The 72,089-nt window shown below is 38.9% G+C and overlaps 2 protein-coding genes and 1 long non-coding RNA gene across 9 annotated transcripts; all 3 read right to left on the bottom strand.

Annotated features, from left to right (window-relative positions):
* Window positions 1–13,646: 13,646 nt before the first annotated feature.
* LOC121676825 lies at window positions 13,647–19,305 on the bottom strand. The gene is made up of 3 exons (XR_006020624.1): window positions 19,184–19,305; window positions 18,668–18,725; window positions 13,647–13,724 (listed from the first exon to the last, which is right to left on the bottom strand). It is a non-coding gene; the product is annotated as an uncharacterized LOC121676825 (long non-coding RNA).
* A 13,272-nt stretch (window positions 19,306–32,577) lies between these two features.
* On the bottom strand, window positions 32,578–54,761 carry KLKB1 (kallikrein B1). Of its 7 annotated transcripts, none has more exons than XM_042053781.1 (17): window positions 49,743–49,837; window positions 49,150–49,243; window positions 48,994–49,039; window positions 48,471–48,529; window positions 45,674–45,836; window positions 44,903–45,006; window positions 43,199–43,358; window positions 42,518–42,627; window positions 39,419–39,578; window positions 38,466–38,575; window positions 38,225–38,384; window positions 37,980–38,098; window positions 37,461–37,635; window positions 36,907–37,082; window positions 36,505–36,600; window positions 35,087–35,226; window positions 32,578–33,861 (listed from the first exon to the last, which is right to left on the bottom strand). In XM_042053781.1, exons 1-17 carry the CDS (start codon window positions 49,782–49,784, stop codon window positions 33,706–33,708), a joined length of 2,070 nt encoding a protein of 689 aa, XP_041909715.1. In that variant the 5' UTR covers window positions 49,785–49,837; the 3' UTR covers window positions 32,578–33,705. The 7 variants fall into 7 exon arrangements, with proteins under 7 accessions (XP_041909715.1, XP_041909716.1, XP_041909717.1 ...); XM_042053782.1 differs by having other exon boundaries at window positions 37,980–38,095; window positions 49,743–49,836; XM_042053783.1 differs by having other exon boundaries at window positions 48,994–49,036; window positions 49,743–49,835.
* Window positions 54,762–54,962: 201 nt separating this feature from the next.
* Window positions 54,963–68,701, bottom strand: LOC121676824 (cytochrome P450 4V2). Its single transcript, XM_042053793.1, has 11 exons — window positions 68,397–68,701; window positions 65,992–66,104; window positions 65,342–65,427; window positions 63,642–63,832; window positions 63,168–63,237; window positions 62,053–62,179; window positions 60,081–60,272; window positions 58,211–58,313; window positions 57,738–57,872; window positions 57,394–57,573; window positions 54,963–55,826 (listed from the first exon to the last, which is right to left on the bottom strand). The coding sequence occupies exons 1-11, from the start codon at window positions 68,608–68,610 to the stop codon at window positions 55,651–55,653; spliced, it is 1,587 nt and encodes a 528-aa protein (XP_041909727.1). The 5' UTR covers window positions 68,611–68,701; the 3' UTR covers window positions 54,963–55,650.
* Between the last annotated feature and the right edge of the window lie 3,388 nt (window positions 68,702–72,089).

Here is a 72,089-nt window from a genome sequence, read left to right as displayed (position 1 = left end):
GACGGGAAACCATATGTGTTTAAGACCTGAGAGCCCCAAGGAACCAGTGTGCAATGAACAACAGTCACCTGGGGCAACACAACTGGGAGAGGCCGGGGGCAACTTTCAAACATCAGCTGGGAAGCAACAAGAAAGAACAAACTGTGTTAAGAAAACATGTAAAAATAACCCCAGGCAAACCATATAGTCAGGAGAAGGAAGCTCCATGGCCTTCATAGGCCCAGAGAAGGCCCTGGAATGCCCTTGTTTTACTGAAGGAAAATCTAAGTACAATTCAGATGCAACCGTTTTCTCTCCAAAGTTATCAGGCGAAACGAGGGTGAGCCATTCAGAGCTCTGGGATTATAGGATGCAGCACTGCAAGATATGCACATCAAGAGATAAGCATAAAAACAGCCAGACTGGCTGAAAGAAAGAATTCACTCCACATAAAGCTCTACCTGCCTTATTAGATAACTTTTTTGGAAAACATCTCCCTGTAATTAAATTGAAAGAGGTATGCAGGCAAGTCTTACATTCTCAACTATGCAACAGCATAAACAGCTTGTCCAAGGTCACATAGAAAGGATGAACTGAACCCACCTCTTTCAAGCCCTAATAACCATGTACCATTTAATGAACTTACTAATCATGATACAACTATTGATCTTTCAACTGCTGCTCAGAGGTGCTAGTTACCACATTTTGAAAATTTCCCACTTTGTTTCCTTCCTTTAGTTGAATACCACTCCAGCAGTAAAAACTCATCAAGGCATGTAGTAACAGGACAAGTGGGAATATCTTCAAACTGAGAGTAAGTTTAGATTAGATATCAGGAAGAAATTATTTACTGTGAGGGTGATGGAGCACTGAAACTGGTTGCCCAGGAAGGTTGTGGATGTCCCATGTCCAGAAGTGTTCAAGGCCAGGCTGGATGGGGCTCTCAGCAACCTGGTCCAGTAGAAGGTGTTCCTGACCATGGAAGTGGGGTTGGAATGAGATGAGCTTCAAGGTCCCTTCCAACCCAAGCCATTCTATGATGCTTTGACAGGTTGGATCGCCGTGATTTAATGAGGACTGTTTTCTCTTCATGTAACTCAAATAAATTTAGTTTTACCTAAGGGTTATATTGGAAATCACTGATGTATATGGAGGAATCATGCTCATTTCAAAAAGTGACAGAAGACACAGCTTGAAGGATATTGAGGACAGGAAACCACTCAAAATTTGCATTGCTCTAGCTTGTTATCTCTGTTCCTCTTTAAAGTACAGGAAGACATGAGAGTAACCTTGTAATGGATGCTGCCCCTGGTGTTATGCAGCTATATCATATCACTTGCTTGCTTTTCTAAAAATGAGACATTCAGTACCAGCATCCTGAGTGATGCTCTTTGGTGCGAGAGAAAGGTTTCTGAGTAGTTTAAACTTTAACACGTCTCTAAGAGACAGCTGACTTCACCTCATCTTGTGAAGTCTGTACAGGTAATGGGTCCTGTTCCATAGGATAAGTCATCATTAGCTTTTATAAGCCAGGATGGGCTATAAGGTCTTCCAAACAATTTGGGCTGACATTCCTTATTATCAAAACACCCTTTGCTCACATTTCTGGCAATAGCATGGCGATTCCTGAAACAAGAGATCTTTTAAGCAAAAGTCACTGAGCAATGTGAGCTTTTGAAGTGTTCTGCAAAGCTCAGAAACTAATTTCCTCCTCTTCTCAGGAGTGGATATCTTGAACTCATTGTAGCATTGGCATGTTCCTGACTCCTGGGTCTGCCCCCACTAAGGTGAAAATTCCCCCACCCAACAAAGCTGTAGTGAACTGTACACACCAAGAACACATGGCACACCAGCTAAGATCGGGGGAGAGAGATGAGCAAAGACTCTAAAGCTTGACTGTCAGCATTAATGTATAAATATAGGGCACACAGTGAGAAAGTGTGTATCACAAACTGTTTGTCTTTTATTTCTCTGGCTACTATAGCCACAGCCACAAGAACTCATAGCAACCACAAACCTAGTATAGGGAGAGAAGCTGACAACTTTCTGTGATTTCTCATTTATATGTATGAAACAAAGATTCATCAAAAATGCAAATAATTGAGAATACTAACACTGAATTAACATTTATATGAAAAGTTTTTTCAGATGGGTACACTTCATCACATGGGGATACTGGATGTGGTCAGGGCTTTAAAGTCAGGTACAATCTTTTTCTAGTAAAGTAGAAATTGGATGTAGCTACGCAGATACTTTTCACACCTATCCAGATAACAAGTTTCACATACTGTCTCTAGCACACATATAACCCCACTCCGCATCAAGAATTAAAATAGACTGAAGAGAATTAAATGAGAACATTGTGTCAAAAAGGGACTGCAGTAAAAGTAAGTAACTTCCTTTGGAATTCGCACCTACTTGAATGTGTAATTTTACACAGATGGAAATTTGTTGAAGTTTAATAAAGAACAGCTCCATAGAAGTGATGTCATGAGGAACAAAAGAAGCATAGTGTGATTTACATGTACAGAAATTAGATCACTAAAATACTGAGCAATAAAAATTTGCTTAAGAAATAGGATGGTATAGATATTTTACCGTTCCTTAGTCTTTTGCATCTATTTGCAGTCTTCTAATCTTTCTCATTTAATCAGCCTCACATCGACAGGAGATGCACCAATGAGAAAAAGTGCACTTCAGAGCAGAGGACTTGCTTGTCTTTGCCCTTGGTTCATGAAGTGACATCCCTGTATTCTTAAGTTCATAACTGATTCATTCTGATCAGCATTTAAGAATGCATTTAGCTTTAAGCATACACTTGAGTAATACTGAATTTGCAAAATTTAATTTGCCTGGTCCTAAACAGAGACGATTTCCCAGCTCTAGTCCCAAGTCTATAAAATAAGAAACAGCTCACAGAGGTCTGTCCATGACTAAGTCACGCACTGCTCACACCACAAAGCTCAAGTGCACAGTCTTGTAGAAACACAAGTTCATATTCTGTAGGAAGCTATTTATTTTTTCTTGCTACTTTATCACCCAAAACTGACTGAAGTTACCTAATGCTTTGTAAAGTCAGCCTTTTACGGACTATTCCCCTCTCACATAGTTCTCATTCAACATCCTGATCCTGCAGTTTGACTACTAGAAACAAGAAACCATAGATAAAACTACCCAAAACATAGCTTGCTATCATGTTTCAATTATTTTTCCACACTGTTCCTTTAGAAAGTATTCAGGAAAGTTTACCTTTTGATGATGCACTTCCATCCTAGAACGAAGAGGTGCAAGCAATGAATGACAAAAATAATTGCATTTCAAATTTGCGATTCCAACTAGGAAGTCAATATAGAGGGCATTAACATAGAGAAAAAAAAATCTATTCTCCCTGAAATAGTTCCAGAAAGTACAATATTCAGTTCTTGTTGATGCACAAAAAACATCTTTCCTTCAGACTGGACTCCCTCCACTTACTTATATATTTGTTTTAGATTCTTCAAAGCCATGCATGTTCACTTATGTTGCTATGCTACCAGTGTAATACATATGGTTACCAAGGCAACAGGTAATAGCACTGTGTGTGTGTGTAACATGTTAATAATGTCAACACTCTGAACACAGTATTAATATAAAAACTATCAGCTTACCTGGAAAAATTCTAGTTTTAGACTACTATTCAGTTTTTCAAGTTTCAAGTATTTTATGTTCAAGTGTTTTGACAATCCCTTGACAATGAATTATTTAATTCTACAGCTTTGCCATTGCAAATTGTTGGTGCCATTTTTGGGCTATGACTAGGTATGTTTCAGTAAGTGCTGCTTTCAGTACTAGAAAACCAAGACATCAATTCACAGTGAAAAGTATTCATGGAAGTGCTGAGCTAGGAGCAGTTTATGTATCAACCATTTATTTATGGCATCCCTTGAAGGATTCTTATTCCCTGTAATCCAGATTTTGGAGAGGAGAAAGCAAGGTTATTAGCTGCAGTATTATGTCTTTTAACCATTACAGCGTTCTGAACAAAGCTCTGCTAAAATAAATTTCAAAGAGGGATGTGAGGTACCCACCAAAGCTGCTTTATCACTCCCCTCCTCATCTGGACAGGGGAGAAAAAATATAACAAAAGGTTCATGGGTCAGTATAAGGGCAGGGAGGTTTCACCCACTGATTATGGTCATGGGCAAAATAGACTTTATTACCAATCAAATCAGAGTAGAATAATGATAAATGAGCCCAAATCTTAACAACCCTTCCCCCTACCTCTTCCTTCTTCCCAGGCCAATCATCACTCCCAAATTCTCTACCTCTCTCTGTCAGTGACACAGAGGGTAGGGAAATTACTGCAGTTCCCTTTTGACATAATCTTGTCACCCTGATCATCTAGTCCAACCTCATTAAACACATTTTTCCAGGCATATAAAAACATGTCATGTACAGCAACAGCCAGGTCTTTTACAGTTTTGGTTTGCATTCCTGGAAATAAACAGCTCAAAATAATAAGGAAGTCCTGAGCCTTGTACAAGTAGAAATATGGGAGTGACATAACACTGTGAACATGTGGATCTGTACATGCATTCTTATCTCCTGTGAAATAATGAGTATCTTTTCCATGGTTAAGAAAGAAAGGTCAGCTGTCAGCTTTGTACAGCTACAAAATGACTGAGTCTCCAGGGAGATTCAGCAAATATGGGACAATCAGGGCTGAGAGAACAGTGTGAAAACACCTTCATTCTCAAGTCAAACATACAAGGAGAGGCTTGTGAAGGCCCATCAATTTTGCAGGCTCTCACTACAAGATGTTTTAAGGTGATGACTATGGAATTACTGGCAGATCTTTCAGAACCGCAGAATAAAATGGGAATGGAGAAAGAATTTGATAACAGTATGGAAAAATCAAATCTATAAATGCTCCAAACCAGATGTTCATTCATTTGCAGAAGGGTCACACTTCCCACTCCCTTAATGAAAGCTTAATGACAACAAGACTCTTTAGTTGTATTTTTGAAAAGAGGCAAAGTATCTGACTCGATCACAAGTATCTCCAAGAAGTGACTTTTATTTGTCACTGCAGATTTGGGTTATTTACACAGTTCATTACATACTGACAGTAAGGAGTACAGTAGCAGGACAGAAATGTAGCAGAAATGGCTGTTTGGAAAAACAGCAATTCCAGGGAGAACTATAAATACCCCTGAATGATGAACTATGTATTCAATTCTTAACTATACTGAAAGATGTGTGAAAAGTCATCTCACTTGTATCTATAAATTTCAGGATTGCCTACAAAAAAATTTGCCCAGGCTCCAGAATATTCATTTTGACAAAGGTATTAAATAAATCACCATCTACAATTTGGTTCTTGATCCATCTGCTCCAGGAACATGGTTTGACACAGCTGCAAATTCTGCTCATGGATGATCTAAGCCCTCTTATTTTTGAGACTGGTTTCCACATACCTGAGAAATATACAGACGTCTAAAGGATGGCAAACGCAGCAGATCGACAGAAAAAGGCTGTTGTCAGCTGTATCTGACAGAAATTACTCCAGATTTTGAAGATCTGACTCTGTCTGGCAGAAACATAAGTGAATAATGTTTCACTCGTTAGCACTACATTCATTAGGTAATTTAAATGCCACAGGTGGGCTCAGTGCTTTCCAATGCATACGTGAAAAATCAGTAAGTCTCCACAGAAACAAGCAAGCATCAGACTACACAATTTTACCCTCTAGATCAATTTTTGGATGTTATATATAAATAGAAGGAAAGGAAGCTCTTTACAATGGTGAAGTAAAGTGATTATTATAATCAAAATATCCAGTGGATGTGATATTAAAAAGAAGAATATCTTAGAGAGTTTGTTTATAATTTAAATAAATTCCGTGTTGCTTTAAATAAACCAGGTGGCAATCTTCAAGCTGTGCTGCAGACACTATAGAACTCACAGCAAAAACAAGGATGTGCTTCAGATACAATTTCTCAGCTTTGGATCCCATTTCAGCTCAGAAAGCAGAGAATGATTTCAGAATGAATTAGCAGTGCCTGCACACATTCTTTAGTTAAAATAGGAAATTACCAAGAGGACAGAGTTTGAATGGCTTTATGCAGGTTGACAGTCACCACTGAATTTCTGGAGCAAATTGCTACAATTTCCATTTTGTTTTCTTGATGTGCTATTCCATGGCCTTCTGACTTTGACAAGCTTTCTCTGCTAAAATGATACAGGTGTTTAACCACAGGTAGTGAGCCCCAAATTGCTCTACCTTACGAAAAAGATCATTAGCTTTTGATCAGTGAGTGAATGCACATATGACTGTAATTAAGTTAAAAATTCAGCTAACTTATGGGATGAACCAGTTGTAAATATCTTAAGCCTTCCACAATTTAATTAATTTTAAAGTAACTGAATGAAAAATGTAGAACCAATAAGTCCATTTTTGCATTAAGAGAAGAGCACCAAGTTTCAAACTCCCCTTGCAATTTCAGAAACTCCTCTTGAAACAATAGGTATGCTTCCGTTCTTCTAAGGTAATATTTGTCTATTGTCTACACCAAAGCATAAAATCTGCAAATATTTTTATTTCAATTTACCTAGAAGCTGTCCTGTTGTTTTTGGTTTGTTTGGTTTTGGTTTTTTTTTTCCAAAAGCAATGATGTTCTTCACAAACAGAGAACCTAAGCAGGAACAATTAAATACCAGTTAAGTAGCTCAGTCACAAAGTCACACTGATACCTCTAACTTTGTGCTAGTATATTAAACAGCATCAAGACATTTGGCCATAATTATCCACATTATTTAATTGTTGGCATATTCTTTGGTATCATTTTGGCCCATGACAATGCTTGGGCATGGTTCAAGGAAAAGCAGATCTGGTGGTTCTTACCAACACCCAATTTGGACTTGGCTATCCTGCTTTGAAGAAGACACTAAAAATAGTTCTAATTACCTGAAGACCCAAGGAACAGTCTCTCCACAAAATTAGTTACAAAAACATACATGCCTAGATATAAAAATCCAGTGTTGCCTACAACAAAATCCCAGGAGACTGAGATTGTCTCTCAAGAGACAATCAAGGCAAGGAAAACAAGTGCAAAACTCACAACATCCTATAGCAGCCTCCAATTCACTCAAAAAAATGAAACCAAAAACCAAATCCCTATTACCGAGTGACTGGAAAATCAACTTGGGGTGCTCTTTACATCCTGGAACAGCAGCCAGGAAATCCTGCAGCCCTGGGAGGTAAAAAGACCAATGAGTACGAAGGGACACCTGGCCTTGGGTAGGATCTCTGAACCCCCTCAAACCTCCTCTTAGGAAATAAGCAAATCCTTACAGATTATTCAAGTAAAGGAGGTTTCCTTTAAGGCCATTGTACCACACCAGAAAGAATCCCAAAAGGCAATTTGGAAAAGAAATGTGAATCAGACCCAGAATTCTAGTTTTTAGGGCATTTGGCTGGGAGAAGGCAATCCCAAACTTGAGTCTTTGCTGCCTGGACACCTGATCAGTTACATTCAAGCTCTTCACTGATGCAAAACATTGAAGCAGTCCCTGTCCCAGGCAATTTTCTGTCACCCAGCCCCCGAATGACACTTGGGATGTCCCCTGACTTCCTCAGTCTGGATGAGTCAGGCACACAGGCTCCTTGCTTCCTTCTGGTTCTTTGATCTCAAACATTCAAAATACCACTTTAGGAAAGTGAGACAGTAGACATCAGTTCTGTCAAGCAAAAGAGGAATTAGGCATGAGGTTTCTGTCTCCAAGAGCACCAACACACCAGCCCACCTTGGTGCTGGTTCCTAAGAGCACAAGTCTGACCCTCACGAGAGTACTCCAGGGCGCACACACAGCCTTTCCTTCCCTGCCCTGACAGCCCAGAAGGGTAGGGAAGAGAGGCCCAGGAGAGGCGTAACTGAGCAAAGTGCTGCAGCTGTTTATCTGCCTCATGGGGCTGCCTGTCACCAGGAGACGGCTCCCAAGTGGCTCCATGAGCAAAATCCAGACTCGTTTCAAAGTCATCCCTTTCCTGCCTTCCTTCCCTCTTCTGCTCTTCAGGGACCTGCAAGCTGTTCACATGATCAATCCATTGCATGGCTTTTGTTTTCCTCTGGGAACAGCGTAAGTGTCTTGCCTTGCCGCCCCTTCAGTACATCTCTGTTTTTCATCCCTCATTTGTGCAGCCTCCCAAAGTTGTAGGAAATCAAAGTATCCCCATGAGGGAATGGGGTGGGCCGGGATGGCAGTTGCCCTGGAGCACAGACATGTTGGGTTGGACTACCTAGTGTAGTGAAAGAGGGGCAAAACCCTTTGGTGCAGTGAGGACCCATGTTGTGCCTTCAAATCCTGAAAACTCGGCTGCCTGGGTGTCCCTCCTCCATTTCATGGTCTTGTATAGGAAATGCATCAGCAATAAGTAGCATCTGACCTTGCTGGCAGTGCAAACAAGGGAGGGAGCAGCTGAAACAGCTCCACATTTTCACCTCCAGAATGGTCTGCTGAGGTAGTGACAAAAGCTCCCTAGAGGAGAAAAAAACCACATCAGTGCAGAACCATATTTTCAAGGTCATTGATGAAGTTTCAGAATGTTATATTATGAAAATGAAGTGAAAAAGACAGATGTAGCAGTATGTACAATTGACTCTGTGTCAACAAGGACAAAACTTTTTGTTGAAATCTATGACAAGGGGGTTAATAAGCTCTACAAAATGATAAGTACTTTTCAGTTGAATTCACCATTTGAAAGTTTCAGGGTGAAACAGCATCCCGGAAGATGTTCCTGAAAAATTCCCCAAAGCAAGGAGAAAGAAATACTCTCTGATTAGTAATTTGTTGCATGGCTTGAACTGCAGCAACCACCATGTGTCCTTAAGAGTTACTCAAGAAGCAGCCAAGCACTGTGTGCCAGTCATTGCAGTTCTACATGGCACCTGGGCTCAACCTTATTTTGGATCCAGAGATCCAGAGAAAAAATTGCGGTAAGTCACTTCCACTGTGCTATAGATAAGCTTAGATTAGTTTGTCTCCGGGTAACCAGCACAAATAGCATAATACAAGCATGACAGTGATGAACTAGACAAATTATGCATGTTTACATCATGATGCACAAACTGTTGGTTTGTTTATATTTTTTGTAGAGCGTTTTTAAATATCCTAACTATGATGCTTAAGAGTAAAGTATTTTTTTCTCAGTGACTTTTTATTGTTGTTCAAAATCCAAGAATAATCAGAGATAAAACAAGCATTCAGAGATGTTAGAGAACTGCTCCCACCTTCTGAGCCTGTACTATGCCATTTGCTTTTCAAAGTACTCTGATCAGATTTCTGAATTCCGTTCATATGAAACAGTAACCAGCAAATCAAATACTGTAACTATTTGCTTTGCTGAAAGCGGTTTAAGGTTGCATTGGAGGTTGTAAGAAACAGTGAAGAAGAGAAAGAACATAATTTATATTTTAAAATAAACCAAGAATGGTCACAGAGCAATAAATGGCACAAAAAGCAGTAAGTCAAAAAGGGGACTGAAAGAAATGCCAACAGAACCACACTTACACTAAATGTCCCCTTTGCACAATGATGAAAAGCAAAGGCTGAACTTGACAAGGCTGAAAATGAGTTTGACAGCCTTAGACAATAAACGCAAGATGACCTTGGCTGCACTGATTTGAGTAAGCAGTTGTAGACAGATGGCTAAAAGAAAAATATCTGAGTACTTTCAAGTACAAAATATTCCTGGGACTGTAAAGACAATCTTGCTTTTTACAAATGAGGTCTGAAGAGTCAAACTAGATGTCACAATGTAAAAAATGCCAAACATTATCTTCAGAAACAATCCAAAATATCACAGTGTAAACACAAAAATATCTGGCACTGGGTAGAAGATACCCAATTATAATAACTGCAATTCAGATAAAACAAAAAATAGTAGAGCTCTTGTTCTTTGCCCATCCTTGGTAGAATAGTAAAGAGGATATATTTGGATGACAGTGGAAATTTTATCATATCTCTTTCTGCAGTTAAATTAATGCAGAAAAATCACTTAATAGTATTGAAAGTCATTATATATTAAATTTTAGGAAAAACATTAATTCCAAATAAAGTGGATTAATTGCTAGCAATTTAGAGTGAAGGGGAAGGGTGTGACTCTTGGAGGTCTGTTCTAGGTATCCTCAGCTACAAGATACATGAACTGCTTTGTCAAATCTTCCCATTTTCTTAGGCCTTGCCTTTCAGTGATTTCACTCGACAGTTTTCTTCAGCAGCACTATAAGCCGTGTTCTCTTTTGAATCTGCAGGTGCACTCAAGTGTTTCTTCTGTGCATGTTTCCTTGCTACGCCAGTAACACACTCCTCACCAAGTCTGTTTGGATTTTAAAGACCTTCAGTGACAGAGCCTTTAATGTGCCCCAGGTTTTCTGCAGGTAGTTAGATCAGCTTCAAGATAGATGGGGGTACAAACATTATTATCACACTGCCCAGAGGTGTGCAGACTTCAAGTAAATTTGAAATCATGACTTCTGTTTCTCTCCTGTCTACCAGGAACTGCAAAGGGCTTTTTGTGCTGGAGAAATATTTCACTTACGACTTTCACTTATTAATTAGAAATCTGCAAAAGTGAGACGATAATTTTTAATATTTTGGTTTGCGGAACTTCCCTCCACAGCAGTGAGACCTCACAATTAATCATTCATTATACTCTGCTCATTCAGAGTCTGTGGATGATGTGCCATTATAGTTAAGTTTTTTTTCCTCAAGAGTGACTTGCATTGCTAAAAATATGCAGGAGGGAAACAAAACAAATTGATATTTCATCCTGCATGTTGTGCTTGTTCTTTTGGAAAAAAAATAAGGACCCCAGAAGTAACATAGTATGCAAGTATTTTAATGAAAGCTCAACAGCATCTCAGAAATAGTTTTGCTTTTTCTTTCTTAAAAACACCTGAGAATTTGTTTCAGGTCCCCCAAAAACATATCAAAGTACTTTTCAGCACAAGACCATAAGGGACTTTTTAGGTCAAGCTTCCTTAAATTTACTTGCAAGCCAACTTTGCATCATTCATATATATCAAGTATATCATCAGTCCACTGTTTTATTTCTACAGTCCAGAAATAAAACTACTTTCAATGTGTTTTCCATTAAAAAAGCTATTTGTCGTGGTCTAAATAAACCTTCAAATGTATTTTGCATTATAATTCTAGAACTAAACATTAATCATAGTTGAAATTATTATGGCCAACTATAGTTTTCTAATTGTATGTGCTGTGAGAATTCATAACCTTCATATGACTAAAAGAAAATAATGTCTTTAAATGACAAACTGCTGAAGGGTTCTTGCCAACATTCTTCACAGAGCTACCAGACAGTATGTTTTAATTTCTGTTACAGAAAGATGCCATTAAGAACATTAAAGCACCTGCATAAGGTTTACTAGAATGTAGCAATGGTAACATGATAAATGACCTTACTTTTCACAGCTTTTCAGACTGTGGAAAATTAACTGGGGTACAAATGCATGCCTGCACCAGCAAACTGTGAGGGTGAAGACTAGTGGTAGTCAGAACATGAACAGAGATGGACAAACACCAACCACAGAGCCTATTCCAAAAAATAAGTAAGTTAAAAGACAAAATTCTGTAGTTTGCTGCAGGTTTGACATCTAATTCTGGTGAGAAGATATATGATGGTACAATGTAGGCATCCTAACTGAAATATCCCAAACCCAGGTTTCTGCCTTATTTCTCTTTTCAAGGGAATGAGGAGAAGAAGAAGCAATGGAGAATGGGATGGGAAGGGAAGAAAACAGCTACAATTTCAGCTCCACGTCTGGAGCACCAAAGCATAAAAGATATTCTGTATTGACCTGAACATAATATTTGAGAAGAACAGTAGCAGCAATAGAAGTCAAAATGAATGCTGCACATCTGTAATTCATATTGAATAGTACTGCTGTTAATTATGGATACATATCTTGTATGTATGTTGAAAGCTAAAAATAAAATCATATTTTTCTGTTCTGGTAAACTCTCAGGCTTCTTAGAGCACAGGCTGTGGGAATTTGGAAGGGGTCTGTTTCTTGATTCTTAACAAAAAATACATAGCCCTGCTTCTTAGGTCCAAAAACTCTGTCCAAAACCCTGTTTTCTATACATTTTACATTTATATATTGATGAAAATATGTGTATTATAAGTTTAAAAATCTTGTAATTATTTTGGTATTTCTTTTTATTTGTTTCATTCAGGACCAGAACTTGCAAATAAATATACTTGTGCTTTGAATTCACAGGTTAGAATCTCGGTTCTGCTCATTTTGAATTTCTGTTGCTAATCCATTTGAAATTGCTTCTGCCCTAGAGAGGAGCCCTCTCTACAGATCAAAAGCCTGAGGAAATTTGCAAGTTATTTCAGATGTAACAACCTCCTACCTAGCTGCCGTTCTCACTCTTCCTCATTTCTGTTAGCAAACCAAGTTCTAAATACATCCAACAGTATCAATATCTCAAAACATATTGCTGTTTTGTGAAGGCATCTAAACATAAAAGCTGAATGCTGTGATCAGTGGTGAAGGGTGAATGATACTACAGTGAAACTCCCAACCTGTCTGTGACTTACATTTCTAGTTGTTGGGCCAATTTCTCTATGACGAGAGGTATGAGCAATTACTTTCTGTTACACATTTTCATCTAAGAGAAAAAAAATTCCATGCAGCCCATAAAATAGATTTTCAAAGCATAAAAGTTTAAGGTCTGCTGTTAGACTTCGATACAGTGAATGGTTTTGGCTGGCATGAAAATTAAAAAAAGAATGACCTGTTAAAACCAATTATTGTTATCTAATACAAAACATCACTCTTCAGGGCATGAGCCAACCAAGTCACTGTAAATAGGAATAAATGTTCACTATTAGATTTCTGTTTCCTTCAGCTGAAATCTAGATCCTACTCTTTTCTCAAAAGAGTGTATCAAATGGAGATATCACATGTAAATACCAGTCTCCTAGGCAAATGTGGGATAGGGTAGTCAAAATTCATATGTTTACTTTAGATTAAATTCTTTCTAGCATAATTGAGGCAATGAAACCAGAAGTGGAATTAACTTGTGTATTTATATGTTTTAAATTGTCACTTCTTTGCTGAATCAATGTTGCACTTTTTACTAGAATGAGACTAAGGTCACCTGACATATCTCCTTTATACAATTCATACTTTTTTTACAATCCATATCTAAATAGAAAACCACAGCTATGTTAATTTTCACCTGTTACATCAATGAAACAAGTGAAAAGTTATGTTTGGCTGACCACATTAATTCCATTCTCTGTGATATTGCCTGGAAGTGTTAATGCACTTCATCTCCTTGTAGGTCCTACTGGGCCACTTGTACCTAAATGGATCCTCTTTTAATCTGCTAGAGATGAGAAACTGAATACTCTGTGTAGATAATTATATATAGATCTCCTGGATAAAATAGCACAAAGGTTACATAAACACATACATTAAAAAAAATGAATACATGTATTTTTTTACATATATCCAGATGTAGGCATGCTTCTGAATATATTGTAGGAATACAAAGGTACTTAGAAAGCAGTAAGAATTTGTTTATTGAAAGTCAATTCATTTTTTTAATAATTATTAAAAATCACAGTAAGTAAGTACATGGTGCATACTTTACCTTTATCAGGACTGGTCAGAATTTTGAGTTCCAACTGTAGTGATACCCACAGTGTACACTATCTCTTGCTACAGCATCTGAAAGGCAAAACACTGTAAAAATATGTAAAATAACACAGAAAATAGAACTCTAATGAAAAAATTGACCACCTAAAAACATCTTTCAGATGGATACACAACGAACTAAACCACCTCGTCAGCCAGATTTGGGAAACATGTGGTAATTAAGATCTGTGATAATCATGTGGGAGAAAACTGACTGCTTCACACACACAGCCCTTACACATACACACAGGCTGCTCTCCATAATATTCCACTGAGAAAACTGAGTTGTTGAAAAGATTCATTTTGTAGTGGATACTTACAACTCAAAATGGGGGCAGGGAGAGTTGTCTTAAGAATTTGACTGACTCAATTTCCACCAGCAGAGGCTTTACAATCAACCTCCTGTTTCTTAGAGTTTCTTTTCACTTTGCAAACCTCTGAACACATTGGAATGTGGCATTTACTTGAAATATCTAAGTGACTCTTCAGTGAGTCATTCTGCAAATTACGTTTTTCTTCAGCCTCTCTAGGATACACAGCCCTAAGTTCCAGAAGTGAAATACAAGGGAATAATCAGCTGCATTTCCCATCATTACAATGCTGACCTTCATTGCACTTTCACAGAGAGGTCTGATTCAGTGATTCCAGCTCTGTTTTGCTGAGCATTCACCCTGTGCAATACACTAAAATGTATTTCCTCTCATAAGAAATTTTTTTGTCTATTTTTCATTCCAAAGCTATGTAGTATTCAGTTGCTTTTTTTGCACTTAATACTAAAACAAAGGGAAAATGAACATTACAGTGCTACCAAGGACCAACGTGTCTCCATCCACTCATGAAGTAGAGTGAATGTACTCTATAGTTATCCTTTGCCTTGCAAGACATACCCTCACTTATTCATTCACCAGAATTAAAGGTTATCAATCTTTTTGGGTTTTTGCATCATCTGTATCTCACTGGATAGAAAGTAGTCCTTTGATCACAGAATAAAATTTCCTCTCTGTGGCCAGAACTATGCAATTATGTATATTGCATATCTAAATTCTTAGAGTCGTGCCCATTTTTAATTCTCCAGAAAAGAAGATAAACATCTGTAACATTAATCTGTTATCTACCTCTAAAACAAAAATTCTCCTTGATTCTTTCCACAGAAACACAGACTAGAAATTGAAGATTCATTTAAAAAAGAAAAAAAAGGTTTAAAGAAACAGTATTTTCTACTGAATTTTTTTCTAATACAAAAGACTTTCTATTTCCCAAATGAGGACCTACAAAACCCACCCCCATCTTCCTTCTCTCTTTTTATATTTATCTCTTCTCCTTCCCAGTATTTCTCTTTTCCTTTGTCTTCTACTGTTTTTGGGATAAATTTTACTGATCTGCTTTGATTTAAACTTTGTGTGGCCTTGCCACCTTTTAATCAGGATAGAGAGCATGAGCGTCACAATCCAAAAATTCTGCAGGGAACAGTCTGCATTGCAAAGTGACTTGCACTGAACAAAATGCAGCTGCTGGAGAAGTGAAAGGTACCGCAAAAATAGTCCCCCTTTTTTTTCTTCATGCAGCAATAGTAGATTTTACACTGAAAACCAGCAGCAAATATCTCCTTATGTCCTTTAGACTGGATGCAGCAATCATTCAGGCATCTGCTCAACCTTAAGCACACAGTTATTCAACAGAGCACTTTACCTAAATTGATTCTTCACTGTCCTACCCTTGCATAAATATTCTTAGCTACTTGAGATGAATTCCAAGCGCATGTATTGGTACTGCCTGTGATTCCATGTACTTAAGTTTTTGGGAACCCTCTTTACTTACCACGCTCTAACAGCAAAACTACAAAATGAAAGAACTTGCCATTTTATATTGCCACCTATGAATTAATTAATTAACATTAATTATAGTTGCTTTAGGGGTTTTAATCATTCAAGTCAACACATACAGTCTTAATTGTTACACACATTTTGAATATTTCATTTATTGATGGTTCAAATTAGCACTAAAAGAAAGTCTTCCTCAGTACTTTACGAATTTCAGAGTATTCATAGCAGAAATGACCCAAAGTGCTAAATGTGTCGTTGTTAAATCCTTTGTGCTTTCAGGCATTGCGCCTGTAACTGATAAAACAGCATGATGCTTCTTCAGGGAGGAGATTTCAGTCAATTCTCATGTAGGAAAAAGAGGCAGCACCATAACACTTTCCATTCTTTTCTCTTTGATGTAGGGACAGAAAAAGTCCTGGCTAGAAAGTAATGCGTTCTGCCAGTTTTTGTCAGTGTTGGATTTTTTACTGAAAATGCTTTTATCTTCACAGCAAAATATCACCTTTGGTTTCCTCCTTAATATCCAGCAAGTAGCATTCTGGCCACCTAGGGATCAAATCAAGAAGCTTCTTTTTCCAGAAAGTCAACTAAAGCTGGTTTTAGACCATGCAAGCCTTAAAAATAGTCAGATAAAACAAGAATTTCAAAGTGTCAAGCCTAAGGTTTCTCTTGATCCCGACTTTATGTCAGCTTTGTCTCCTAGACCCTGTACATTTTGTTGCAAATCCTTCCATTTCCTTTGATCCTCACCTCTCTCTATCCAGCTGGAAGTCAGAGCTCTGTTTGACCTGGTGTTACAGTGAACAAGTCAACAAAGAGAGCTCTGTTTCCCCAGGTAAAGTCCTGAGTCAAAATCCCAGGTCTGGAAGAAGGTAGGATTACACCTCTAGCATGATTATCTTTCCCTTGTCACAGAAGAAATCCTGTAAATGCTAATATCTTCAAGTCCTTCCTCATACTTCAAACTGTGTACAAACGTATTTCCTTTATTACCTTTTGTGTAACATTATTTCCAGTCAGGGACTAGCAATCCAGGTGCACTCAATATGGAACTTTGTATTATTTAACATAAATTTTACTAACAGGGCATAGTAGCACAAAGGTGTCCTCAAAGGTTAGAACTCTCTCCTCTCTATTTCAAAGCTGGAAGTATAGTAGCAAGGAATAAAATAGAGCAGAAAGCTCCTGAATCCAAAGTCTTAGACAGTAGGTGAGAACAAGTGTCTGATGCAACAAGAAAAAGGTCAGAGACCTCTGTGCTTTGAGCTGTGCTGTTCCCAAAGGTCTAAGCCGCACTCACTCTGAAACTGAACTGTGTGGTCAGTCCTGAAAGCAATTGGACTGGAAAGTGTGAGAGTAGTCCAGACAATTTTAGATTTGTTGGCTGAGTGGCTAAGAGTCTTAAAATTTGTTTTTCCTAAAATCTCCGGGTTATGGCTTCTCAAGACTGCTAAAGTAAAATCTGTGAGATTCACTTTTTCCTCTCTTTTCCTATGCCATGAGAAAAATTAAATATGCAATGAGACAGAAGCTGGTATTCCATCTAAAATCCAATAAAAGAGACAATGTATGTTTTAATAATCACCTTTCCTGTCCAAAAAAACCTTTACTGTAAAACTAGTATTTTAAGTCCCTCTCAAATATAGAGCCATTCCTTACAAACACTACTGCATTTGCTTGAGGAAATGTGTTATTTACTCAGACCCAACACAGGCAGTCCAAGTAGCAGCCACTTTGCATTCCTGGTGTAGCAGAAGAGACAGGCTGAGTCCAAATGAGTAAGATGGTAGGTCCTCTGCTCTTAACATTTCTGTTGTGCCTGCGAGGTATGAAATAAATCTGAGGCCTTTTCAGCAGACTATAAACAGAATCAGGATTTTCAGGATTAACACAAGATTTTTTTTTTTTCCCAACAGAGCAAGTGAAAATTCTTATTAAAAAATGAAAAGCATTCTTTCAGCTCAAATATTAACTAAAGACTTCACAAATTACAAAACTTGCTACTATACTGAGTGTATGATTGCCAGGGAATTGAAACTGGTCACAAAAGAAATCTGAAGATGACACAGTTTAAGGTAAACGCATTTATAAAGCTGGTGAAAAACAGCACCATGTTTCTTTCACTTCAGGAAAACACTGTAAAAGAATTATCTGAGACTGTTAGAACAAGATTCCCTCAGTTTCATCAGAAGAATTTATAAATTCTGCAGATTTAGGTGTTTAAATGCCTGTAGGAATGCTTATAAGCTTATTAATACTGAACTTGAAAGCAAGTAGGATGACCATAAGCCATATACACCATAAGATGAAAAAAATCTTACCCTAAATTCCTCCCCGGTTTATTTTCAATACCTCTCTAAGCTTAATTCATTAGAATAGAACACTTGCACAAAAGCCAATGGGGGATAATGACATAACAAAATATCTGAGTGCAGTGTTGTTATCTATTCAAGCTCAGCAATAAGAAGATAAAATGCACAGAAGGTCAGGCCACAAGCAAGAGCCATAATCAAGTTTTCCAACTCTTCCCTGATTTTTTTAGGTAGCATATGCTTGAGGTGACAGAGACAGCCCTTCTCTGATGACTGTCTAATGATATGGGAGACTTCCAAGAAGATCAGATCTCGGCTTCTCTCTGTTCTGTGAAAGGTCAGCAGCTTCTCTCAGCAACTTATCCTTTTGGCTCCCTTATTTGGTGAAAAATGGACAGCATGAGAATGAAACATATTTGATTCACCAAATAGACTTGCTTTGAAGTTTGACCTGAATAATCTTTTAGATTTCATTCATCTGCCAAGGGATAAAAACAATTATTCATACAGCTTTACTGTTAGCACCCTAATGCATGATTAACTTTCCAAAAATAAAAAACAAGTATTTTTTCCCTTGGTTCTGAAGACCTGACATAACCTCCACATTTCACAAGAAACATGCATGTCTTTGAATCCTGAATGGTTCCCAGGATAATAAGTTACATCTGTTTTACACAGTGACTAAGCCTTATAAATAACAGAGTTTCAGCCCAGTGAAGCAACCAAAGTAACAGTCTGTTACCAGAACGATCTTCAGACAATAGTCACCACTAATGATAAAAGCTCTTGGGCTGAGACAAACAATTCATAACACCACCGAGGAATGTAGAGAGACACTTACCAAGTGAAGTTCCTGGTTACTCATGCAGGTAGTGGGGAATGTTCTGCTTTGTAGACATCTGTACAGGGCAATTTAGCACCATTAATAAGCACCCCAGTGCCAAATAAGCACAAAAAAAACCCAAAGAGAGCAAGAACACCATTGCATCATGACTGTGCTGAATCCAGGCTAATTAGCAGAGCAGATCTCTGAGCTCTATGAGCAGAGCTAATTCACTCTGGAAGAACACTAATTGCTTCTGGACCCCACTGGGCTTTTGCAGCACACTGGGCAGCCCATGGCACCACCTGGACATGCCAGGTCACACAGACTCTGGCTCAGGGATCACCTACAGGAACAGAGAATACAGAATAGAGAAGACATAGGATGATATCCTGCAGAGGGAAGCCCTGCCCTCACGAAAGGGAGAGGTGAACTACTCTCCAACTTGAATGGGGCCAGCATTTCCCTTTCCTTGGTGTGAGTCCTGAGCTGTTCTACTAAGCATCAGCTACTTTTATAATCGTAAGACTTTACCTCTGAGTTCACTTCAGCTGGAATTTTCTGCTTAATGTGTATGGATTGTCTCAGCCGCGTCTGAAGTGCTCTGACCCTCAGGATCAAAAGTCCATGACATCTGTTTTATTTTTGCAACATAACAAGGCTGGGTTTGAGACAGAAAAGAAAAGGATAATTTTTCAAAAGAAACTGCAGGTAAAAGGTAGATGAGGAGAATGTAAATGTTGCCCTGAAATATAGCTGGGACAGTTCAAGCTGGCTTCTGTAGTTTTCAAAAAAGTGCCAGAATAACCACAAATGGTGGTAAATCCTTAATGTGCTTCCTTGGACTTTGAACATCCATCAGCAAACTGTAATTTGTACTGCTACTCTTTCATTTTCTTTCTGTATTATATATTCATTTATATTACCTTATAGTGCTGATGGGCAGAATGGCCCTTTGTATTTCCTCTCTTTTCCAATACTTTAGTATTTGAGGGTTGTGTTTATGGAATAAAGTCCAAAAGCTAAGAATACTTCATTTTCTTCTCTTGCTTGCTTTATTATATATTTGCATGCTTCAATTGCCAAAGTATATTTAGCTCTCTCAGTCCATCCCTGTTTTTTCTCAACAGTAATTTTTTTTTTACTTAAGGTCTTTCATTAATCTTCCCCTGAGTCATAAATTTTAGTCTTTTTCTATGGCTTAAAATGGCCATGGAAGGTCCAGTCTTTGTACACGTACTGCTTAACACCAACACATAATCCAGTTTCTTCTAACTCCTTCTCTGATGTCAATGAAGTCTGCTGACCTCCCATTTTATCTTCCACAAACAATTATTCCAGCAGATACTCAATTAATTACCTCACACAAAGGTTTTTGCTATGATGTTTGCTTTCATAGTAAACTTACACAGTAGGGGGAAAGCAACTTAGCCCTTCTGGTATAAAGAATATTTTTGAAATCACAAAAAATGGTCTTTGAGGTGAGGGTGCTCGTGCCAGGAGAAGAAGTAATGATAAATAAAAGTGGGCAAAATTGAAGAGTTATTTAGTGTGGTTATTTAGGTTTGTATATTCATCAGAGACCACGATGGCTTAAGAATCCTACTCACCGAATAAAAAGTTCAGGCCTGAAGGGCACACTGAGAACCTGACTTTCCACATATATCACCCAGGTGTGGTGTGAAGGTTTTTCCTTTTTATGCAAATCAGCTGCCAACAGCGTCACCATCTGCACCTTGGGTGAGAGCTGTTCTCATGTGGGCTGTGAGACAACCAGCAAGCCTAACCCCACCAGTGCCTAGCTGCTTCAAGGTATGGCCTCCAGAATCTTTTGGCATTTAAATCAGACCTGTTGTGATAGAAAATGCAGTATTTCTTGTTACTGCTTAGAAGGCTCATGTGTGTGCCAGATGTGCTCATCTGAGCTTGCTGAGAAAGAGACTTTTTACATGGGCAGAGAGTGAGAGCACAGGGAGGAACAGTTCTAAACTTATAGAGGAGAGTTGTATACTAGATATTAGGAAGAAATTCCTTACAAAGAGGGCAGTGAAGCACTGGCACGGGTTGCCCAGAGAAGATGTGGATGCCCCATCCCTGGAAATGTTCAAGGCCAGGTTGGGTCGGGTTCTCAGCAATGTGAGCCCCTGCACATTGCAGGGGGATTGGACGAGGTGATCTCTAAGGTCCCTTCCAACCCAAACCATTCTGTGGTTTTCTAATTAAAGATGCAAACAGAAAAATAAACATTCAAGTGATCGTGGAAACTTGCCAATGGGGATTTGAAGCAAGATTTGGATGGCATTTTCAAAATGTCAAGTGTTTCCTACACTAGAAAGTATGCAATCAGGTGCTCTAGAAAATACAGTCAGGTGTTCCTTTCTTTTAACTTAGAGTCTTTGTACAAGTACAATTGCATTTAATTATGATAAATGAATAAATGCCATAAAAATTTTCAAAAATATTTAATTTGTTCCAAAAATATCATAATGTTTTTTCAATGGTTTGATTTTCCCAGTGGCCTGAAAAAAATAAAACTGACCTCAAATGTTAGGGAAACCAACTTCATGATATACCTAATGAAACTATCACAATATTCATGAGAAATCTTTTCAGTCTAAAAATAAAGAACATCTGAAAATCCACTTTGTTTTATGCTGTTTTACTTTCTGCCTTGCTAGCCTAATTGCAGAGCACAGAAGCAAAAGCCCTTCAATACAAAGTCTGGAAGAGATACCAGGCACCCTAATTTGACTAAAGTCTCTCTGGATACTTAGTCTTAGTCACTTAGTCTTAGTTTTTTCTTTGAACTCTATATGTGCTTATAAATTTGATAGGTACCATCACAACAAAAAATTGATCTGTAGCTGTTAAACTGTCTGAGATATGACTCCTTTCTACAGATTGACACAAGCCCTTTTTCTGTCTCTACCACACTTAAAGCCTTCATGGGGAACTTTTCACGCACTGAACATTAATGAAATGGAAAATGGAATTATCCAAACCAATCAAAAATGTCTGGTGACTGGACAGAAGATGCATAAGCAACACTGAACAAAACAGCAGATCTATTATTTACAGAACTGATCATAGCATCTGAAGCACATATTTCAGTAAAGTGCCAGCAAATGATTTTAATATTGATAGTTTATTGCACATTCTTATCATACATTTTATTTTTTCCTAAAAAAAAGACTAGTTATTTCATTTTCTGAAAAAGAAAGCAGTAAGTGTGTGCACATGAAAAACTTGTTCATTTATCCTCTATATTCATCTGTCACTTCCCTCTCATCTGCATAGAAATAATTAATTTTAGTACAGAATCACCCATGTACCACAGTCTAGAAACTTACTTGTGTTGTTTGTTCCCGCAATCTTCATTAAGGAAGTGTAATTGCACCTCTATACAAAATGTAGTTATCTCATTAAAAGGCTTTCTCCCCATCCAGCTGGCCTTAAAATGTTTTGCTATGCTGTAACCAGAGATGAATAAAACAAGAATCAAAGTTATAAGAGTTAGTGAAGTGAGCTCAGCTCAGGGAGAACGCAAGCCAGACATAGATTGCTTTAGATTGGGGAAATGCCCCTAATACTAGCTCAAGTCAAACAGATAAGCTGAGTCCATTTATAATGACTGGTTATCCTGTAATACTTAGGGCTACTAGAGAATTTTTGTTCTTAACAGCATATTTACTCAATCCTTTCCGTTAAATTCATAGGATATAATCTAGATTTTTGCTTGAATAATGAAACATCATGTGTTAGACATTTTGCAAATTAACCTTTTGCACTGCATCAAAACCTACAAATAGGCTGCTTTGATGCCACATACAATTGTGAGTAATAAGGTACTGAAAGAAATTCACTGAAAATTAAGTGTCTCACTATCAGGCAGACCTGAGTCATTCTGCTCTGGGTATTCCTTGTGTTCAAACAATGCATTTAGAAAACATGGGTTATCTCTCTATAACCTTGTCTGCCCGAAAGTATGTATGATGTATAGCATTGTAAGTGCACCCAGCAAACACTGATGGAGTCTCCCCATCAATGCAAACACAGATACAGCAGCTGAAAATATTGCTCTAATTTCTGTCATGGTTTAAGCCCCACACAGCCACCACCCTCTCCCCAGTCCCCTCCAGTGAGAAAGACAAAAGGCAGAGATTACAGGTTGAGATAACAATTTACTGGAAAAGCCATGAGATAACATAGTAGCATCAAAGATATTAATTACAAAAGTATACCAAAAAGAGGGTGATTTTCATGCAGAAAATGCTCACCAAGTCCAACGCAATGTGACCTCAGCTGGTGCCTCCCCACTACTCCCTCCACCACATTTTTTTTCCCAAGCCTGAGACAATGAAAAGCAATGATGGACAAACCATCCAGTTGGGACCAGTGCCACCCCGCTTCTCTGCTCACCACCTGCTCCCCCAGAAAAGGACAAAATCACTGTGAGAGTCTGCATGTCCCCTTTTTCTTCCTCCTGAGCCTCCTTCCTCCTCAGAAACAAGAATCCAGTACTTCCACACCCACTAGTGATTGGCAGTATAGAAGAAAAACCTACACTAGAATAACAAATATGGCTCCAGGTTCCACCCCCTCATGGCTACCACCAGAAAACTAACCCTGTCCTGACCCAAATGAGGACAATTTCCTAATGATAAGCAATAATAGCAGTAGTAGCAGTAGTATTTACTCCAGAAACTTCCACAAGTCATGCCAGAGCACAGAAGTCCAGAGAGGGATCATAAGTGATAGTCTTGAAGCGACAAAATGGTAAATGACATGCTTCAAATAATCAGCTCTGTCAAATCCCAGTTTCAGCTACAAGATTACCCTACCCATCTCCTTTCCAAGTGTGCTTCTCCCGGTGTAATTTATCTATATCTGTAGGTCTGGATAATGTTGATACAGGGTTCACTTCTGGAATGGAAGAGTGCACCAAGTCATGGCATATCCCCTGTCTACCAAGGCTGCTCTCAGGTTTGGAGTGCTCCAGCAGAGCTTGTTGACCTTTGAGGAACCAGTGACAGTGATCTAAATATCTTTTTAAAGTCTGTGCTATAGATAAAAGGGAATGCAAGAAATTCAGGTCAGATTTGCTGTACTTAAGTTCTGGTGGAAGATTTGGCCTACATTTTTACTTCAGGAGATTTCCCTTGATCTTGTCTGGACATTTACATAGTATCGCCAGGCCGCACACATGACAGCTGTGGAGTCAGATTTTTGAAAATAAGGAAATTTTTGAAAATAAGGAAAAAAACTTTAACATCAGGAGGATTTTTGTTCAGAAAAACTGCTTACAAATACTAGTGGGAGCTTGTAAGCCTCTAGAATGGCTATAGGTTATGTTTTTCAGCTTTTTTCCCTGCTGCCACAAGAGACAGAAATGTGCTTTCTATGTATAAATATCACCTTCCCACAGTCCAATGAACCTCACTGCTGCAGCTTTAAAAGGGAATATCAAATACAGAACATTCTATAGAAATAAAAAAATAACCAAAACCGAGTATAAAATCTTTATATGTCAGTATCAACTGTATTTATGAGGACACTATAAGTTATTTATTTTACCAGTGTTTTCTCATTAGGTAGTGCCTGGAGGCTAACCAAGATGAGCTTCTGTTGTATTGTGCAGAGTAATATGGGAGTTCAGAAGCAATAGAAAAGGTTGCAAAAGGAGTAATTTTCTTTTTTTTCCAATCAACAGATAACAATACTCCAAACTGAAGTTCTGCTACTACCTTAAGAATGTTCTCTATTTTTCCCTTGTATGCCTCCATAACCTAAAGTAAATCTCTGTTTACTTTATGTTCCACTAAAATCTTCATTTGCGTGAAAGGGAATGCACCACACATTCAGGTTCAAAATGTATTGCCAGTCCAGCTAATGTTTTAATAGCTTAATAATCCATATTGTCCAATTAACACAGAAAGTCTATGTTAATAATACAGGAATAATTGCTTTAGAAAGAAAGTAGCCCTTCCAACTACATACCCCTTTTCTCTGATGTGTGCTTACCCTTCCTATGCTCCCTTGCATCCAGAGGTCGATGGTTTCTGGCTTCCCTGTGAGGTTTCTGCTGGATGGAGGGACGTTGTACATACAGCAACTATCACATACTCAATCCTTAACTGAGCGAAGTACGATGTTGATGCTGGGTATTCCAAAGATCCTCTTGAAATTATCTTTTATGCATTTTATCATGGTGTGTTTCTCTTCGCTTACCAGTCAAGTTTGAACAATGCCCCCCCAGCCCTGATACCCCAGCATGCTGTTGTTTGTTTAACAGTGGTTCTCTTTGGCCTTTACCACACTCAGTTTCCCATCACTCAAGCCAAAAACAGGTCAGGCAGCAGTCACTGCTTAGTTTAGCACTTCACAGTGTTAAACTAAGCCCCAGCCAGCTCAGGCTGAGGCACAGACAAGTGCTGGATAACCAGGTCAGTGCAAAGCCTGGTGCTTCCTCATGCTAGTGGCAAAAATCACATTGAATGGACAATTAACTCATATCTTTATATTAGTCATATTTAGGCCTATTTTATCTTCTCATTTGCCTTTGTTCCTTTCACTTTGTTATGATTTTATATGGACTTGAGTCTTCTAAACAAAAACAACAACTCTTGAAGCAGGGAAGAAAATGAAGTCCATAATAAAAAATTCTGTTGCTTGGAGGAGAATGAGAACCAGTTAAAGAATGGGCAAGCAAAACAAATAGACAAATATTCAAAAAGACATATGTACAGAAAAAAAATGAAACCCATGATTTTGTATTGCTGTTCACAATCATAGGCGGCAGCTGGAAGGTCCTGTCCACCACCTGTGCAAGGCAGGGCCAGCTACACCATGGTGTAACCTAGCCCTAAATACTTCCAGTGATGGAAGCTCCACAATATCCTCAACTTCCCCCTATCCACTGCTTCATTCTCTTTACCCCAAACAGTTTTTCTCAGCATTCTTCTTGGTATAACTTGAATTCACATGTTCTTTAATTCACAAATAGCTCTAAATCTTTGGTTTGTTCATTGATGCATAGAAAGAGCATTTCTTTCTTCCTGCGTGAGCGGTCTAAGTTCTACTAAGATGAACAGCCACTTTGAAATGATAGAGCTGTAGTAGAAGAGCAAGATATTATTTATTCTTCTGCTCGAGAACATGTAGTACCTGGGACATTGTTCTGCATGGTTCCCTTTGGTTGTGCTCAGAGGTAATGCTGGACACTAATAATTCAGATTATCATCTCTTCCCAATACTGAACAATTTATCCATTTCAGAATATCTCACTACAGGTTTTTCCAGATATGAAAATCAGACAAAGAAATTTTTAACAGATGGGTATGGTTTTGGTGGTAAGAACCATTCATACATTATTAAAGTTCAGTCTATATTTGTTTCAAGTTTATAAGGCACAGTAGTGTGTGAGGGCCAGGCTCACACAAAGTTCCCCCAGCTATTTCCCTCAACCCCGTCGCCCAAGCTCCTTGATTCAGGGCCAGACAACTGCACTGAGCCCAAGTTGGCCTCAAGCCAAGCCCCCCAGAGAAAGCAGATGTGTTCAGGGCCCTGACTGTTTCTTTCAGTGGTTTTATGCATATTTATTAACATGTGAAATACTGTGGGGTTCCATTGGCAGGGAGCTGCGGGCAAATGGCTTTTTTTTAACTTGATTTTGTCAGCCTTCGTGTCCTACTGTCTTTTAATGTTCCTGTGCCATGAAGAAATGTGGAGCTAAACATGTCTGCTGCCTTTGAATTCTACAAGTTCCACAAATGAAGATGGAAATTTAATTATTTATTTTTACTTATCAGCTATAGAAATAAAAATATCCTTTTAGATGTTCATTTTCTCATCATAGCCATTAAACAGAAGACAAATTAAAGCTAAAGCGCCACCTAGTGACAAGTTATTGAAAGTTATTTTAGAAGACATGAAAAAGTTGCTCTTTTTCCCTGAAATTTTTGTGAAAGTTAAAGAAATCAGAGGTTTACTGAGAGCCATAAAAACATTTCTGGAAATAAGTATATAAAAGAAGTTTATATATATAAAGTATATAAATTTACTGGAAATAAGTATACAACCTCTTTATTCCATTTCTTTCCTGTGTTTATAGTAATTCTAGTGCTTACACCTGTCCATTCTGCCAATCTTAAAGTTTGAAGTTCAAAGTTTTGGATTGTGTGGATTCATTCATTATTTATCAAATAAATGTTTTATTAACTGTTCGGCTGAGTTCTTCCAACAATAGGGTTCAGAAAATTAGTTGGGATCAGTCAATACTATGGCTCCAAGTCATCTGTCAAAACAGCCACATCCGAGGAAGGCAAGAAGAGAGAAGCAGCTCCTTTGTCACTCCCCTTGTACATTTTCCCCCTGTCCTCCATGGGATGACACTGCTCCTCCCTCCTTCCCCAGTCACACTGAGCGATATGTTGAGTGTGACTTGTTCCCTACTCAACATGTTGGGCGCAAGGTCAAAACCAAAATACTCGTGCCTAAATTTCTTAAATAGTGAACCATGCACAGGAAAAGGAAATCACAGCAGAGAAACATAGAAGATTCAGACATGTTACGGATGATGTTTCCTTAAGAAGCACCTTTCCATTAGCAGCACTCAACTAACAGGAATCATTCAAAAAATGATGCTGTGCTAGGGACAGGCAACACAGTAAACTTCAGGAAGGCTACATCACCCAATAACACCTCAGAACAGATTTGTTTAGATCTCCTGTGATAATTAAAACCATACCATCCTCCAAATCACTGTATTTGACTTCAGGGACAAAAATAAGCAAAGAGGTTATTGGGAGACAAAATCTACCAGATGGTACAGTCAGCAGAAATGGGAGTGGAAGTACAGATATGGGGCTGACAATTGAATCTGGTACCTCAAAGCAGAGCAGCAAATCATAGCACAGTTGAGTGATGATAAGCTCAGATCTGAGCACAGTACAGTCATGTGTCATAGGTTAGCAAGCATAGTCCCGGAAGGGACGTCCTTGCTAAGGGGTGCTTACAGTTTCCTCTGGGAACTGATAGAACCTATCAGCTGGCCAGTTTGAATATGGACAATTCTCTAAGCCACTTAAAGTTGTGATCACCTCTGTGATCCACATTTAAGAATAGGCAAACTCCCCCTCCAAGCTCTCTCTCGTTTCCGGCGCTGGGACAGGTGGCTGCAGGCCCCGTGTGGGGGCCAGCGGGCCCGGCCAGGCCCTGCTTGGGCCAGGCCGGTCTGGGCCACGGCCATCCTGGGTCGATGGACCTGTTCCAGCCATGGAACCCCCCCCACTGCCTTGCCGTGGGCAGCCGGAGCGGCTCGGCTCTCCCCCCTCTCCACTGAGATAAGAAAAATTCAACATTCCAGCTGCAAAGCTGCAAGGCCGAGGTGAGATTAACCCTTTTATTGCTGTGAAGAGCTGAAAACCTGAGGGAAGAGAGAGAGGAGATGCTTAAAGCTGAAATTCTCTTGTGAAGCTATGATATATCAGAGTATCCTGTTGTAATTTCATGAAGATATGGGGGGTGGAGTGTTCAACTCGTGAGCAAAAGTACCTACGCTGAGATAGGCAGATGCTGACGCAGCTGTAATTTCATGAGAAGTTTGGACAGAGAGAGATGAACCAGATGAGGACTTTTGCTCCAAATGGGAAAGGAGAAAACCTCAGTCCCTAGAGATGCTCCCAGAGATAGTCCTAACGATGAAGATGAGGAAGACCCTTTGCTCCCAGGGAAGGAGAAGGACCTCTGTTTTTGTTTCTGAACGGCTCAACCTTAAAATTGTACCCCAAAAAACTTCAAGAGTGGACCCTCGAAAGCAGTTGCAGGAAAAGCTGCAAGTCAGGGGAGAGGACTCACACGCAGGCAGAGAGACTCCTCTTCCTAAATGGACTGAACAATATTTGGAAGTGGGCGGCTGTCTCGTTGTAATAATGGTTTCATAACATGAGCAAGAAGAGACTTCTCTTTCTATATGAACTGAACAAGGTTATTATGGAAGTGGTAAACAGACTGAACATCTTAAGGGTTGTCTTTTCACATTGTCAGTGGGAGAACGGAGGAAGGTGGGGGGAGGAGGAGAGTTCTGAAGGTGGTATAATTTTTTTTTTTCTCTTTTAGGTCTGTTAATAAACTTCTTTATATTCTTTCAAGTTTGGTGCCTGTTTTGCATTTCTCCTAATTCTTATCTCACAGCAGATAAACAGTAATGAGTATTTTGGACCAAACCACTACATCATGTTAGGGCAATGCTGCACTTCAGATGATTCTACAACTTCCTAGCACAGAAGGACTTCCTGTACCACACACATCATTTAATTTTCAGGTCCTGAGGTACAGTTTTGTGGGCATGGAAAGGATGTCTAGGTGTTCCATCATATTTTCAGTTCCAGGTGCCCAGATGCGTATCTACTGTTTAGGTTGGTCTTTCTTCAAGAAACTGATTCTTGTTTTGTTTGTTCCAACTCTCTTTTTTAGTTCCTATCAACTCTCCTTAATCTCTTGCATGCCCTGTGCATTCAGTCCTCTTCCTTTGGTATTATTGTTCCCCCACACACACTTCTCTAACCCTTACAAATAAACAAGCCAACAAAAATATGGGAACTGACTCATTATTTGCTGACATCACATTGTGCTGGGAAAAGAGTATCAAAAACTTAAAGAGTAACTGCAGAAAATTAAAAAAAAAAAAAAAAAGCAAAACAACAAAAACCAACCAACCAACCAACCAAAACCAAAACCCATCACAATATCAAGGAAACCCCGAACTCCACTGCATACGACATGAAAAAATTTCTTGTGGTGTGCAACAATCCACAGTAATTCTAACACGTCTATACATATCTGTAATGTGATTTACAACACAAAGACCACAGGAAAAACAATCAATTTACTACTCCAAGAAATGCTTCACTATAAATATGTAGTATTGCATATCTGCTATTATTGCTCAGAAGCAAAATAATGTTGCCTCCTATTTGAAGTAGAAATGCGTTTTGAATGTATTTTATGCAGATATTGCACTTAAAAAAAAAAAAGCGCCTAGCAATAATTTTTCAAAGAATCCTCCATACATACTGGAAATTAGGCAGAGAATAAGAATTCACAGTTCTCCTACTATGAGGAGTGCCACTGTGAGTTATTTTAATTCCATCCAGTTTTCTATTTTTCAGCATTGGAGATTCATTTTTCATTACAGCAGAATAATAATTTTTCACAGAACAAATTAAACTTACACTAAGAGGTTACACCAAATTGTTCCACTCCCATCTGCTGGGAAAGCAGAGCAAATGGACTTACTAGGTGACCTCTCTAGATCTCCACTGCAAGGGTTTTGAATTCTCCCAGCAAGAAGAAATGAGAGGCTTTACTTCTTGTTCACAGCTCAGGTCACTTTCAAGAAGTCATACTTCAACCTCAGACCTTAGGCAAAGCACCAGTAGTGGTAGGAAACACTGCATTGCTAGTTTAATGGGAAACTGGGTGGTTCTTTTGTTTACAATTCTATTAAAATTATTACAGAGAAGGCTATTACAAGTTAGAAGAGTCCACTTGAGCAGCAAAAGAATATGACTTTATTTTATGACAAATTAGTTGTTCTCCAGACTGTCACAGCATATATGAAGTGTTTCATCGGTGCCTGAACAAGTCTGAAAATTTCTGGGATCAGGGATCTTGTTTGTACAAAAAAATCACGCCAGACTAATGCTGCCATTCAATACATCAATAATGGCACTTGCCCCTACCAAAATTTCTACCTATCTATTGCAAGATTATGAGATTTATTGACATTCAGGACAACCAGAGACACTTGCCATCAATCAAAATAATAACTAAAGCACTGATGTATATCTTCTGTTCCAAAACAAAATGAGGAAGATTTAAAGTATAAGACAAGGCTTTTCTTAAATGAGATTGAGATAGGTTTTTTGGTTGTTGGCTTTTTAAAAATTACTTTTCCCCAGGGAGATAGAGGAGAAGTGAGAATCAATAAAGGTCATAAACTGCCTCTCATTTAGTGCAAGTTACCTCTTGATACCAGAAAATCCAAGCAACATAACACTCAATAATACCAACACACTTCTATGTATGAGTCTAAAGGTCTCAATGAATTACATATCACACAGGTGTATAAACCCACATAAAGGTCAGACATTCCCTCATGTAGTTCATCTTAAACAAAGTCATAAGGACTTCATATAGGCACCATGAACTCCTGAATTCTCCACATACTCCTGGTACTCACTTTTAGCCATCAGGAATTTATTACAGATGGACCAACAACTAATGCAAAACATCACTGAAGAATACCTGCTCTAGGTGAAAATATATTGGAATAAGGTATTTTATCTGGTCAACAGCTACTCATTAAGGATGTCTGCAGCCATTAAGATCACTTATCCTTTCCAAAGGAACAGCTGAGTTTCCTTTGGCATATTGCTGTCACCTGGCATACCTCTGAGAAACAAAACATGGAGCTACAGAGGTCTACAGAGCACTGCTCAGCTGCCATTCCTCTTTGTTACTGCAATACTTACAACCTGAAAAGTTATAGCACAAAAAAACAAACAAAAAGGAGGGAAGGAAAAAAGAAAAAAAAAAAAAACCCACAACATATTTTTTGTGCATTTCAAAAAGCAGATGACAGCATTATTATGAGAAAGTATTAAAGGTTGTCAGATTGACATTACATATACTCTTTAGCCTACACAGTTTGAGTATTGGCAGACAAGTATTTTGGATGGTCTCCTGATGATTCTTATTTAGAGAGCTTCAGCCTCTGCTTTCGTACTGAAGCAATTCCTTTTTTTCCTTCAGCAACTCTTTTCCAGCTGTCTTCATTCCTTTCCCATGGGGACAGAACCACACTTGAATGCCAAGAATCTTTCTCTTTTTATCCGTTTTCTATTTTTTCTTTCTCAGTCCCTTATTTAAGTCTCTAGGTAAATAACAGCATATCTGAGGTTTGCTGTTATTTTAAACCAGCTGTGGATTAAACAGAGCTTGAAAAGGACATCGGCCCCCACCTTTATCTCCTGTTTTGCTTCTGCAGTGTTGGCAAAAATCCCAGCACAGTGATATGCCTTCCCTCTCACCCTTGGCCCAATTCCCCCAACACACACCAGACTTTTCCTGTTGGCTCTCTGAACAGCCATGGCCTGCATTAAGGACTCCCAATGGATGAGAACTTTGGTACTGTACACCCCCAGTGACTCAAGCCCAGGTCACCAGGAGTCCACTGTGGGGCAGAGGGAAGGTAGAACCTCTCTTTTCCCAGATGTACCTGCAACAGCAGCATTACCTCTACCCTACTGTTAAGTTTGCACTGTTTTCATTCCTTCTCTGAATTCTGATTCTCTACAAATAAACAAACTTACTAAATCAACTCCCCAACCTTTGAATACAGCTTTGGGATTTCAGGTTTGTTGACTGCAGTCAGTTTAGTACTGCACACCCTGACGCAGATAGGAGTATAAGCTTGTAGTGTGGAATTATATTTTTTTCCTCAGTATTATTTACAAAGAAAGCATAAAAAAATTAAAGACAAAAGTAATTTTCAGCAGCTTGATTCTTTTCTCCCATAAATTTGATGTTTAATTCCTAAGTTTCATGACCTCATTTACTTGCAGAGCTGCTCCTGCTGTTTACCTCCCAGTGTGGTGTAGGGCAATTATGAATAGCACTCTGGAACATATTTGCAGCAATTATGGTAATGTAGATTATTAGGAAACAAGTTCATAAAGTTTGGCAAAGATGGTGCTACTACTCTACTCTCCTTTCTGATGCAGTCTGAAATGCTGCTTCTTATTATGGGAAAGTAATTAATTTTTGACTCCTGTTTCTCACACTAGTATTAATTTTAGCCGTGAAATATGTTTGCTACCTGACACAAAGTAACAAGAAATGATAAAAGGAAATAAGGAGAAATAGGAAAAGGATAAAGTTGTTTCTTTAATCAAGGAGATTTAGGTATTTGGAATTAAAAATATATTGTGTTACAGACCAATGGTATGATGTCTCTAAAAGGGGAATTCCTTTTTTTTATTTCCTGGGTATTCTTCCTCAAGAGAAGTAGACCCCCATTATCGTTCTTATCACAAAATTTTCCACAGCAATTAGAATAATGTAAGTGAAAGACAGCTCATTGGGAGCAATGGGTTAAAAGCAGAAGAATGCTGGGGATTGTAAACACACTCAAGTGACCTTGCAGCTGGGAAATGCAAAAAGTCTGGACAGAAACAACATAGAAAAAGATATACTTTATGCCTTCTGCTGTTTACGTTCTGTGTGCATTGAGAACTATCTATGTGTATAGATAACATAGGTGCTTGGTAACTTGGACGCACCTTAAGGGACAGGTGTGAGCTCCCTGCCTTGGTCCTGAGAAGATCAAAGCCCAGTGAAGACCACAGCATGATGGTAAAGCACGCATGTGCAAACCCTAGGCAGGCCGCTGGGAGCAGCAGGGCAGGATCTTCGAGCATGAACTGGGCGTGGTGGTGTCTGCATCCGCGTGTCTCCCTCTGCCAAGACCTCTGGGTTTATTTTCTTGGTTAGTACTGACACTTCTTTGGTTAATTCCCTAAGGAAACTAGGTTTATGCAACTGTGTATGCATCTCCATGCCTCAGCTTCCCTTCCCCCAGCCCTTTAGTAAGCTTTTAACTGATTTGCCCATTTTAACTACATTCAGACAAGGGAGGGAGATTTCTTTTTGCTGTGTTGCAGCCTCCTAAGACAAGAAGTAGTACCCAGCTTCCAGGTCCATACATGTCCTGCAACCTCCTTCACTCCCATTTTGTGCTAGCAAGGACAGAAGTCGTCCATGGCTCAGCTGTATTTTTTCCTGCCAAATCAGTGATCACAGAATTTATTGTTATTACTGTTTTTTATTTAGTAGTAGGAAAACTCTCATTCCTGCTTTTCTGCATTTTAAAACAAGTATTTTACACTCCAGGCTAACAAAAAACACCCTTTAAAAAACACTAATACACTTTATCACATTGCTCTGAGGGTTGTTATTCCATAGCATCATGTTGAGTGAGTCAGTTAATGCTCATACTATGTAGTTTTTTCCAGAATCCAGTCTGAATACTCAGCAACTTTGGTGTAGACTCCTGGCTGCCTGGGGCGAGCACACCCTTCGCCCCAGCTGGTGATGCCCACCAGATACCACACCTCCTCGTGCCTGCATGACAGTGGCCCTCCTGAATCTCCCTGTGTCACAGGAAAAAAAGACAGAGCATGCAAGGAAGAGGCCTCATCAGTATTTCTATCACAAAGAAAGCCTTGAATAAAATCAGCATCATTCAATGTTACCACTAGCATAACAGTCTATACTTCAATCACTTTCACTTCTGACTAATTAAGAGAGGACTGAAGCAGGTTTTCTGATCTACCAGTAAATTGATTTCTAAATAGTCATTGCAAACAATTTCCACTTCCCTTGAAGGTTCAAAACTACTGGCTTTTTTTGTTTTCTTTTTATTATTATTATTAACTTATCTAAATACAGTGATTTAAAATCCAATGAAAACTATGTGTGCAAGTAAGAAAAACAGCCAATTTGGCAGCATTTTTTCTTATGACCTTGTTTTTAGTATCTCAGTTCTCTACATGCCTTATCTTGTTTGAGTGACTCTGTCGCACTCAGGATAAAACACCTTTGTGTTTTCTTTTCCTATTCCTAAGCAATCTTTCTGAACATAAGATTCTTTAGAGAAGCTGTTAGGGGTTGTTAGGACAATAGGAAGTGTATTATTTTTTAAAAGAACATCTCCATGTTCTGTTATGCTGTATCAAATAAAGAAAGCATAATTGGCATAGAGGAAAAATTACTTCCCAACTCCAAGTATTTTTATTCCTAACCACTCATAGCAATAATAATATTTCAGCATACAAATATTAATGCTATTGTGACATTTTCAATTCTAATTATGAACAGAACAGTTTGGACAGTTTGTTTTTAGCCTTCTATTCCCCATGCATTTTAATAGCATTGCTAGCACCCTCCCTTCTGGTTTGTACACAGTGGATGCTTTAAAATAAGATTTTATGTACTGTATTTCATGCCAAGAAATAAAAAAAAAAAAAGGAAATCTGCTCTTATTGGAGAAATGCTTCAAGATACTATACTTGCACTCTCTGGATTTCTGATAGTCTGAAGGAACACTGTTTTACTCCCTAAATGGATATCTATATATCCACACTCAGAGTTTCCTATCCATGGAATCTACCCCTAAAGACTTCAATGTCATTTAAGAAATATTTTCCATATTCCTAGTTTTCTGTGCTTTTGACAACCTAAAGGGACAAGTTAATCAAGAGCTCTGTTGATAATCATACTTTTCTAATAATAGTAATTAATAATAATTATACTATTCATTTATATATTTGAACATATGGTTGGAATATACAACTATGCACTACTGTTTGTCATTACCTTACAAGCATCCCTTCCACCTTCATCATAGCCAGCACAGATCACTTTATCACCTATTCTGCGCTTCCGGTACCTTGCCTGGCATTCCTCTTTTGACATGAAGGGAACAGGAGCCTTCTGAAGAATATCTTGTACCCGACCTATATAAAAGTCAATATGAGCAGAGAAATGTTTGATTCTAGCAAAATAAAGGTTAAAATTCGACTCTGGAAATCCCCATATGCTGATACTACAAAGTGTGAGGTAACTGTTTCTAGAGTGTTAATAGGTGTTCATGACACCGATTTTCCTTTCTTTGTGTTAGCAAACAATGTGAATTGTCTTCTAATTTAAATGCTTTTATAATGCCATCTTCTTTTTCATGACTGGAAAAGCTTCAAAACTCCCTTGTGATTTACAGTGAATCGTCATATATGAACGGCTCTCAGCACATTGGCCCTTGGAGCATTGCTTTGTGTTAGTAACTATTATTTCCTAGTAAATTGTTGCAATAGGTTTGGAATCTCCCAGCTGCCAAATCTGTGCTGCTCTCTATCCTAGTTGTTTTTAAGGTAGAGAAATTTGCACATAGACTAAACAAGAGTATTTGAGGGCAGCCTTTTCTCTAGTAATTAACAGAAGAAATTTTTCTATACAGTATCTGCCTAAGTCTGTTAGACTTCACATTGAACTATAACTTTCAGATAGGCAAGTGTATAAAGGAAAAGGTGTATATACATCTATATAAACATATAAAAATTACACACAAAAATATAAACAAATAAATAGGTGTAAAACCAGAGCTTGATAATTAAGAGCTTTTTGGCCTACCTCCATATAAAATCAGAGGAGTTCAAATCTCATCTACTATCAAAACACAGGTCATTGGCATGGTCTATAATCAATCTTCAGAATAATAAAAGCAATATACTTCAATCTCCAATTTATAAAGTCATATGAATACAATCACATAAAAAAAATCATGGGTTATGTGCAGACTATAATTCAAAACAGTTCAGTGGTAGGTTTATTGCCTTTCTTAGGCAAAATAAAAAAGAGTGTGCAAAACCCAGATATGTACTGGGGTTTGCTAGTAGATTAAGCTAGAATCTAAGGAAAAGTATTTGAGTGTTGTAGAAGATATATTTAAGATTGAATTGTCAGGTATTTCAAACTATTGAACCAATTTATAAAATTAATTATTGTATCAGAGCACTGAGCTATTTAAGGATAATTTCATACATCTTTCATTTATGTTTTATGATGTCTTAATAGAAATCAATTCTAATAAAAAATTATATTAAAGTACTGTCTAGAAAGAATAATGGTAGCTTAGAACAGAGCAGAATTTTCTCTTTTTAAAGAGGAGGTTTCTTTTGTCAAACACATTAATTTTAAAAATACAAAATTTCACTGTTTAAAAAAATATTTGTCTGTACCTTTTTCTTTTCTGTAACCCCATCCAATTACCCAACAGTCAGTATAAAATGTGTTAGTGTCTTCTTTTGATGGCAGGCAGATAGGTAGCTGAAGATCTAAAGTATGAGAGAAAATATTAGTTTGACCAGCAGAGACAACCACAACAGTAAGGTTTTGTGGGCACCCACATGAGCCCTGATGACAGCCTCCATGTTATGCTCTGTCCCTTACACTATGTATCATTCCCATCACCTAAATTAAAGCCACCCATTTTATTTTCGAAGCCAACAGAATAGATTCTCCTCAAACCCCAGTAACTGCATATAAAAGGAAGCTAGCCCAGGTGTCACACACTGCCACAGCACTGCCAGCCCTGTGTCATCCTGCACGTTTTCAGAATTCCTCTTCAATACACTACATACCAGTAAAATTCATAGGCTTATCAAGTTTCAACAAAGCAATGTCATATCCAGTCTGTGCGTATTCATACTGAGAGTGAACAATAATCTCTTCCACTTTGAAGAAGGGCGTATCCTCATTTATTTCTGATTGTCTTAAAATACCAGCATAAACACGCCAAATGTTGGGATTCTCTAGACTGAAGGAAAAAGACAAACAGTCAGTCTGTGACTAAATAGCCTAATGCACTATTACAGTAAGAAAATAGCTCATATCGCATGAGAATGTCTAGGGTTCTGTAAGTAACTTGTCTGCTTTAGAATTTCACCTTCTAGATTCATTAAAATAATTTAGCATCAGCAGTACAATACTATGCTACAAAGGGATAAAGTATGGAGTTCCAGTTACACTAGGAAACTGAATAGTCTACCTGAAAATTTCACCTTTTTTGTTACATTAAAGCAGTTCATCTAATTCTAGTTCTCATTGTTATTATCCTGAAAGGTACATCTCAATTTATCTTGCATGCTGGGTTAACCTTTTGGGGCTTATTTGTACATTTACATTTAGGCCTCACCTCGTGACACAGTGAGCAGCTGTGAGGATCCACCGGTTGCTGATGATGGAGCCCCCACATAGGTGTCTCTGTCGAGACAACTTGGCATGCAAGCTGACCTGCCACGGCCATTCACCGGGGGAAGAGTCTGTCCCACCAACGATCCTAATAGTTCTTGCAGAATGCTGCATACACACTACAGAAATAATCTAAAACAGAGCTCAAAGACAACTTGCACTCACCAATGAAAAATGAAGACGAGACTACTGGTGACCACTGAATATGTACCACCCATTGTGAAGAAGGTGATACATGATACATTTTTCATGATTGGTGATCATAAAGTCTATTAAAACCAAATTCACAGTGCTGTTCTGGGGTTTACAATGTGACGATCTGACTGACTTCACTTTTCCAGAACACTCTAACTTTACAAGATCACCTATTGGGACAATGCAACCACTTTAAAAAAACATGGTTTGGCCTCCTACTGAAATCAGGGAAGCACTGGCTATTTTTCATGAAAGAAGTTTTACTTACCAGTGCTGGCTTTTTTTTTGCATAATCTTAGTGAGTATCCAGAGATACTTCCTGGCCCATGTACTATTTTTACTGGAGATCCATTTGAGGACATTCTTAGGTGACACTCACACTTTCTGCTAATGAATTAATGCAAACACTTAGTTTGTATTTTTTTCACTGAAGAGCACATACATTACTCCCTCACCACATCTCTGGAATCATTATTTCAGCAATCTTTGAACATTTTAAAAAATATATCTCACCCTTCCTCATTGCATGAACCTTGGAGGAGAGAATAGGAAAAAAATTGGCAGCGGATCATGTCTGTGCAAACGTGCTGACAGGCTCTGTGTCCTTTAGTATAAGTGACATTAAGTTCATCTCCCAAAAAATCCATATGCGTGTAAGTGCGAGAATTGCAGGCTGTAAGAATGATTGCATTCAAAGCATCAGAAAGTTATTAATCAGATTAATTTTTTTTTCTAATTGTAATTTATTGTTTACCAGGTAAAGATCTTCTGCAATTTAGGAGGCCAAAGCCTGATATGGCATTTTCTTGTGATACGAGTGCTTCTGGAATTCCACTTGTTGATGTCTTCAGAAGGCAAAGATTTCTAAAATTAAATATTTTTTAAAATAACTAAACCTGTTATATAACACCATAAAAATAATTGTTTAGGTACAGGTAAAAGAAGATTCTTTCCTAAATACACTCTTTTCTCCCAAGTCTCAATCTGCAGAAATATTTCATATGAAAATGTATTCACTAAGTTCACTAGTTCACACAAAATTGAGGCAGTTTTTATAGTGCTGTGAAATGCCATACAGCATACCAAACCTACTAAAGGTTTTACAGTATTCATACATATAGAGAAGAGGTGATTTTAGATGATGCGTGCCATCTCAGCTTTGCTTTTCCCTGAAATTGCTGTGAAATTTTATTCTTCTCATTTGTGTGGAATATTGATTTTTAACTATTCTCACTACTGTGTATGAAAGAAGGAAGCCAAATAGAAATATTTTTAAACCCATTAACCTAATTGAAAAATCTTTTCAGGTAAATAAGTTCACCCTGCCAGGAAACCAGATGGCTCTTTTGATAATATTTTGATAAATTTGATAATATTTTGATAAAATTTTGATAAAATTCAGCTTTAAGTCTTTAAAACAATCTGGAGGCTCACTGTACTTTTGACGTGTATAATTCTTTTCAGATTAAGACCAGATACACAACCACAATACAAAAGCCCTGATCACATTGGAAAACAGTTGAAATGCCCACAGGAAATTATAAATTTATGAGCAAAAACCATAGAAACCTGTGTTTTACTGAAAATACCTTTTCAACATAAATTTACATACTTATAAGAAATCTGTGTTTAAAAAAAAGACTGTGTTTTTAAAAAACAAATTTTAAAAAATCTATCTAGATAATTGCATTTAATTGTCATAGTCACCTTTGAGATTCTATTTGCCATTTCCTGGTAAAAAATGTAAAGAACAAGCACTTTGGAAAATATGTACAAATAGTTTGGCAGACAGAAATATCAGGAGTGAAAAAACTTGTAATATTAATTCCTGAAAACTCGTGATCTTCAAAAATGTCCATTTGACAATCTGTATAAAACAAGAACAAAATAACAAAATTCCAGACTTTAGTATGCCATCAGAATACTGAGATTTACAGATTACTCATTTCTATCTTTATTCCTGTTTTCCTTCTCTGATTGATCAGTTGGAAAGATAACACAACATTTTAACCAAAAACTATTTCTCAAGAATATTTTTGAATATGTAAAGTCATAGAGAGAACTACTGAAGAGGGATAAGGTTCATATAGAGGAAAATCTACATGTTACAATAGAGATTTGTTAATCTAATAGGGAAAGATTTAAATTAATTTTTAATGGATATATCAGGTTCATAGGAAGACTAGAAAAAATATAAGGTGATGTTCTTCTTAACATTTCTTTTACTATTTGAAAAGTAGGCACAGTAAGTAGGAATGCTGCCCCCTGACATGGCCAAAATAACACAACAGAGGCTTGTCAGGATATTTCACACAACTAGACTATGGATATAGAAGTTACAGGAAGTATTAGCATGTTTAAAAAGAGATAAATGAGTTTCCTTCTCCAAAGATATACTTGAAGTCCTGGTTCGAATCCTACTGCGAGAACTTAAAAAGAAAAAAATGGAAGCATCAGTACAGAGGATGTTTCCTGAACTTACCAAGCTGCAGAGATAGTAAAAAATAGTGAAATGATCCAAAAGATAGGATTTGGTGGCAGCAGAGAATGTGAGCTCTTGAGAAAGTACAGCAACCGAATCAGTACTGCCCAGTGTGTTATAGAAACATACGGGGAATATCTTACTACGAAGGGGAAACTAACAAGAGGCAGAGCTAAATGTGACTCCTGTTAATCTGATGAGGTTTTCAAAAAACATAGGCAAAAAGTACAATACTGGGCAGTAATTATACAATAAGAACAGTAAAAAAATATAATCAGAAATCTGGAAAATTAGAGTCAATTAACTCTGGCAATTAGTAGGTAAGATCCTATGTTAAGAGGAAATAGCATTCAGGAGAATGGATAGTTCCTAAAGGAAATTATATTTAAAGCATAAATGTGGATCTGAAACTTTAGGGAAGCAAACCTATAATCTCAAGGATCATGTTCAGAGATCATTTGCTCAATATCCAGTGATCCCAAGGAAGGTACTTTGCAAAGGGCAGAAAAATAGACAAATTGCTATGAATGTGTAATAGCATATGTGCACAAGGATGAAGTCAGAGAGGCAAAGGCACAAAATGAAAGGCCACATAGAAAGGAATAAACTAAACAAAGCCAGAAAAAAACTTCGAACAAATGTTGAAATAAACCCATTTCAGATATTGACAAAACAAGGCAGAAGATGTTACTGAGTTTTTATGACTACATTCTACAGATCTCTGTCTGGACAGGTATAGCTGATCTGTTTTAGATTAGGACAGGTGACCTCCCTAGATGACCTCTTGATCCACTAGTGCTGTCGAGGCTTCTATGATCACAAAATTTATTTCTTCTCTCTCTTGCCTGCTCTTGCCTCTTTCACAAGACACGGAAAGTAGGGAAACAGGCAGGAACAAGATTGATTTTCTCATGCTGTCATGGTTTAACCCCAGCCAACAACCAAGCCTCATGCAGCCACTCATTCACTCCCCCACCAGTAAGATCAGAGAGAGAATCAGAAAGGTAAAAACAGAGAACTTGTGGTTTCAGGTAAAGACAGTTTTATAGGAAAATCCCATGTTGGGCACCAAAAAGGACTTTGGTGGGTTGACCTTGGCTAGCTGCCAGGTGTCCAGCAACTCGCTCTATCATTCCTCCTTCCCAGCTGGACAGGTGAGGGAAAATGAGATGGAAAATGATTCATAGGCTGAAATAAGGCAAAAGCAAAAGCTTGCACACACATAAGCCAAGAGGAAAAACCCAATAATTTTATTCTCTACTTCCCATCAGCAAGTGATATCCATCCACTTCCTGGGAAGTAGGGCATCAGCATGCATAGTGGTTGCTCCAGAAGGCAAACACCATAAATAATAAATGCCCCTCCTTCCTCCTCCTTTCCTTAGCTTTTATAGCTGAGCTGACATCATGTGATATGGAATGTCCCTGTGGGAAATTTGGGTCAGTTGACCTGGTTGCATTCGCTCACAGGATCTTGCCCACCCCCAGACTATTGATGGGAGGAATGCTGGGGAGAGAGCACTGATGCTGTGCCAGTGCTGCCCAGCAGTAAACCCAAGCACGGATTTGAGAAAGAAATATATTGATATAGTCTCTACAAAAAGTGATTTATAAAGGAAACCTAGATTATCTGTGAGATAAAATAAGGCTATATGAAAGCAGAATAACATCATCATCATTAAGAAGGGAACATATCACACAGTAAGACAAAGTGGAGATAGATTTAAGAAAAAAGAAAAAACTAGAAAAAAGTGAAAGATGTTTCAACTGAGAATAAGAAGGTTTAATACACACTGTTTGATTCTAGACTCTTGAGAATTTTGTCTGAGTAATGATTGCAGGAACAAGCACTGACTTTTTGCTTTCATCGCAAATCACCCACAAAATGCATAATATATCCCTTCCTATTAGCCAGCTGTATTAGAAAGCTGCAGATCTCCATTAAAAATTTTCAAGTGCATACACAGTATACAACAGAGTGTAGAAAGCTTTATATTTCCCCTGATCTTTGAATCTGATGGGCTTTTATCTTCCAGTTTTGTATCCATGATACAAAGATAACGTACAATATCACCAAGCTAATCTTATGAAAGAATTTTTTAGATCTTTAAAGAAGGGAACTATTTCTGTAAGACAAATGATAACATGAAAAAATCAAAAATAGATGAACCTCCTTTGTCCCTGAGTGTACTAACTATATTTTAAGGAAAAGATTATATTAGAATTATTCTACATAATGAAACATTTATACATGTCAGTGGTAGACTGCATTTCAGGATACATGACCCTTAAAACTAAACAGAATCAGAGATTTTAAATAGTTACCTAATTCAGAAAGCTGGCATGGCTTTAAAGAGAATCCAGACACAACCTCATCAAGCATCTTTATGCTGGCTGGAGTTCCAATACTGGTATGTTTCAAGAAGCATTTTTTCCTGAATGACAAAAAGTAAAGAAAGTGGTAAGAAAACAGGTCTTCTTCCTTGGATTAAATCACCTTCCTGAACCCAGAAATCCTACCATTGTGCATGGTCTGGCCATGGGCCAGAACAATCTCCAACCTCCAGAGCAAACGTCAAATTATGAACAGAGCTAGCTGAACAATGTTTAACTTGCAAAATTGAGGAGATTAAGAGCTCAAAAATAGGTCTCATAAAATGAAATCATTTCTGTGGATGCTCTGATGATGCTATTTTCAGAACAATAATCAGAGCAAGATTGAACAGAGCAAAAATGCAGCACAGCTACCAATATAATTTGCATTTCAGTCTCTTCAGAGGATTTTAGTTTTTTTCAAGGCTGTAATAATCAAGTTTGTCTTTCTCACCAATGGACAAATGAAAGTCAATTTACTATTGATATTTTCCCACCTGCAAGTGTGAACAAACATTGCAAGGAAGAATAAATTGAATATTCTTGAGTAAATTCTTGCACCTTAGACTGCTCTGAGATTTATTCTACTTAGGCATAGGGTTGTCCAGAGAAATGAATCCAACCTGTATTTACCAAAAGCTTGCATTGTGAAATGTTTCAGAGGCATATGTAAAAAAATGACAACGGTTGTTATTGGTACATCTTTTTTGACACTCTTGATAGCTGTCAGCCATTGAGATATCAAAAATATTCCCTTCCATATCCAGTCCTACATGGACATCTGGGCTGCAAGCTGTGGAGAAAGAGAGACCAAGTTCTAAAAATGTACTTCTATTCTTTTCTCCATCCCATGCCCCAAATTGCCCAAAAGATAGCAGTTTGTATGACACAGCCCTCATAATCCAGATGCCACGTCCCACACTCACTTCAGTTACATCATACTTTATACATAGATCTAGCACCAAATCAGAAATGCAGGCCTGGTGTAGTACCTCATGGCAAGGGGAACAACTGGCAGACTTTGTCAGTGCCTCTGCCTACATGAGAGAGGGGCTCTGACCACTGTGGCTGACTGAGACCAGAATGACATTCACCAAAGCAAGAACTCAGAATCAATACTAAAATATATTTTCCCAGTTCCAAATTCATAGAGCAGTTTAAATGGCAAAGTCTGTCCTCATAAGCTACAGACATGTCCCATTTGAGTCAGAATATTACATTTACACTCCACAGAGGGAGGATTGCAACTGTGGGGGTTGAAATGCAGGTCATTGGGGTCTCCACAGAACAAGAGTCAGCCAATGATTGGAGGCATTTTTAAACATGTGTGGATAGATTTTCATTTTAGTCTGATTCTAGTGTAATTCCAGTGATATTAATTAGTCTAAACAGCATAAAGAATAACATTCCACTGAAATCTCTTTCTAGTCCAAGATACTCAGAAATACAAACATGAAGGTTTATTGGCAGGAAAGAGCTTTGAAAGGGCCAGACTGCTCTGAAGGGCAAGTGGCAAGCAAAAGCAAGCACTGCTTACTTGACAATAGCTACAGTGGAGAACCTGCAAAAAAACCCATTTAGTCCTGCCATGTTGAGATGCTATACCAATACAACTGAAGAACTAGTCTGACATCCATAAGACACTATTTGTCCTCAAAGGCAGGAAGCAAATACTATATTCTTCCTTATTCTATTTTTCTAAAGTACCATGCTATGCTTAAAGTTGATCTCCTCTTAATGACATCATCATGACAGTGCAAGTTTAAAACATATATAAATTAACACATTTAATGGGCTTTTAATACGCCTGGTGATAATTTGCAGGTATGGCATGCTGACATTAAGGCTTCATGTAAAGCACACATACCCTAAAAACGCAGCTGCTAAAAAATTATTACACAGAATCACAAAAGTACTAGCATCACTTTGTGACAATGCACTTTTGCTGTGTTGAGCATCTGCACCTCAGGGGTCACACATGCCACTTATATGAGCCACTTTCTGGAGTGGAATTGTAGTAGTAAATTAATCTTTAGAACTGGAGTCAGCAGTTAAAGCATGGGCTGCCATCTGCCTCTAGCAAAAGAAACAGTGACTGCAGGAGCATGATTTCCCTGTTACTTCATGTGGCGAACCTGGATGGTGGATAGGTGGGCCTGAAGAGTAAAACCAGTAGAGTTTTTGTCACCTGTGTTTGAAAGCAGTCTGACAAAGAACACACAAGTCACTTCTTGGCTGCTTCCCTGATTCTATTCCTCTTTTTAAAATGCTAATTTTTTAACAGCTGCTACACAATGCAGAGCATAAAATACAGGCACGTGAATAACCGTATCTTACCACTAATTTGGTTACACTGTTTTAAGGAATGTCCAGAGATAGCTCCTTCCATATTCACTTTCGGCAGCATTTCTGTATCGCTGTCTTTTAAATAGCAGGAGAACCTGTGTTTTAAAATGCAGCAATTCACAGCTTTTGCAGTACAACACAGACTTTCATAATTGTTTCTCAGGTGAAATGCAGCTGTCCAATACACCTCAACATGAACTTTTTGACAAGTGCGATTGGAAGAAAAATAGGGTCAAGCCTTACAGGCTTGGTTGGCATTGGTGACAGGTGACAATACTTCGTGTTTGTGGGAGCTCCAAGAGGTCTCAATAAAATGAGAAACAGAGACCGGGCTTGGAGGATAGAAATGCACTGGGCATAGAGAGGAAATACAGCCTCATTCTCTCAGGCTACTGAAAATCTAAATTGTGAGAAAAATATGCCAAATAGAAAGGATGGGGAACAGTACGGGAGACCATCGGAGATGCGAAATTATTCACATTGTCCCTCAACAATAAATACGTGGCATAGAGGAGGGAGTGCAGAGTCAGTTCTCTTTCCTTGAAAGGGCTGGTGTGTGAGTGTGAAAATTTGGGCATTGTCAAATTTAACCTTTTGAATTCAAGCAATTACTCTTAGATCACCAGTTTTAGACATACATGACATTGTTTTCCATGGCAACCCTGTACCTTTCCCTGCATGCCTGTGTTCTGTCAAAATGTTACCAGGTTTCTAAATTATCACAGGAGACCAGCAAAAGACACAAGTACATTAACCTTCTACCTTTTTGCAGGATCTTTAGTCCATGTTGCTGGCAAGTAGGTGAAGAGCAGACAGGTAGGATGGTAAGTACACACTACTTGGCAGTAATTGGCAGTCGGTGTAAAAACTGTAGTGAGGTCTCCTCCTTGGAAGAATGTATTTTCATAGATCTGAGTCACACATTCTGACATGGAATAACAAAGTGTGTCAATTGTTAGAGATAGGAACACCCAGTTCACCAGGAGACAATGAAGCCACTGCTCCTCTTTGTCATTGACCTTGCTTTTAAAACAGGCTTTTTTCAGGAAAGGTGGATAAGGGAGGGTCAGTAGCACAGTTCTTCTGAGAGCCTCATCTTTTCACTCTAGCAGAAATAATACTGTCTAGGGTGTCTCCCTCTGTTCCCTGTCTCATACCCAATGCTGAACCAAGGTGGAAACCCAAGAAGCTGGATGGGCCACAAGGCAGATCTGCAAAGCAGAGAGGGAAGGTACGTTCTCATGGAAGATCTCAGGAACAGCAGAAGCCTCTTCTGAGAGAGACCAATATAGACCATCCTTATGAGGAAAATCAGGAAGAGGAAGTGCAGAGACCGAAAGGAGTTAGAAAGTTTTATGTAAAGACAATCCTATTTTTTAGGGATGCTCTGAGGTCAGAGTCACAGGTGGTGCCACTCTGCACAGCCTCAATGGCTCCCAGCATTTCATAGACCTTCAGCTCTCTCACACTGCACCTTGAACCCCCCAAACCTTCTTCAAAATGAAGAAAACACTGTTACAGGAATAACATCTCAGGAACAGTCTAGAATAAAAATGAGTTCTACTACTACCTTGCATCTGCAGGAATTCTTGGCTCTGAATGACATACTGAACTCTGTAATGGCAACCACTCACGCTGCAGAGCTGTGCATCAGAGGTACCTAAGCAGCAACCTGCTCCCATCTTTCAAAATGAAGGCACTTGTAAGATCACAGAATCACAGAATATGCTGAGTTGGAAGGGATCCACAAGGATTATTGAGTCTAACACCTGGCCCTGCACAGGACCATCCCCAAGACCATGTGCCCAAGAGCGTTGTTCAAACACTTTTTGAACTTTGTCAGGCTTGGTGCTGTGACCACTTCCCTGGGGAGCCTGTTCCAGTGCCCAACCACTCTCTGGGTGAAGAACCTTTCTCTAATATCTGACCTAAACCTCCCGTGACACAGCTTCAGGCTTTTGGTCCTGTCAGTCTCAAGGCTCCAAGGGGTTTTGAATATCCGTTGTAGTAGAGAAGCAGGGTAGTTTGTCAAAGGACTCTAATAAGATCTCTATATTAAAACATACAAGAGAGCTGTCTTTACACAGGAGACCCTCTCTCATCCTGAACTTGCCTTCCAAAAGGAGTAGCAAACCAGTAAAATGGCTATTTTTATCCCTGCATCTACAAAAGTGCTTTTTCTTGGAAGAAAGATAAAGAGAAAATAATGTATTTTTACAGACTGGGAGGAAACCCAACTGAAAACATTGTATCTAGTGGCTTAATCTGTTACTATAGAATGATCATCCTGTATCAAGTGATATTTAAAATAAAAACAAATGGAAATATGATTTTTCTGGATGGAATTCATTTTACAGTTTTAAAATACTACAAGTGGATTTTATTTGTTAATATGACTATAAACTATACTTTGGCAATTCAATGCTTCCTGCATACAGGTATAATATATAATTTTTTTGTTGTTGTTTAAAGGACTAAGTAAGGAATTACTAGGCATATCTGCTAGATGTGCTAATATCTTTCAAAGGTTAATTTCTTATTAGTAAAAAATTAGACTTTATAAACATGTAAGTTCTCTGGTATATATATACTTTCAAGCTCTTTCTCTAAAAAATTTTATTTATTATTCTCAGAGGCATTTCTTTGTCCAACTTTGTCATTAACAGAAAAAAAATTTCTATTCTTAGAATATTCTAAGCGAATTCTAAAGCTAAAAGAAAAAATATTGCAATTATTTGCTGTATCAGATATTTTGGATCCTATTTATCTTCTTCTAGCATAAATTAACAAAAAAAATTACTTATGCTGTAAAACTATGCACCATGTAAAACTGTGCCACTTCTGAACATTTTAATTTAATAAAAAATATTTTCTAGGCCTCAGAAATTTTCCAAGATTTTAGTTTTGCTGAGATTTAAAGCCAGGTAAAATATTTTCATAAATAATACTACATTTATCTATTAGATTTTGCTGAAAAGCTGTTACCTAATTGTTCTCTGAGAAAACAGTTGAAACATTACTGAACTTATACCTGTGTTAGGCCTTAGTTATAATTTATCAGGAAAGGGAATTTCAGAGAAGTGCAATGCAATTTTTGTAGTTTAACTTGTGCTAGCAGAACAAAGTAAATCATTAACACAGAATGAAAGACATACACTACTCGACCTCCTGCACTCCAATCAGCCATAAAGGGCTTCCTTCCCCAGCTGCTACTTGGGCTACTAATCTTGCCACTGGGCACAGAACATGGAGCATCACACCAATTTCACGGTTACAACGTGGATGCAGTCTCAGTCCTATAGAGAAAACTTCCTGTGGCATGGTCCCATGTGTGCTGGGGGAGGTGACAGCATGGGGCGTGGCAGGACAGTGCCAGCAAAGCCCCATTAGAAAGTTCCCTGTCAGACAACAGGGTTATGCCAGTTACCCGAACTTAACTAAGCTCAATAAGCAGAACAAACAGCTCTCTCAGGAGCAGACTGCAGTTACTAATCTTCTCCCCTTCTACAAGAGTTGCTTTACACTGTGTGTAAATCACAGGAATTATACATTAACTTACCGCTGTAAACTGAAGCAAGTAAGAAAATGAAATAAAAAGTCCGATAAATCCAATGCATCCTAAAAGCCACAAAATCGTTCTTTAGAATAAGTTTAATAAAGGGTGCATAATTAGTTTTATGAAGCACTGCTAAGCCTAACGCTGATTTACACTTGTACTGTTTCACCATTAATTCAAAATTACATTGAAAATTATGATTGCAGCTGTGATATGCTGTTTTGGCATACCTTTTAACAGCAGAAAATTCATTCTTGCTCAGACTGGGAACAATATTCCATTGAAACGACATTACTAATACTGACTCTCCATACAGTTTAGTAGATGCTGTTATCAATATAGCAAACAAATGACTCACACTCACTACTTCATATGCTATATGAATTCTAAACTATTTTTCACATGCAAAAACTTAAGCTGTGAACTAAATTAACCACAATACACAAGCCATAAATACTCAAACTTACACTGTCTTGTTGCTATGAAAACCTTTCACTGAATACCAGTCGCAATAATGATTACATACCTGAACACATAGTAGGTCTGGATGCATGGATAAGGTTTGCACTCTACTAAAAAAAAAAAAGTCAACACTTTGTGTTAAATATTACTGCCTGCAATGCTAACTCATCTCTAATGTTTACTTTGAATGAGTGCTCTTTTTGTCAATATTGTTACTGACCTTGGGACACATTTTCAGAACATCCATCATCCACACTGCGCTGGAACTGGTCCTGTATAGCTACGCGTCTGCAACACAGTCTCTCTTTTCTCCCCTATAAAATGATGATAATATTTTAAACCCCTGGGAAAATTTTCACCTTTATGTCAATTTGCAGAATTTTCATCGTTCCTGAAAGCAACCACAAAACCTACCCATATCTGAATATTTACAAACAAAGCAAGCTGAACTTAGCATTTTTTGTGTTGCTCAGCATGTACTAGCATTCAATTAAAATAATTGTTTTGCCTCTGTGTGTGTGTGTGCATTTCAATTGGTGGGACAAAGGGATTAGAACATTTGTCCAAGAACTTAGTTTCTTCACTTTTTGTTTCTCATTTGGGCTTTCCATTTCAGATATTGGGCAGTTATTCCAATCTGTTACTGTTTTTAAAAAAACACAAGCAAACAAACCAAAAAAAAAATCTCCAATCATGCACTTTTGGAAAAATAATGTATACCATTCAAAAAAGCAGAAAAACAGAACAGATTGACCATAAATTTTATGTGTCAAGATCATGTGTGTCATTCATGCAACATGTATTCATACCCACATTCATCAGAAGCTTTTGTAAGATTTCATTTCTATAATCCATTATTATCTATATTTTAGAATTTTTTCTCAGGAAGGGGTATCTTCTGGTGATGAGTGTATGTTTCCAAAGCAAACTAGTGGGGAAAAAAAAAAAGAAAAAAATACTTCCTTAAACTGGCAGTTCTCAAATTTAGATATCATACTCTTTCTAAAAGCAAACATCATTTTAATTACATCTGTAAGGGCATCAGTTGGATTTGATGGTGAAGCTCAGAAATAAGGCAGAAATGCTATTCAAAGAGAATCATAATGAGCATGCTCACTTTGGAAAATAAACACATTTTCTTTCACTGGGCCTGCTACTCACATGATGTGCTCCCATTAACACTGTTGTGCTGTTGCTCAAACCAACAAAAATGTATTCTGTACAGAGAAAAAAATGTATTATGGACTCTATGTTGATGAGTTATTGTTTATTATAGGACATATTTATTATAGGAGAAATTACAAAATATGCTGAGATAAATTCTCAGCTGGTATAAGTTTCCTGAGCCCCTCTGAAGTCCAGAGATTATATGATTTAAACTAGTAGTAGAGGTAGAAATTTAAAGTGCATAGAATGCCAAAACTATCTAATGCTCCTTAGGCTCATGAGGGCTCCACATATAAGGTTACTGTTGGTCTTAATTCCTTCATTGTATCAATTTAGCTATCAATATTTCAAATATTAGCTAAATCAGGATGTTGTATTTAGGTAATTCAGTAATTCGTATACCAGAAATAAAACATTTTTATAAATGGAAACATTTTTGATGATCCAAGTTCAAAGTTTATTTGAATCGTCTAAAATACAATGGAGAGCTTGCTTCTGTTTGACTCTGCTTCATTTTGACTTGGTAGTGAAAAGAACCAAAACCTGCTTCAGCCTAAGCAAGTTCTTTATGATTACATCTCCCTGGCAGTGCAATTGCCTACTCTCTTGATACTGCTTTCTGCTGATTTCCTCTGTGATCCATGCATTAATCTCTTTCATCCGCAAAGGTGGCAGGACTTACTGAACTGTTTCACCTCAGGAAATGAATGACTGGATTCTAGCCTGATTGAGGTTCTAATTCTGCCTGGCAGAACCAAATCCCACGTTTCTTATGGCAATTCTATTCAAAAAACAGCTTCAGCATGGAAGAGGATCTACTCTGTGATGAGACAACACCTGCTGGTTGTGATGTGGAGCAAGAGGAGAAGTTTCTCAGAGGAAATGAGGGAAGGAAGGCACCAGTATGGTGGGAACAACCCACATTCTCATTTTGATTTGGCTTCGTGGACACCTTTCCATCTGAATGAGGATTCTATAATAATTTAATGAACCTGAATGCTCCAGTAGGAAAAAAACAACCAACCAAAAAATATGCTGAAGAAGTTCATGGCTATCATTATGTATATGACAAAGGACAGAGAGAAATAAAATACCAAATGCTGCTAAAACAAACTCTAAATCTAAATCTTGATATTTTCTTCTTACAGTCAACAATCTACAGCTTTTTCATCTGAGTCACAATGCCATTATCTGAGTGAAGAATCCACTATCTCACTAGGGCAGAATGTTCTGTTTGACTTGATACCATCAAAATGTCTGCAAAAAGATGGATAGAATAATTTACTGATTTGTGAAAAGTGCAGCATTGTGTATTGTATCAAAATAAAACAGTTTACTAGTTTCATATCCTGCAATTACATGTCAACAATAGTCTTCCTGGAAATGCAGCCCAGAAAAAACTGCAAATCAGATGTCAAATAAGAAATCAATGCAAACCAAATTCAGGATCATATTAAAAAAAATAGAAGACAGTTGCAAATACTAAACAACAAATAGCTGCTAAGTTTGTTATTTCAGAGGTCTTCTTTGATTTTTCTCTTATAATCAGATTTGCCTTTTTTTTAATAGATGGAGAATCACATTACTGCCCATGGCCTTACTTTCTGTAGCTAAACCACCTGATGCTGGTTATCATTAGATATTAGAGAAGACAGAATGTTTCAACATATACTGAAGGGTCCCAGTATCTTGATCAAGGCTTGTAAACTGTCAGACAGTAACCCTTGAGTAAGTTGTATGTGTCCCTCAATTACTAGCCTGGAGTGAAGTCATTTGAGCATATGCCAAATGCTGAGTCTTTTGCTAACTGATAACTTTTGCCTTTCTTTGCTCAAAATATTTTGCAATTTCAATGAACACTTTATATCTCCACAAGTTATACTCCAGGCATCAAATAGAAAAGTCCATTTGTTGAACAAAAGATGGAGTTACACTTAGCAGAGTATACGTAAGAGACTCCCATTTTAAGAAGAATCTCAGATGTATGTATTGGTTTGGTTTAGAAAGGGGGTTAATTTAGTTTTTAATCTTTTAATCCATACAGACTATTAAGGTCATCTTCTAAATATGACCTGAGTATAAACTGAGGTACTTCTATACTGGGAGTTTTGCCAGGGAGTGGCACTGATACTCTTTTAGGAAGAAAATTGGGGTAGGATTCTCTGAAGGCTCTTTGAGTCTTTTAGCTGCTGGAAGAGGACATGATGTGAGCTCAAATACAGAAAAATGATCTGTTTGTAGCAGTGTACTAACATTTATATATATGAGGTTTTGTCTTTTTCAACATGAGGATTAAATTCAGGAAGGCAGGTGGATACTTAGTAAGCACCACTATTCCACCTCCTGCATGTGTCCCAAACATGCAGATTTCAGAGGCCAAAAAGCAGTTTGTGTCAAGGTAGCTGGAAACTTCTACTGCCTCTGAGGCACCCAAAGGTGCTCTCAAGCAGAACCTCCCACCAGAGGGAGGTCACACATTGTTTGTTGTCACTGTACCTCCTAACAGCTGTAAACCATGATCCAGAAACACTCACACACTCCATTTCTGTTATCCCAGTAGAAAGCTGTGTCCTTTCTGGCACCATACAAAAGGGATCTTTACAGAAGGTGCAATATTTTGCTTTAGAGTTCAGCTGCTATGTTAATACCATCAGCAGATACCTAAAACACAGGAAAAAAAATCACAAACAGCTAATATGCACATTTTTTATTATGCACAGTTTTTATTACACAATATTTTATTGTCCCATTATTTTATCAGGAAACCTGGCAAGGCTGTGCTACATTCCTCAGTCCTACAGGAAACCCACACACACACACACACACACACAAAACCCCAAAACAGAGAAACAAAAACCCAGAAAAAATTAACAAAATAAAGCCCCACACCCAGAGGGTTGTTGCTGACCACTACCAAATGATTACTACATACCACATGATTTAACCTAATAAAAGCACACTACACAATGCTAGGTATTTAACAGCTACCCTGCAGGCACAAAGTTCCCTGTATGTTTGGTACTGTTTTCCCCAATATTTATTTCCTTAGCAGCCTCAGATTGCTTCAGAACAAATTTTCACAACAGAAGATAAGAGATCACTGCCATTTCAGAATACAAAGATTACAGGATTACATTAGTGCTCATCTTGGCAGAGATACTTTGTGCATCACTAAATAGGGACTTTTCACTTTGGCAACCCTGTGCCAGCAGTTGAGCCCATGCACTTTTCATAATGAGTTTCTTATTATAGTTTCATCCAGTTTTTGTCTCAATTATTTTCTTGCTCATTTTGGAGAGTATAAGGAAGTTATATGAGATATACACACATTAGGTGAGAAGAACATGGTACAAAAGCAAAGTGCAAGAAAAAATATTGGTCAGTGTAGATAGAAGTCATAAAAATTATCTTATGGAAAAAATTGTTTCCATTTGGTCTATTTACAAACCTTTTCCACAAAACATACCCCACAGAAGAAAAGGAAGTAATATTAGTTTTCATTTGTCTTGAAAGTCCTCAACTTAAGAACATAGCTTACGACATGAGGTACCTCTCCAGGTTTCAACTACATGCCAAATCTCCTGGCAAACATATTCTGGATGCCAATCTTTTTTACCTTGAAAGTTCACACTGCCAAGTACCCAAAAGCATGAAATAATTCCTTAACTTAGAGTCTCTTTGGAAAACGGGTCATTTGTATTGTATGCATTAACATATGAAGATGATCTCAAAAGTTATCTCATTATAAAGAAGACAATGTTTACATTCAGCCCTGTAAACTGAAATTCTTGTTATTATACAGCAATGAAACCTACCTTTGAAAAAGAAGGCTGAAGAATGCAAGTATTACTATTGTTAAAGACATTTTTTTCTTAATGGTAAAATAAAGGTAGCAATTATAGACTATTTGCAAGCTCTGTGATTTCATTTACGTAAACTAATCAGTTAAATAGTTTCTTTTTAGAAGATCCTCAGAAAATGGTAAAAAATAGGCTTATCAGAATATAAAGAATTGGTCAGGTTCAAGGAAACCTCTAATTTACTTGTGAAACATAGAAATTATTTTCTCTTTATTAAGATATTCTACAAAGTACAGCAGTATCCCAGGTATTAAATGACTAAGTGTTGTTAAAAGGGCACATGGAAACAGACAAAAGAAAGAATCTGTAAATTTCAGCAAAACCAGTAAGGACAGATTACTCCTTTCTTATTTTGTAACACATTAATCATTAGAGTGGGCCAGTCCATGTTAGTTGTATCAGCTCTGACCTCCAGTTTCTCATCCAGTTCCCCTATGCAGGTTGCCCACAGCCCAAGAACAACCTGAAAACAACAACACACGAAAAGCCCTCACCACCAAGTGGCAAGAACAGCTAAAGACACAAGTGTGGTTATCGGTGGGCACCCCTCTCTGTACAGCACCAGGCATCGTGCTGGAGCAACTCATTACCAGCCAAAAGGAGCCCCAAAGCATAGGGCACAAGTAAAGGCCAGACCAGCTAGAGGACCTCAGCTTGGTTTAGCACCACCTTTTTCTTCAGAGCTTGCAAAAATCATGGAGAGTCCATTCTCCAGATGGCCTGTAGCAGATTTTTACCAGTCCTGAAGGTACAATCAGACAGAAACTTTCACAGGCACCTCATTCCATCACTGTAATTCCTCTTCAACATCAATTATCAAAAAACTCTGTATGTTGCCTTCAGGGCAGTAGAAGGCAAGAGAACATTGGCTCATCATGTCAGCTTTAGCACAGTAAAATCTAGTTGATTGATCACCGTAGAGGAACTGATGCTAAGAAATAATTATCTATCAGTAATTCACCTGCACACAGGCACGCAATTTCAACAGATACAATTTCAGTCCACATTGAGGCATAGTAGATGTTTATTCTTAAAGTATGTAATAATACAGTGCTTCTGTCATTATGAAATCCCGTGTGTAATTTGCACACTGTCTAGTTCCTGCTATGGTTATACAGATTAATGCTTTTGGTACAGTTTGCTAAAAAATAATTCAGAGTGCTCCCTTCTTAAGAATTACTGTAAATGTTTACCAAGGAAGAGTGAAATTATCAGAGATTTTTTGCTTGGTCTTTACAGAGGCAGTCATCACCAAAAAAAGAAAAAATATTGTGCCAAGAGGAAGAATGATCACTTGTATCTTTCAGAACCAAAGAAACCTGAAAATCTTACAAATACTTGAGACTTCCAGTTACCTGGAAAATGCTACGGCATGTAAGCTAATCACTTCACCCCAGGCATTGCTGTTGTTATTACCACAGTTTAAGTTTTTGGGGCCCTGTGGCAATAGAATTGTTTCATCTGAGCAGATAAGGCACAAAAATTTAAGGTTTGAAGACTTGCATTTCAAAGGTTAACATGACGTTCACAAGCACTAAAAAACTAGAGCAATTAGGACTATTAATACATCTTTAATGAAACAGTAACAAATAGTTTTAACAAATTGCTGGACTGATTTCAAAATATTTGATTTTAAAATATGTCTCAGCCTAAATAGATTGAAAACTTTCAGAAGTAAACTCCTGAAATTCCTTTCATTCTGATCCAGCATTTGGTCTCCTCTTCAGTTTAATCCAGATGCCATTATTTGGACGAAGAATCAATTCTCCAGATAAACCAAGCTCTTCTGGCTTTTGACATGATTCCACCCAAAATCGCCTCAGGATGAGGGCTAGAATAGTTTTCTCCTCCATTTGTGCAAAGCGCTGACCTATGAGTTACAGGGCAGACAAAAAAATAGTTATTGTCAGGCTGCATCAACTGTTGCTACACCTGCATGCTCACAGGACTTAAGAACAGAACTAGCTTTAGGCCAAAATCGAGTTCATATGGACACAACTAACACTAGCAGTTTTCTCTGCCTGAAAACTCTGGCCTTCTTGGAAGGATCCACAGTACATCCTCTTTCCCATAGTACAAAGAACTCAAACAGCAACGTGGAAAGAGTCAACACTTCATATGGAACTACTACAAAACACAGCCTTGTCATGTCTCTTGGATGGACTACGCAGGGGGCATGGATGGCACACCAGAGCAGAAGATGTAGCACAGGGACAGTGGGGAGAGAAAAATCTCATGGTTCTATATATGTAGAGAGGAGCAAAGGAAATGCAGTTGCAACAGAATGACAGACAGACCTTCCTTCAATGCTCATTAAGCTTCACACAGACTGGTAGCACAGAGGGCAAAGTTCGATTTGCACTTCAGCATAGGTGAAGGAGGAAACATGAGAACAGAGAAATGTGAGGGAAACCAAACCAAGTGCCACAACCCAGACAGTTCACAAAAACTAAAAAATGGAGACAGGACACAAATGCAGTGCTCAGAAGTTTTTATGTTCTCCCCTCTGTATCATATACACAGATGGAAGTCCGTACACACAAATACACGATGCACTTCTGCAATGATATTAATGAGCCACCTCTCCTGCACATCATCCTGCATACTCAGGAACTAGCTAGACATGGTATATTAAATTAGATTTCTCTTTAGAACAAGGAAAGACCTAGTTTACCGCTCTTATGGAAAAGGGCACCTGCTACCAATGAGACAAAACAAAACAAATCAATCTCATCCCTCAAAAACAGAAACGAAACCAAACAAACAAAACCAAAGAAACCAAAAGAAGTAATATTTCCCATTCTTGTACGTGGCACGATAACCTTTGGATGTTCCCCATCTGCATTTAAAATCAGCGTATGGAACAGTCTTTTCACAAGTTCTACAATATAAACAACAATGCCTCTACTTGGAGCGCACATAAATGCCAAGTGTCTCAGTGGCATCTGAAGTGCTAACGAGTTCTAGGATGACCGTGAAAACACCAAACCAACTACAGTGTCAGAAATAGGGAAAGACTACATCAGTTGCAGATTGCATGCGTGGGACATCCAAGATCATGAGAGAGACAGATGAGGTGTTTCCAGAGCAAAGCAGGTGCAGGACATGTGTCTTCTCTCATTCTGTGTTGCTGACACTAAGGATGAGAAATTTGGAAGCAATCATGTCCTAACACAGGAGCCCAATAACATGCTTCCAGGCTGCAGAGGCAGTGAGGAAGAAATATCAGCAAGATAGACACTGGTCCCTAGGAAGAAAGGAAATCTCTTGGAAGAAACAAATCTGGTAGTTAAAATACTAGGCTTGCAGGGCACACAGTGCCCAGAATTCAGGGATGGGGAGTGAGGAAGAACACTATACCAACAGTACTTGTTGCTGTCTCAGTTACCACATCCAAAAGCAGAACTGTTACAAGGGCTTCCTCTTCAGATACGCACCAATGCAGTTCCTGGGACCAGCTGAGAAGGGCACATAAGCATATGGGTGCCTTCCCTTACAATTTTCAGGGAAGAATCGCTCAGGCCTGAACTCCTCTGGTTCAGGGAAGATCTCAGGGTTTCTGTGCAGGGCATAAGTTAAAACAAGGACATTTGCACCTCTCGGTACTTGGTATCCCTCTAAAGAGAAGAGAGAAAGGGAGAAGAAGAGTCAAAACAACATCAAACAAGTGACTTCCTATACACAGCAGAACAGTAAAAAAAAACCAACGCTGCCCTTTATTTGGGAAACAATGCAGAAATGCTAACAGGAGGGGAAATGGCAAACACAGAACACTACTTACGAATACAGCAATCCTCTCTCAAGGTACGGGCAAACATGGGAACTGAAGGGAAGAGACGAAGAGCTTCTTTCACGACACATTCAAGGTATCGAAGATTCTTCAAATCATCTATTGTCACAGAACGCTCAGTGTTGTCTGTCCAAAAACAAATAGAGGGATGACCAAGAACAAAACTCCCCATCTTTGGCTAAACAAACTCATCCTGGATCTCCTGAGAAACTCTCATCATGAACCAAGACTACATACAAGAAGGTGCTACAAATATATTGAACATGCATATCTTGCCCCAAAGACATAAGGTTGGTTGTACACCCCTACAGACCTTCCCGCAACCATCTCAACCACCTCTAGCTGCTGAAAGCTCCAGAAGGGCCACAAGGCATGCTCTTAAATCCCCTTCTACTTCTAGGCTTTTAACACATTTGCACTCACAAATGCAGCAAAATCCCAGTGAAGGGGGAATGGAAACTTACCAAACACCTCGTCCAATTCCCTGTGAACCTTCTTCTGAACTTCCGGATTATGTCCAAGCAAGTACAGGACCCAGTTCATAGCAGCTGCTGTTGTATCATGGCCCTACAGGTCCAGATTTACAATGACATTCACTTCAACTCTATTCCCATGCACCAGTGGGCTTCGTAAATACTTAGGTGTGCAGGTAGTATGAAAAGTGAGACTTACTAGTCCCATGACCATGAGAAAAACAAGAATCAAGAATGAATAACTCTATTCAACACACTAACTACCAAGGTAAAAGGTGATCCACAATTGTGCTGAAAACAGACCAAAAGGGAAAAGTATTGAAATAACCTAAGCAAAATCCCTCTCTTCTGATTCTCAGGAGCTGCATGAACTATAATTATCTACACAATGAATCAGATGCATATTCATCTTTTTGGTTACTGTCCAGTCAACATCTGGGGGGGGCCAGTGACTATCACAGGAGAGATACAATGGACACAACCTTTACAGAACTATCTAAAAATGGTCAAATGATATATAGTACAGCAGCCATAGGAGAAAATACTTGGTTTTCTATGAGAAGGGAATCAACTACTAGTTCCCAGCACTGTGGGAAGGAGGGGAAAGGAAAGGGGAGATGAAAGGTGAACAAAAGAAGGGGGGAAAAAAAACAAAAAAAGGGGGAAACAGAAAAGGGAAAAGTTGACCAAAAAAGGATTTTGATACTAAAAAAGCACACTTGTGAAGTTCAGGATGCAGCTGTAGTACAGAAATGGCAAAATGAGAAGAGAGTTTCTCTAGGTTACAACAGCAATAATACAGTTCTATGAATTAAGCTCTTCTGAGATAGAATTCAGGTCCATCTAACGGAAGTGTGTGGAAAACTCAAAAATCTTCTTTAGATCCTTCATTAGACAGGAAATCAGACAAGAAGAAGAGCCTCAAAGATGATCAGAGGGATGGAACACATCTCCTGTGAAGACAGGTTGAGAGACTTGGTTGTTCAGCCTGGAGACAACAAGGCTCCAGGAAGACCTAATTGTGGCTTTTCAGTACTTAGAGAGGACTTATAAAAAAAAAAGAGGGAGTGTGACATTTTGCATGGGCAGATAATGATAGAACAAGAGGGAATGATTTTCAACTAAAAGAGAAGAGATTTAGATTAGATGTTAAGAAGAAATTCTTTACTCAGAGATTAGTGAGGAACATGTTGCCTAGAGAAATTTTTAATGTCCTGTCTCTCAAGGTGTCCAGGGCCAGGTGGGATGGGGCCCTGGGCAACCTAATCTAGTTGATGACATCCCTGCCCATGGCAGGAGGGTTGGAACTAGATGATCTTTAAGGTCCCTTCCAACCCAAGCCATTCTATGACAAGATTCTACAAGAAGACAAAGCACTGATGCACGGTGGACAACAGAACCAGAAGAGTGCAGCAAATGTAGCAAGGGAAAAATGTGAGGAAACATGACAAAATGCAAGTCAAAAAAATGAAACTATTTAGAGCTCTCTTCAGTGTTAATGAGGTTTGCAACAAAAGCCAAGAGCCCACGGTCCATGTCAGCCACTAAGCTTTTATTTCTCACCTGCTTTCATGAGTAGAACCTGCTCACATAGGCAGGGCCTGCCACATATGCATTGTCCAACATTTTCCCAGGGCACATCAATGTTTCTATCATTCAGATTTCCTCTTAGGCTTCCAGGGCTAAAATAAAATCATGCTAAAAGCAACCTCCTGAACTAAGACAAGAGTGACCCCCTGCAAATTCAGAATCTCGGGTTTGGAGGTAAGAAAAACAAACAAAAACCCCAACAGACAAAAACATCCAAAACAAAAAAAAAAAAAAAAAAAAGGAGCAATAAACCAATGAGTTCCTTGGTTACCTCAAACATGAAAGTATCCACTTCCTCACGAATGTCCCTGTAGCTCAACTTGTTTCCTTCATCATCTGTGGCATTCAGCAGCATGTCCAAAAATGCTTTTCTCTTTTTGGGACCACTTTCTTCAGAGCTGCCATCATTATCATGTTTGTTTTGCCTGGTGCTTTTAAGTTCTTCAGCTTTTTCTGCAATGACCTGAGAATAGAACCATTACATGAGATATGACAAATTCAGCACAAGCATGCTATCTGCCTCATGCAGTTTTGTCCTAACTTATCAAAACAACAACATCCATCTGTAGCAATCTACATGAGCTAGTTAGCACAGCTGTCAGCATTAGGTCATGAAATTTAACTGACTTTTTGTATCAGTAATGAATATCTCTTGCCCCAAGCAACAGAATAAACCTTGAACAGCCTTCATGTGATCAAGAAAATAGATAGCCAAACTACATAAACAACTTGGGGCTCATCAAGAAGTGTAAACATGTCCAGAGTATCTGGAACATGCCAATCATGAATGCCAACAATGGCAACAGCATATCAAAAAAATCACCACAGTGTGAACATGCTAATTAGCAATAAGATCCTCTCTATCCTATCTGATAACTAAGGAAAGATCTCACTTCCAACCTCTGAAAAACTCAGAAGAGAAGACAGGGTATCCCATAACCTTGCATCAAGGCCACACACAGTATCGCTGAACCCACTACACTAAAGCTTCCCAAATTTTCTCCAGTATGAGAAAAATGGATGAATTTCCCTTTTTTATGTCAAAGTACAGACCCAATAACAGACATAAATTTCTTATTGTTGCCACTGTTGTTGCAAAACCAAAACAGAACCCTTCAATAAACTGGCATTGCTCTTAAAACCAACAAAATATTTTAAAAGGGTGTGGAGTATGCAATTCTGTTTGGAGGAATCACTGAATGGAAGAAAAAAATACAGTTCCATATACACACACTGTTTTCCTGACTGAACTTGCACATGTGTCACGTATTGACCCATCCTTCAGTGCTTGCTGTCGGCTCCTACACCACGTGACATTACTATTTACGGTCCTTTGTCATCTTCTAAGATTTGGCTTCTTATATTCAGTGTACCAGCCCAGCATGGGAGGAGTGCAAGTGTTACCTTAGGTCCTCTTAAGAGCCTCTCTCATGCCTCACTGCTGCAACTTCCAATAAAAGGAAGCAAAACATGAAGTACTTAAAAACAACACAGTCAATGTGGCTGATTATACGTAGTCAAAGTTCAGAGATTCTTTCCTTTGTCATAGACATTGATACAATGACATCATGGGGTACATGCATAGGGAAAGCAGCCTCTCTGGTAACATCCTAGTAGTAGATTTGGGAGGGCAAACTTTGGCAAGAATAACATAGGAATTATTTGGTGAGAGAAAGGGCTGTTACTTCCACAGTCTAACAAGGTGAGAGAAAACTTCATTTCATGCCAAGTGAGTGATGCATGCTTAATGATTTCTGTGTCAAAGTGCCTTACTGCTGATGTGGGAACCTGCATGTGTTTGCTAGTCTCAGCAGTTCTGTTCTGAACAGGGGAAAATGAATACAGGCTTCAGTTTCTGAGGGCTGGACTAAATGGCACTACCATGCAGAGCCCTATGCTTACTGCTCCAAACCTGGCAGTGAGCTGTTGTGGGTGATCCAGATGTGGAGCTTTTGGGGCAGCACAAGAGTTCCACGAATTTCTCTTGTTCGTTTCAGTTGCAAAGGACCTGCAAGTTCTGACACTTCCTTGGAGTAGTCTAATTCCTTGTTTAAATTCAACAGAAATCTTGAAAGGGAGGTCAGCTCTTGCCTTCTTTTCAGGGAATTCCTCAGCATCCCAATAGAGAGAGAGCATAACAAGGAGGCTGAACCTCACCCTCATTTGGAAGCTCTGACTGCAAAACTTTGCTCCAACAATGAAAATTATCATTATAAAAAAAATTTTAAAAAAGGACTTTATACTTTATCTGTGAAATTGTGAAGGATGTTGAGGTTCCTCTTGTGCTCTCTTCCTTCTTTGAACAATATATACAAAAATTCAGGCCAAAGCCAAGGGCTCTTCTGTCGCTGTTGGATTAGATCACTCATCCTAGAGGCAAAACAATTATATCATGTAACATTACTTGACAAAAACCCCCAAATTACAGCACATTTCAAGAAGAAAAAAAACTTCTACCCACCCTAATGAAGTAGAACTTAACATATTGTGTAGGTTTAAACCCCTAATTTGAAAGGAAGGCCATTCACAATTGTTTCTTGATTTTACACCATCTCAAAATTTATATTACTTGTCCCAGCATCACCATGTTTTATATCTTTAAGCATTGATTTCTGAGAAGGACAGCATATTCTCATTTAGTTGGAATCCTCTTGAAACAGTCCTATTAAGTCATCCAGTCCAGTCACACCCCACTTCAGTAAAGCACTGGCCGCGTTGTAAAGACTACTCATGACAGGCTTCCAAAATAATCTGCCCCAAGAACTCAAACAGTTTCTGAGAGCATTGCATTCCTAGTTGAATGTCCAGATACCAGACCACATGTAAAAGCACTTAAAATGTATTTAAAATGAACAATATGAGACTTCAAGAATGCTCAAACACAACTGGAGTATATTTGGAAGGGCTGATTGTCATTGCTATTCAGCTCTTGCACATGCTTTAGCTGCAGAGGAGTAATTATTACCAACTTCAAGACCACTTGTGGTACAATTTCGAAAAGGCCAAGGAACCAATGATAATCAAACCCTCCGGGTCTACTCCCGTTTTGTATCATACCTGTCTCAACAAGCTCCATCAAAAGTCAGCATTGAGACCATAGAATTTAGGTTGGAAAAGACCTTTTAGATCATTGAGTCCAACTATTAACCTAGTGTTAAGCCAGAATAGTCCATTGCTACACCATAACCCTAAGTGCCACAGGTACATGTCTTTCAAACACCTCCAGGGTATTTAGTGACTCAGGGTTAGTCTGTTCCAGTGCTTTACACCCCTCCCTCTCTGACCCCCTGGCCTTCCCTCCTGACACCAGCAGCATCAACTACAGCTCAGCTACAAACTAAGGAAAACGTGCCTTTACCTGTAAATAGCAGAAACATAGTTAGAATCCTTATTCTTCTGAGCACCCACATTCCTGCCCATTGCTGTTTCTAGGAGGAAAACATCAACATCTCACAAGTGCAAAGCGGAATGCAAGCATAAACAGTAAGCTGCTACTACTCCCAGCTTCTATCTATCATCACACCATCCCTTCGACAAGTGAATACACATATCCCTTTGCAGGGAATGAACTTTCTTTGTATTTCTATATCCAGGAATCCTGCTCCTCAAGACAACTTTACTTTGGACTGCAACCTCTATCCTGCCAATCCCACAAACTCACCTGCTCAGATGCACTTAATAAACCCTGGGAAAAAGGCTGGGAAGGATGGAAATGCATTTAGCATATATGCAGGGACATTCCTCTTCAATCATCTTACACAAACTGGCACAGCTGAACTCATGACCTTCTGCATCATTCACAGTCCCACCACAATAACTGAACAGGACTTACCACAGATGATATCAAGGGCACACAGAGTGATGTCCATAAAGACATCAAATGGTTCCTTGTCAATATGCTTCTCAAGTTTCTTCACCAAAATATTTCCTTGTTCATTCATGACCTCTAGAAAGTCATTCAAGATTGCAAAGTGGAATGTGGGAGTTATCATCTTCCTCCGTGACCGCCACTTGTCTCCAGTGCTGTAAATTAATGGGGAGAAGGAAGGCCAAAAAACTCCGAGTCAAAAATAAAACCCTCATCATTACAGGAAGTACACAGTAAATACTGCAGCCTGGAAGAGGTGGACACACTGTAGATGTCTCTTCAAGCTGTTCATAGCACTCCACAGAAGAAGCAAATGTAAATATTTCTTGTTTCAGATCTCTTGGAAGCAAAAGCCACCATTTCTCCAGCTGGTCTCAACAAACAGAGATGCCAACAAGCCTCCAGATAATACGTCCTTGTTGGCCAGTGTACAGGCTCAGAGGGACCAAGCAGAAGCCAGCCAGAGGCCAAAAGAGCTATTCAGCATCAAGGCCTCAACCCACCCCACCATCTCTCTGAATCAATAGTTGTGCTTGTCTTTATCTGCTGACCATGAAATGAGGCCTGCAGAGAACTAGGGCCTAGGGAAGTTGTGAAAATGACTGCCTCAAGGCCTGGCTAAAATCTACTTCCTGGAGACAAGCGATCACTTCCCACATGCCAGTGACAAGCATGGAGCCACAGTGAGTGACACCAGCTTCCTTGGGGTCCTTGTTCACTTTTTCTAAATCACTTGCCCCACAGGCACACAGCTGGCACTTCTGCTTACATGGTAAAACCATCACACCACTGCCCCTGTTAACTTGCTATTGAGACACTCCACAGGCCAGCTTATTTGCCTGCTGTCTGCCACTGCTGCCCCTAACCAGCAGAGGCTGGAACATTCTCCTGCATTACATTTTTGCAAGCACAAGGAAGCCAAAATACCTCTGTAAGTCTATGGAAGAAAAAACAACGACTAAGGAAGAACAGTGAGGATAAACCATGCCTGATGCCCGTGGACCTCACCTCTGCACATTGCTACTGATTACTTACTGCCTTCCTAAAGGCTGTAAACAAAACTCAGGATAAACGCATGCCTCATCCTCGCACAGGAAGTTGCACTTCCCACACCACATGATCACGGCTGGCTTTTACAATACCATGGTATTGTAAAAAGAGAGGAATCCATCTCTGAGGGCTCCAAACAAGCAACAAAGCTTCACTACTAACATGGAGACCTTGACCTTTTTGCAAAAACTCAGACAAGGTTCAAAGGTACCAATGCCACTCTATACTCACCTTGCTCTGACTCTTGAATATCTCCATCGTCCAGACCAATCCTTCCTTTACTCTTCCAAGACTGGAGGACACCAAACCCTTACACCACTGCTCCTCCGTCTCTCCACTCCTGACTTATGCTCTTACTCAGTCTCACTTCTCATGATCCTCCACTTCATGAATGAAATGAAGGAAAGGGTGCACTCTCTGATCCTAACCCAAAGCATCACCAACCTCAGGCCCATCCTACTGGTCTGCAGAATGACCAGCTGAGATAAGCAACGCACACGATCTCTTTGTTCAGAAATACACACAGCATTCCTGCCACCAAGACCTCTTCCTGTCATATATCCTGAACATTTCAAAAAGACAGCAGTGCCCCTGCATTTCATTGTACATTATACCTTGTCAGAAGTCCAGTGCCCAGCCATGGATGCAGGAAGTCATACAGGTACGATTTTTCTATATGTTTTGAACTGTTCAGAATAACCTGTCAGAAAAAAAATGAACGGAGAGGAAAAAATATCACTTGTTAGATGGAGAGAGATTTCTTCATTATTTCTTCAATAAACACTCCAGCAGAGAAACAATACTGTCTTCCTAGTGCAAGGACAATTACTGTCAGCAGCAAAACTAATGACTAGATTTCATGGCATCAAAACAGACCCACCAAGTTCTAATGCAGAAGTCTGTCAAAGAGACACAAGCATAGCAACCTGAATTTCATGATGTTCTATCCTTATTTCAGTGGTCCCATCTTCCCTGCTACCTGTTTGTTTGGTCTGATCTTGCAAGCAGAAGCTTTCACACATGTGAAAACAAAGCTAAAGGAGATGCTGCTTTGGTGCTGGTCATCTTCAGTATTCCCCCAATCCTCTCTGACTAGGCCTTCTTATATTCCTTCCCTTTATGCCTTTCTTTAGCACTAACTCAGAGGACCACCCCAAAGCAAATCAGTCCAAGCCCTTTTTAACAAAAACTATGTTAACAGAAACTAACAGCTTGGACACCGCTCTGCATGACAGTGGAACAGACAGGAGACCAGCACACTCACCTCCACACTGTCAGGGTGATACAAAACCATGACAGGCAATGGTCCTATCCAAAGTTTGAACAATGGCCAATTTCTGAACTCTTCAGAATAAAATTGAAGCTGTTTAAAAAAACCTGGAATAGAAAATCAGAGTAGAGCTTCAACAAGGGGGGTTTATAAAATAAGGCTTCTGTAATGAACTCTTTTATACCACATGCCTTGCAATTTGATTTTGTTGTAGTTTTAACCTGCTGCTATGACCAAGCAGCATCATATTTTGCAAATGTGGATTTCACCATCCAGGTATCCTAATCTCTTAGGGGACAGACTCACAGCATCATTTCTGCCACAGATCAACCCAAGGGATACCACTGCTGTCCAGCTGCCTGTTGGACTTCATACCAGTGAGCTCAGCAACCCAGCAAATTCTCCTCCCACATTATTATACACTTAATCCATTCCATGTCTTGTCAGTTTAGCTATACAGAAAGCATGGGAGATAACTGAATCTGTTGGCAAGGGAAGAGTAGTAGATGGTGCTTTATTTGATTCAAAAAGGCCTTTGATACTATCTCATCACAGAGGACAATTCAGGTTCATTCTGCAATATTAGAGGTGGGGGCCACTCTCTGAATGTTCAAGGATTAATCACTTCTTTGCCCTTTCAGAAACAAGCTTAAACAACAAATGATACCTTTACAAGCCTCTGCAGAGCTGAAAATTCAAAGGTCCCCAAATCAAAGAAGAAAAAAAAAGGAGAAAAAAAAGAAGTTTCCTAACAGATGCCCACATACAGCTTATTCCCTAGTCTTAGGAAAAGTTCTAATGACACCTCATCCAACACGATTAAGAGTGTCAGATTATTTTGCTATTTTTAAAATATTTTTCCTAACATTGCCATGATTAAAATAGCACATTTTCCAGAAATTGTCTACCAATACCAACAAAAAAATCCCCATCATGGGAAAAGTTATTTTCCTTTCTGTTATAAAACCTTACCCTTTTTTAAAGGTTTTTTTGTCATATTTTTAATGAAAAAGACTACAAACCCCAAACTTCACTCACTTCTACATAAATAAACAAGAACAAAGATGGCTGGACATGGGAGCTTTGTGATTCCTTAATTAAAGCATAGGAGCTATGCAATTCCTGCTAACAAATGAGATTGGAGACTACACAGAACATCAGAGTTTCCACGCTTTCTGGAGAGAGAGCAATGTTCTGGTTTGGTTTTTTTAAGAAGATTTTTAAAAAAGAGGAAAAAAATAAAAAAAGATTCATCTCTCAGTCCAGCTCGTATGTACATCCTATGATCCTCCTACTGCTTCCTCAAAATCAACTTTGTGGAAAGCTGCTTGTCCTCACATCTACCACAGATCTCTCATATTTGTACTTAGATATGGGATTGGATCCAGAGGACAGATATGACAGTGTGCCTTGTGAACAGAGGCACTGTGTCTCAGCATGGGTCAGCACTGGGCAATTTGTTTGCCAATGCTGTACTCACACTTGACTCCACCATGCCCCCATGGCCCATTATTCTCTTTTCTGGCAGCATACATGGCAGCACAGCCAGCAGCCAGCAACACATGTGCACAGAGCAGAACTGACTTACACAGGCATCACAAACACACACAGAAGAGTGTGGGCCACTGACAGCAGACCCAGAAATGCTTTCATACCACAAACTCCTTAAGAAATATGTTCCTGTTAAAAAATGAGTACCAAATGGAAAGGGAACATCTAGCGCATTAGTGCTCTCTCAAGCACCTGGCAAAAAGAAGATCCCATTAATCAGTACCAGAACAAAAAGATTTGCCTTTGAGGGATGTACTGTAAATACTCAGCAAGTTCTTTTGCATCTAACACATAAATCTAAGTCACAGATGATTTGGAAATGAGTCTGGGTAAAAGCAACTTGGCATGCTGAAGTCCCTGGCACATGTTCCCTTGGGGGAAGATAATTGTTTCAAGTTTTGTTTGGATCACAGCAAAGAGTCATGAGGACACAGTGTTTAATTTTGTGAAACAGCACTTCCTGCAAGAGCCCCCAGCACACCTCCCTCTCGCAAAAACACATTCCGCAGCATTCATGCTCCACCCTACCAACAACTTAACGGTCTGAGCCCAGCAGCAGCTGCTGTCAGATTTAACCTCTAGTTAATCTTTGAGACCAATAATAATGCCACATTTACACAGTTCCTCTCCTTTCCTCTTCACTGCCCACTCCTCACACTGTTCCCCTCTGCAGATTGCCCACAGGCCCAGAGAGATTTAAAGGCAACAGCATATCCTCTGACACCCCACTTCCCTTCTCCAGCCAGCCACAACTCAGCCAAACAAGCACCTCACCACCACTGGCTCCTCCAGCAAGCCCGAGCAGTGCAGGGGCCTCACAGCTGGGCTACAGTGTAAGTTGGCATTACCTTCTCCTGTCCCATCTAAGAGCAGGGCATTTCCCAGCACAGGATAGCAGGGGCTGATACCCGGGATTGGGTTCATCATCCGCCATCGCCTCCAGTATTCCATCAGGGAGGGCAGGGAGCACACAGTCACAATTGTCAACAGCAGAGCGATGACCCCAGCTCCCCAGGGAAGCAGCTGGGGTCTCCCTGAGAGTACTTCCATGACCTCCATCATCGCCTCTCAGCCTCCTGCTCTGGGCCTTGATCCCTGCTGCGGAACTGGCGCTGCCTGTACCCGGCACTGCAGTTGCAGTAAGCCGAGTGCGCAGAAAAGTTGGCCAGAAAGAGCAGGAGGCGGAGCTGCCACGCAGGCCACTGGCATAGCTTCCTGCCAAGAAAATACAGAGTCAAAAACACTCATATGGAGAGGCTGCCTGCTAGCATTTCCTGATGGCAGGCCAGCCAGAGGAAACAGTGCTACTTTCCTGCCCTCACTTGGCTCAAACCAAGTGAGGAGTGAGAACCTTCTTTGCACACCTCAGAAGGAAAAGACAAAGCACCATCAAGAGAAAAAACACCTTTTTGCTGATTTGGGATAGATGGATTTTCTCGGTATCATCTTTCTCAATCTGTTTTCAGGTGCTCAACACCATTTTGCCACAGAGAACTGCTCCAGTGTTGTCCAACATGACAACTGAAGGGCCAGGTAGAGAATACCTTTTTTCAGCTGGGTTGATGGCTTCAAGGGCTTACAAAAACCAGAGCCCATACAGACCTCTGATCAACAGCAGCACTGCAAAGCACACTGACACTTCTCAGCTCAAATGGCCTTTACGGATCTAACTGTGGAATGCTCAGGCACAGGCTAAAGGGTGCCAATAACACAACTGGCAGTGCCAGTATTTGTGCCTCAATTTGTAAAGTGCTTGGGTAGACACAGTACCAAACCCACCACAAACACTGCTTCCCCTCCTGCCTCGGGAGGATCCAGGGTCTCTTCTCACTTCTGCAGGGCTACTGAGCATCTGTTTCTCAAAGTGGGTGCACAGAAACCTTTCGGTCAGAGTTTTGGTAGAGGCAGCATGGTTCACAGCCAATTCATGAAACTTCACCCCCTGAATAAAGCACAAATGGTTTTTACGGCCATAGTCATATTTGTCCTCTTTGCTTTGTACCAAAAATGACTGCACTGACTGCACAAGTATTTTTAGTAAATCAACAAGCAGCATAAATAAAACAACTAATATAAAAAACACAGAAAGCTCAGAACATCAAAACTAAGGTTTTTGTGACCCTTGGCATCAAGGGGAGTAAATTTTGGCACTTTGTTCCTGCAATCTCCCAGCAGAGACTTTATCATAAATGCTGACTTACATCTTTCTGCACAGTAAACAACTGGAAATGAACTTTGTCACTCTTGCTAATGTTTGTAATGGTTTGTGGCAGAAAGCAGCAGATATATAACCAGTCTTGCAAACACATAGGAAAATTATACAATCATCAGTCCCCTCTTTTGTTCAGGTGACATCCTAGGAAGGAGGCAAGCACGTAGGATGAAGACTCACCTTTTGTCTTTTTAAAATGGAAATCAGCTGAAAAATTATACCCTCATATTTACAAAAAGTCTTGCAGTTTGTTGCCTTTATTGGACCAATAATTAGATGAAATGACTATTTGTGATTCTGAGTCAAAAATCTGTACTTCTAACTGCTGATTACTCCTTCTACAGGAAAAAAACAAATGCCAAAAACACCTGTGAGACACCAAGGAGAAGATGAAAAGCCATTGGGAAAGCAGTAGGGAACACTGCAAAACAAACATTGCAACATCCTGCCAGCAGCTGGCAATAGTGATGATGTTAATAAAAGGCAGCAGAAACATTGCAGTGAGACAGAAAGATATATACCCAAGAAAGAAGAAATTAGAGGTCTAGCATCTTTGAGGCCTAATTATGTCACCGAGACTTAGCATCATAACAAACTTTGGAGGATGTTCTCTAGGAAATTAGTTTTCTACCAGATTGTGATTAGCATTTCCTTTTCACCCAGCGAGCTATGTGTTCAGTATTGGATTTCTGTGAGCACTCCACTGGTTAGTGAATCTTTGTTTTTACAAATGCTTGTAACAGTGAAAACCCACTTTTATTCAGTCTCTTGCCTAAGTGGAAGCCTATCTGCCTGTGCTGACAGAAGACACACAACATGTTCGGCAGCTATGTCAGCCAAGAGACACAATGACAAGACAGGCTTCTGATAGTCCATAGAATGCAGCTTGGATTCTTCAATAAAATCATCAATTACAGCAAGAAAAAAAAACCAAAAAGCAAAACAAGGCTAAAGTGGATCTGATGCAACAGAAGGACAATAAAGAAGTACACAACTCATTCTGAAAAACTGTTTTTCTTAAGAAAGGCTTTTCTTAGCAAGAGCTTCTCTCTTTCTAAACACACACCATCACAACATGATTAACCTTTATGCAGAAAACTATTCTGAAAAAAAAACAGGCTATTTGTAGTCCCCAACAGCCCTCATCTACACAAAAAAAATATAACACAGTATGTCTCAATTTCAAAATATATCATCAGCTGGACAGCTGCAGAGCTCAGAGATCTCCCCAGTCATCAGAGAGGAATTTTAGGGCCTGATACTAAATTTCATGCCCAAACTAGGCTACTATAGCTTCATGCCCAAAACCTAGGCTTCCAAGAACAAATCCTGAGGAAGACTCCAGCTTAAAATCCTTCTGTGGACTCTTTCTCACACAGGTATAGAAGATTAACAGCATTTGTGAGACAGAGACCATAGCTGTTTTTCAGAGACAGACCGATTGCTTTGATGCCACCTCTATCAAGCATACCTTGCTTGGTTTCTGCAACCTAGTGTTCACTAAACAGCAACAACTGCTTTGTTCCACAGCCATCATTTGGGATCCTTCACTACAAGACATTTTGCATGAATGAATTATCCCAAACGGAATACAAAGCCTGCCCCCTAAGAAACCATAATCTTCCCTACCAGGATAATATGTCTTCCAATAACAGAAAATCAGTGATGTTGTAATAACTAATAGACATTAACACTAAGTAGCCACCAAACCACCACACCTATATTCATTCATCAACGTGTCAAGGAAAATGCACGCTCCCAAGATGAATGATCACAACTCATCCAAGGTCATAAGTGAAGATTCCACCTACTTCTCTGTGATTTGGCTAGATTCTACACAGCCTCCTCCTTGCTAAACTCCAGCAAGTTAAAAGAAAGCATTTAGCAGCATGCAACACACCACATGAAGTAAGCCAGAGGTCATGAAGAATGAATAAACAGAGCAGTTTAAGATCAGGGAAAACCTGTAGGTCACAGAAGCACAGTGCTGCAAATTGCTACCTGCATTCTTGCAGCATGGAAGATTTGGTACCAGTATTTTCTCTATGAGGTTCTTTGTCCACATTTGATGTGCCTGCACATAACACAGTCAGAAAAGTACAGCCTGTTAGAAGGTGTGGTGGGTTAGCCTTGGCTAGCATTCAGACACCCACCCATTCATTCCCCTCCTCAACAGGACGCAAAAGCTTATGAGTCAAAATAAAGACTGGAAGATTGCTTATTGGTTACCATCATGGGCAAAACAGACTCAACTTCGGAAATTCAAATTAATTTGTAGAAAATTAAAAACAGATAATGAGGAAGTTAGAAACAAAGGCAAAAGTTCCTC

This window comes from Corvus kubaryi, unplaced genomic scaffold (assembly GCF_017639235.1).
Source record: "Corvus kubaryi isolate FWS band 111438036 unplaced genomic scaffold, C.kubaryi_AGA036_p1.0 split1-131, whole genome shotgun sequence".
NCBI classification, from domain to species: domain Eukaryota; kingdom Metazoa; phylum Chordata; class Aves; order Passeriformes; family Corvidae; genus Corvus; species Corvus kubaryi.
This window is presented reverse-complemented; position numbering and strand designations above follow the sequence as displayed.

Bases quoted from the DNA above. Each gene is read 5' to 3' on its own strand.
- KLKB1 (XM_042053781.1), bottom strand. From the start codon at position 49,784: ATGGATTATAGAAATGAAATCTTACAAAAGCTTCTGATGAAT. The intron at 37,636-37,979 runs GTAAGTAAAACT...TTATTTCTGTAG, and splicing joins CAAAAAAAAAGCCAGCACTG to TGTGTATGCAGCATTCTGCA. The intron at 37,083-37,460 runs GTGAGGCCTAAA...TTTTTCCTTCAG, and splicing joins GCTGCTCACTGTGTCACGAG to TCTAGAGAATCCCAACATTT.
- LOC121676824 (XM_042053793.1), bottom strand. From the start codon at position 68,610: ATGATGGAGGTCATGGAAGTACTCTCAGGGAGACCCCAGCTGCTTCCC. The intron at 57,873-58,210 runs GTAAGTTTCCAT...GTTTTTGGACAG, and splicing joins GGAATTGGACGAGGTGTTTG to ACAACACTGAGCGTTCTGTG. The intron at 57,574-57,737 runs GTAAGTAGTGTT...TCTTCTCTTTAG, and splicing joins GAGAGAGGATTGCTGTATTC to AGGGATACCAAGTACCGAGA.